Source organism: Haemaphysalis longicornis, unplaced genomic scaffold, assembly GCF_048455015.1.
Source record: "Haemaphysalis longicornis isolate Haplotype H1 unplaced genomic scaffold, Haemaphysalis longicornis Haplotype H1 scaffold_1, whole genome shotgun sequence".
In the NCBI taxonomy this organism is placed as follows: Eukaryota; Metazoa; Arthropoda; class Arachnida; order Ixodida; family Ixodidae; genus Haemaphysalis; species Haemaphysalis longicornis.
In genome coordinates, this window is record NW_027526203.1 from 85,136,322 (window position 1) to 85,208,410 (window position 72,089).

Genomic DNA, 72,089 nt, shown 5'->3' on the forward strand with positions numbered 1-72,089 from the left:
CAGGCTCGAGTTTCGAGCAGACGAAATTGAAGAGCTCGCGGCGGCAGCACGGTGGGGTCACGTGGTGCAGTGACGCCTGGGCCGACTTCGATTTTACTTTTTATGTATAGGCTTCACGTTTCTCCGGTAGCGCCGTCTCCTAACTTTTTCTTCCTCCATGGTCTCCACCCTGTACGGCAGAGTTGGTGTCGAGGTATTCGTGCGTTTGTTTACGCTACTGAACGTAGATGGCGCCACCATACCGTGGCGTGTCGTTTTCTGCCTTTTTTTTCGTTCTGGGAGAAAATCGTTTTGTGAAACATACTGCTCGCTCGACAAATATGTTCACGTAAGACACTGTCGCGTCAATAAATTGGCCAGTGTCGTCTGAGACAACCCCAAAGCCCCGCACTCCTGTGCAACTAAACAAGAATAGTGCGCGCAGCACCAACAACAGCAGTACACAGCGGTACTTCTGTGTTTACATGTGCTTTCGTAACTTACACTTACCACCATTCTTGCGGCTTTAAAAAGAATGTGCCCTAAATTTAAGGCAAATAGCTCGTTCGGCAGGCTTATACTCTGCCTAATTTTCGTTTGCTTTAGCCGCCCTCCGCCAATCGCAAAGCTGTCTCGTATGACATCATAGGTTCTGTTGCGGGAAATGAGCTAGTGGGTCGCATGGGCATTCCCTTTTTTCCTAATTATGTGGCTTATTTGAGCGAAGTTTACGTTAAAAGTGGGGTCAGTATGATTCTAACGAGACAATCTTTTGAATGAACCAAACTTGTGTTTTCTCTTAATACAGACAACATGAACCCGGAGGAGGTCTACAGCTCGCGGTTGAGGCGCACTACCGACCAAATCCACCGGCTGGCGCTGGAGCTGGGCCGCGGAGAGTCCGCGGAGCCCCTCGAGGCCTCGCGGGGGGCCGAGATGTTGCTGCCGCCGCAGCTCGGGGGAGGAGGCCCCCGCCGGAGGCTGGCCGCCCAGAACAGGGAGGAGCCCTGCGCCGGCTATGGGCAGCAGCAGCGCCTGGCTGGCAGCCGGGAGGCCTCGCCCATCAGGCGCATGGCCAGCTCGGAATACGTGAGTGGTGGGCCCCAACTCCGCTGGGCAAGAATGCCCGTTCGTACGAGATTTCGGCGCACGTTAAAGATCCCCAGGTGGTCAAAATTAATACGGAGCCCTCCACTAAGGCGCGCCTCATCACCTGCGTTGCGTTGGCGCATTAATCCCTACAATCAATAAATCATCAACCTATCACGCAGGGTCTTTAAGGCAAACACGATTGTTGTCCACTACAGAAAATGGCCACTGCTATAAAATAACAAAGAAAGATAACACACACGAGTTTGTACAGGAATCGTACGTACCACCAGGCTGCATCAGCACATTGCCAACAGTGGAACTGTAACAGCAGCATAGTTAGCCTAGTGTGAGTGGCGCTGACGTCATATAGCGTGACTGGGGCAAGTGGGGCCACCCAAGTTGCAGAGAACTGACTGTAGTGGCGAGGGTGGCCAGTCAAAGGAAATGAAAGAGGTGCCAATGATGTAGCAGGAAAGAAGTGCTTGTGTGGTATTACCGAGGCAAGCCCTAATGCCTTCACCTTGAAGGCATGTAGGCAGACTTAAATGCCCCGAGGGAGGAGTCAGGCACCCTAAAGTGGCTGAGGGGAGCAGTCATTGAGAGCCGACCTTGTCTGGAGTCTGTTGAAGCTAGCGGCATTTGGTTTTTGTGAAAACTCAAACACAGAGAAGGCAGCGTGTCCCTCCCTAGTGGTTTCATGCATTGGTGAGGCCTCAGTGCAGAACCCGTTGGCATATAGGAAAGCATTGGAGACAAAGGTGACAAATGCACGTGATGCATACAGTAATAATTTTGAAGCCTGGCTGATTAGTGGGGTTTTAATGCTCCTGTAATCTAAGTCCTCGATATTTTTGTGAAAATTATACAACCTCTACTCTCATTGTGCACACACTTTTTACCCCCCAAAAATCTCTGCATTTTCGGAGCGCGCTCATGACGCTAGGTAAGCATTTCTAAGTTTTTTTCTTTTCCCAGTGCAGTTTCAACTTTACGTCGCCCTGCAGACGGCGAGAACAACTTTTCAAAATTTGTTCTGGAAATTTCGCACAACTGCAAACCAAGTCATGCAAATTTGTTTTCAATGCTCTATCCGAAAGTCAGTTAAAAAGATCCGTTTAGAGAAAATGTGCCACAACCAGCTTTTCCTGTGCATTATAGAAACCAATCAAACACCAGGAACAGAATTGTTCGAATTATATGAAGCCTTTCTACGTGCAGATTTACCTATGTGCAGCAAGCCGTAGGAGAGGTAATTGCAGTGTGAGGGTGGTGCCAGTGGGCACCGAGAAAGGGTGCTACGTGGTAACATGATCATCATTGGAACTGAGATAGGAGAGGGAGGTTAGGGTTGGTGACCAGGGAAGAGAGTTGGTCGGTCAGGTGTGTCCGGAACGGGTGAGTTACTAATTGTTGAATAATGACAACAATACTGCAACTGTGTTCTAACAAGCAATGCGGTGGTGGCTTAAATTCCATGAAATGCTGCTTTTGTCTGTGTTTTAATGAAAACCATTCCAAATTTTTAGAGCTGATGTAAAATATGTGTACATTATGCGAGTAAGTGCAGTATTGCAAATCCCCTAGGTTCCATTAACGATTTACCAAGTTCAGCTGTAGTGTCACCAAGTGCAAAACAAAGGAGGCAGCACGGAGAAAGTGAAATTAGCTGGCAACAGCGTGTTCTGCTATATGAATGGCAGTGTCTGTCATGGAACTCAGCGGTGCATCTTTTGTTTGCAGGATGGAGAAGCCGGTCTCCACCGGATCAGGCGAACGTCACTGGATGGTGGTGTCGGCAAAAACGGTGCGTTCATTTCTGACCACCGGCATGTGCTTGTTTCTGAAGTGTGGTGGTGCTACTGCTCGCTGCCTGCCTTATTGCCGGCCTCTGCCTTGTCATGGCATGAGATGGCTACATATGACCCTAAGTTGCGTAGGTGTGCTTCTCGTTGGCTTTAGTATGTGCATGAAGCCTATTGGGAAACACGTGGTGCCTGCGTTTTTCTTTCATGATTACTTCGTCATTTTTATTTTATCGTCCTGATTTTGTGGGGAAGGGGTGTCTAAATCCTTGATCGTGTGTGCATGCATTGTGCGCATTTGTTTGAGTCAGGGGGCATCAGTACTTTTTCACAAGTGCCTTCATTCAGCTGTTAAGGGGGGACGCGGCTTTCAACTTCGGGAAAATGACCAAAACATCGTTTTATTTTGAAAGCCACATTCGGCTTCTATGTTTCCTATTCTGTGCGTCTGCAAAGTTTTTTTGCTGAAAAGCATCGCTAAGTAGCATAAAAAATACTTTTGCCAGGCGCGGCGACAAACTGTTAGCGCAAAAATGCGAGGAGGAGGAGGAGGAAAAACTTTATTGGCGGAAAAAATTGATCTTCGTCTTCCCAAGTGAGAAGAGCCCTCATTCCAGAGCTCCTGTAGCTTTGGCTGTCACCCGGGCCCTATCGACCAGTCTGCGCTGATCTTCCAGGGTCGAGCTGGACAGCACGGCTTCCCACTGTTCAGTCAGTCATTGGGTTGTCATTCACGGGCACTCTCTTAGTTTCGGGACAGACCCATGTGACGTGGTAAAGAGTAGCTTTTTCTCGCCCCCATAGTGGGCATTGATTTGACGGATGGATGGCAGGGTACATCGAGTGGAGGAGGCTGAGATGTGGGTATGTGTTCGTCTGCAGCAGGCGCCATTCTACTGTCTCTTTGCTTAGGTGTTTGTGCGACGGAAGAAGAGAGCGGCGACTTAAACGCTGATGTTGCAGAATATCATAATATGTCAAATGATTAGCGCTGGAACTGTGGACTGGTCGCCATGAGGTGGCGGGGCCCGGATAATCATAGCTCGGGCTGATGCATGCGCTCGTTCATTCCCGTCCAGGGCGCTGTGTCCTTGTGTCCAGATTACTGAAGATGTGGGGAGTTGACTGGGGGAATGTTTGGTCAGTATTTGATGGGCGATTTTAGATATTCGGCCTTTGATAAAGCTGCGACAGGCTGTTTGTGAGTCGGATACTACTGTTAAGTGTTTGGCTCGCAGGTCTGACGTGATGGCTAGTGCTATTGCCGTTTCCTCTGCTTGTACTCACTGTCGTGGTCGTTCGTTCTCGCATGTCCTCATCAATAACGCTGATGACCATAGCTGGCCTCCCTGGGTAGCTGGCTTCGTCGGTGTACCGCACGGCTTTGCATTTTTTAAATTTGATTTGGAGAGCACGGGCGCGGGCTTCTAGTCTCCCCTGGTTGTAATCAGGGTGCATGTTTTTAGGTATAGGTCTTACGTGAATTTTGTCCCGATACATGTGTGGGAGTGTCATCGTGTGGTTATGGCCTGTAGTTTGTGTTGGATACCCTAAGCGTTGGAGAACCTGCCTGCCCGTCTTGGTCAGCTGGAGTCTTTCTCGTTGGCTTACAAGGTGTGCAGCAACATGTTCTTCTACCGTGTTGTGAACGCCGAGAGGCAGTAGCTTCTGCGTCGAGGGGGTGGGTGGAAGATTTAGAGCTTTCTTGTAAGCTTGCCGGACGAGGGATTCTAATTGCTCCTGTTGTCGCCTGTTGATTGTGATGTAGGGTTCGGTGTAAGTTACCCGGATGATGACGAGTGCTTGTACTAGACGGGTGGTATCTTCTTCTTTAAGGCCATGACACCTGTTTGCGATTCGGCTCATGATGCAAGTGACTTGATTTGTGGTGTGCTTGAGTCGTTGAAGTGCGTGTGATCCGCCGCCATCTTGTTGAAGATAGAGTCCGCGGATTCTGATAGTCTGTACTTGTGGAATATCTTGATTGTCCAATGTGAGGGAGATTTGAGGAGGGTCGTATGGAATTTTTCCGCATTTTTTCTTCATCAAGAGTAGTTCCGACTTTTCCGGCGCACATTCAAGACCACTGTTGCGCGCGTACTGTTGGACAATGTCGGCCGCACGCTGCAGGGCTTCCTGTATCTCGCCGTCCGAGCCGGTGTTTGCCCATATGGTGACGTCGTCGGCGTAGATAGCATGGTGCATGCCCTCTATCGCCGCGAGTTGAGCTGGAAGTTTCATCATCGCTATGTTAAAGAGTGTTGGTGACAATGCAGCTCCTTGCGGGGTTCCCTTGTTCGGAGTAGGAAGAGGGGGGGTTCTGAGGTCCCCTATCAAACTCTTCGAGCACGTTGTCCAAAAGTGCGAAAAAACGGCAATTTTCGGAGCGCTATATTTCCGCAACGGTGCCACCGGGCGCGGCCATTCTCATATCGTTAGATCGGCCGAGCTTGTCTCTTTTATCCGCTCGTCTCTTTTTTCTTCCTTAATTCACAAACGCACAAATGGCAGAAAAGAAACGACGCACAAACGAAGCTAGAAATAAATGCTGAAGCGCTATTGGTTCTCGGGTCTGGGCGCACTAAACAGACCCTCCCGATTGGGTGTCGCGGCGCAACGCAATATGGGGGCCACCTGAACTGCGTAGTGTGCAGTTTGAGTTCATTTCGCTGCTTCGCCGGGCTAAGTTTCCGTTCAGTCTGTTGTATTCAACACGGACGTTATCACGATGGGAATGCCTCCGATCACGAGCTATATTACGGGAAGTTCTGGGGCTCGAAAGATTGAAGTCATCGAACGCTTTGTTTTGCGCGTGACTTTACCGTCGGCAGATGCCGGAGAGTGACGCGGTGCGCGCGCTTGTGATAGTGTTTCGTGAGGTGAACTTTTAGTCAGATTCTCGATGTTTACACGCTTAATTATTGCTGTGTTTTGACTGTGGGCTCGCTACGAGTCTTGGGAAAGAAACGGTCAATGCGTCAAACGCTGCGGCGCATATAGCCGGCGCGCATTGGAGCATCATATGACAGCGCAACCGGTTACCATTGAAAGCCAGTAGTTGTAATTAATGCCTGCGACTTTATATTTAATTTTAAAAGCGACCTGACAAGCCATATCAGGGTTAATCAAAGTACGATATGTCGCGGTAAGCGTGCGCTGCGATGCGTGTGAACCATATCGCCTTTCTTGCGATATTATTCTAATTATCATGTAAACAGGTTAGAGTTAGGAATATAGGAATAAAAATATGTTCTCTGGGTTAAAAATTTACCTTACTGTCGCAGAATTTAACAGTGAAGTTTTAGGGCAATTATTGATACCAATGCCTACATATATGGCTTAGGGCATACTGACTGAGCTGCGAGAAATATTGGATGCCGTCAATGTCAAAAGTAGTAAAAAAATACCCTTGTATTGAAATTGGAGTTATTCAGAATATTATACCAAGCTTCAAAGTAGCTCATTTACATCCATGTGGTATGCAAACTTTTGGCAATGAACACCTGCACCAACGCCGCCTGTATAAACAGTGCCTAACGCGTGAGCGAAAAATGGCCAAACAGCCACTCTCCTGTTGCTCTCTCCTACCCTTCCCCGCTCCGTAGCCTTCCAGCGTGCTTTCGTGTCCGCCAGCCAGCGCCGCTTCTCGGAAACTATGCAAAATAGTGGAAAGTTTGTTTAGCGTTCCCCAGGCGGCGCTCCTACGCCTTCTTGTTTTTCACCATGCCTGTCTGGCTTGGCCTGTCACTGATAAAACTTGCTTTGTCACGAAGCAAAATCCCTTGCGTAGCCGCAGGCTGATGCCGACTTTGCGCGCTTATCTACTCTGATCACAGGCCCTGAAATTTTCTGAGTGGGGCATCTCCCCTCTATCCCCTCCGCATTTAGGTATTGTTTTGACCCCCCTGTTCGCACTCCGCATCGGTACGCATTTCTAAAATTGAGGACTGTACTGTAGAAGCGCCCGGACAGCGTGGCGGGATCGCAGCTGCTTATCCTTTTGTTTCCTATAATTTTCTGAAGTTTACAAGCACGTGATATTATTGGAAAGTAATCGTAGAAGTGAGCGCCCGAACAAAAGACGTGCACGCAATTTTTTCTTCTCTAAATACTCCAGAAAGAAAAATATCAGTAAAATAACGGCTGACCCATCCGAAAATATCGTTTTTCTGTTAGCTATATGTCTACCCGACAATCAGTATGTTCTTAGAATATTTCAGTCCGCCTCCGTCTTTGTCTTTGGAAAAATGCAGCAAGTATGAAGCGAGCGACACGTTGAACGAGATCCCCAGTGCGCCACAGAACTAGCGCCCCGTCACGGCTAAGATGTAAGCGAAACGGCCCTTGAAGCCCAACAGGCAAGCTGACAGACACACGTCGTAGAAGTGGGTGCAGCGTTCACGACTCGCCAGCATTGACGTAAGGCGAGATGTCCGCCGGCACGCGCCACATAGTGGATCAGTGCCTGAACTAAGCGTCCCTACCCTTCCCATTGAAAAGCACGCGACGCGTCAGGCAGTGTTAATACAGGCGGCGTTGCCTGCACGTATTAGTACTAAGTTGCTGCGCCAGGCAAGATCATAAAACATAAAAGAAGCCAACAATTTTCAAATTTAGGCAAAAAAAATGCTTCACTTGTTGCCATGGGGATAACACTGCAAAGGATACAGCCAACCAGCTAACCTACTTTGCATTGAAAGCCCATTGAAAACCATCTCCCCCTCCGTTTTGTCTTCAAACTGGGCTATGTAGTCTTCAAAGAGGAGCTGAAAATGAAGTTTTGTGGAAAGAGAAAGGCTGTAGAAGGCACTCCAATTGCAAGGCAAGGCCTTCCAGAAGCCCCACGTTCATAAGGACATGAAAGGCTACAACCGTGACGACTTTTGATAAGTGAAACCTATGTTGCAACTTCGGAAGCCATTTTCTCAAAACAGTTTTTTTTTGCCACCTGTGTCGCTTGTTCCAGAGATTTCTTCGTGACCGCTGGCCCTATTTTGATTCCGTTTCTTGCATTACATTCCTTGATGAACAGTTCCAGGCCGTGACACTCTTGGTTTTCCAGATTTGTTTTTTGTGATATTTTTATTCAAATAGTCGTTCACAGTCGACATGGCTGTTGCACATTCAGCTCTAAAAAATGAAAACTAAAAAACACTGTATTGTAAAAAAAAGTCTAAAACTGTGACGACCTCGTCCATTCATTTGGGAATGCAAAGCACGTAGAAAAAGTTTTCTATCATGTTTTACAAGTCGCTCAAGCTCGGTACAAGCAGAAATAAAAATAATTTAGAAAATAAAAAAGTTCAAAATATTGCCGCGAACGATGTATGGGTTTGTTTATTTATTGTTTTTTTTACTGCCTGGCCATGCCCGGCTGTGTTATCTGCGTTTCAGACGAAGGGCGTCTTTCATTCTTTACTTTCGTACCGCACGGGCTATCTCATTCAGATAAGCACACTGTTTCGTCCAACGTCGCTAGCCCAGAATAATCTTTTGTGATCTACAATGTTCTGGATAATCGACGGTTCCAGGAACACTTGCGCCGAAAGTTTAAAGCCTGCAGAGCAGAGGCCGTGGCATTCGATCTCCGACGCTCGCTTGAGTATGTCACTTTGCTGACTGCTCCTTCGCCGCCCGTGTATTATTTGAGTTGTTAGGGGAGCACAAGTTCGCTTCAATAAACGTGTTTTCCTTCAAGACAACTGCGTCATCTCTGGCTTCGTGACATCTGGTAGAGGTGCAGGGTACGCACCCTTTATGACGACCTCTGCAAGCCGACAGCCCAGTCCAACTAGAGCCAGCCTCCGACTGCAAGGATTGCCGCCCGAGTTCGGCCTCCTGCCAGAAAGACCCAAGACAACGATTGCTGCAACCACCACCATGGTGCAAGAACCAACATCGCCAATCCTGCTGCAGCAGCCCCGGGAACCGCCAACTTTCCTAGGAGCCCCCGCTGAAGACCCCGAGGAATGGTTGGAGAAGCTGGAGCGCGTGCTGATCTTCAACAGGTGGGACGATAAGGAAACCTTCCGGCATGTTTTCTTTTACTTGGAGGATGCAGCTCGAACTTGGTTCGAGAACCACGAGAGCGCCTTGACCGACTGGACGCTATTCAAAAGCGAGTTCCTTAAGACCTTCACGACCATGGTGAGAAAAGAACGAGCTGCGCTTTTACTGGAAACTCGAACGCAACACCCGAACGAAGGAGTCGTAATCTTCGTCGCGGAAATAAGCGACTATTTCGTCGCGCGGACCCGGATATGATGGAAGAAAAGAAACTGAGGTTTCTGATGCGAGGAGTAAAGCAAGAACTTTTTGCTTGCCTTGTCCGCAACCCCTCCCAAATCGGAGGCCGAATTTGCGTCCGAGGCGGCCGCCACGGAGAAGACGTTGGAAATTCGCACGAGGCAGTACGACCGTCCCATCAATGCGGTAGTTGCGGACACGATCGATGCCGGGGATCTTAGCTCTGACATACTACGTGAGACAATCCGCGCTGTCGTCAGGGAAGAACTGAGGAAACTCTTCCCAACAACGCCGCAACCCCAAGTCACCTCTATGAGCGATGTGATCCGGGAAGAAATTCAACTCGCCTTCCGAAGTACCACTTGAGCCTCAAGCTATGACCTACTCCGCGGCTGTTCGACGACCCCGCCCTGCTCCAACCCGTCATCAAGAAGTCCCGCCGTACCGCCGTCCACTGTCGCCCGCCCGAACCCCTGCAGGCCAAAACCAGGCGCCGAGGAAGACGGACGTATGGCGAACCGCCGATAATCGTCTGTTGTGCTACCATTGCGGAGAGGCCGATCACATCTATCGTCGCTGCCCGTATGCAGGAGACTGGGACTGCGTGGTTTCTCCGTCGACGCCCCACGCCCCCGACCCCGCCAGCGCCCTACTGAGATCGACGAATACCTGTCCAACACCAACCGAGGACGGTCCGCACATTCGCACATTCCCAACGGTCCGCACATTCGCACAGCAGGAGGCCACCTCGTGACGCCAAGTGGAACGTGCACATCGCGCGTCACCATAGACGGCACAACGTACCCTGCGGCGTTCGTCATTTTGCCTAACTGCTCTCTCGACGTAATTCTTGGAATGGATTTATTGACGGACAACGGCGCAATAATTGATCTACAGACGAAGTCCATAACTTTTTCCTCCGATCACTCCATGACGCCGGAACCGAACTCCGAACACCGTGCTGCTTTAAGGATCGCCGATGATCGTGTCACACTGCCACCGCGCGCAAGCTTGATGATCACCAAAGGTTGCTCCTCGACCGCGGTGCCTCCGTTGCAAGAGGCATTGCGCGCTTTACGCAACGCCAATTCCAAGTTATGGTCACTAATTTCAGCGAGGAATACCAGCATTTAAACAGGGGCGCTGCAATTGCGCTCCTCGAAAAAACGCAAGAAGCAAGTGACGTGATCGCGGTTGCCGACTTTGAACGCGCACCCGACGATACCTTCAAGTTTCCGAATCCCTTCGACGTGAATCCGGCGTTACCGCAAGAAGAACGGAAGAAATTATTGGATTTGCTGCATCGCTACAGAGAGTGTTTTTCGTCAAACTCAAAACCACGTCAGACACCTCTAGCGAAGCACCGAATAATAACCGAAGATGGAGCCCGACCTACCCGACAGTCACCGTACCGCCTCTCTTCACACGAGCGGGAAGCCATCCGGACTCAGGTCGACGACATGCTCAGCGACGACATTACACAGCCATCGAAAAGCTCCTGGGCTGCGCCGGTCGTACTCGTGAAGAAAAAAAGACGGCACATTAAGGTTTGCGTTTACTACCGGCGACTGAACAAAATCACCAAAAAGGACGTGTACCCCCTCCCCCGAATCGACGACGGCCTCGACCACCTCTGCCACGCGAAGTACTTCTCATCGATGGATCTGAAGACCGGCTACTGGCAAATTGAAGTGGACGAGAGAGACCGAGAGAAGACTGCATTTATAACCCCAGACGGCCTATACGAGTTCAAGGTGATGCCGTTCGGGTTGTGCACGGCGCCAGCAACGTTTCATCAAGTCATGGACACGGTGTTAGCTGGCCTGAAGTGGCACACCTGCCTCGTATACCTCGACGATGTTGGGGTATTCTCCCGGACTTTCGACGAACACCTTGGAAAGTTGCAGTCTGTACTCGAGGTCATCCGTACGTCTGGGTTAATGCTGAAGCCTTAAAAGTGCCGCTTCACGTACGAGGAACTCAAGTTTTTGGGCCATGTCGTCAACGGTGCGGGAGTCCAGCCTGACCCGGCGAAAACTTCCGCCATAGCGAACTTCCCGAGACCGAAAGGTAAGAAGGGCGCGCGGAGATTTCTCGGACTATGCGCATACTACAGGCGCTTCGTCGCAAACTTCGCCCGCATTGCAGAGCCACTCACCCGCTTGACGAGAAATAGCACCCCTTTCAGCTGGGAAAATGCCCAAGAAACAGCTTTCGGCGAGCTGCAACAATGCCTGCAAAGCCCGCCCGTGCTCGCGCATTTCGACGAAAACGCCGAAACGGAAATACACACGGACGCCAGTGATATAGGCTTGGGTGCCGTCCTCGTACAAAAGCAAAGCGGGTGCGAGAAAGTAATCGCCTATGCCAGCCGCGGTCTGTCCAAGGAAGAAAGAAACTACTCAGCCTCTGAGAAAGAGTGCCTCGCGATTATATGGGCCATTTCAAAATTTCGCCCATACGTGTATGAAAGACCTTTTAAGGTTGTGACCGACCACCATGCGCTGCGTTGGCTCGCCAATTTGAAGGACCCCTCTGGCCGTCTTGGTAGGTGGAGTTTGCGCCTGGAAGAATTCGACGTTACAGTAGTCTATAAATCCGGGAGGAAACACTCCGACGCCGACTGCCTATCCCGTGCCCCCGTCGACCCACCACCACAAGACTCCGATGAAGACAGCGCGTTCTTCGGAGTCGTGACTGAGAGCGACCTGGCCGCCCAGCAGCGTGCCGACCCCGATCTACGCGTCATGATTGACTACCTCCAAGGATGCAACGTCGCCGCGCCCAGGGCCTTCAGACGCAACTTACCTGCATTCAGCCTGAAAAACTCCGTCCTCGTAAATTGGAAAAAAACTTTTATTGTTGGAAAAAACTTTTATTATTGGAAAAAACTTTTATTGTTGGAAAAAACTTTTATTTCCTCGTAAAGAAGAATTTCAGCCCCGGAACGAGAGCGAATTATCTTCTTGTCATGCCGGCTGATCTTCGTGACGAAATTTTGGAAGCGGGCCACGACGACCCGTCTTCCGGACATCACGGCACAGCTTGCACAATTGGAAAAATCAACATGAAGTACTACTGGCCCCACCTTGCATTCGACGTCACCCACTACGTCCGAAGCTGCCGTGACTGCCAGCAACGAAAAACGCCACCGACGAGACCCGCTGGACTTTTGCATCCGACCGGCGTCCCATCTAGTCCCTTCCAACAGATTGGAATGGACCTTCTGGGCCCGTTCCCTACATCCCGATCCGAGAACAAGTGGATTGTTGTAGTGACAGACTACATGACGCGCTACGCAGAAGAACGGAAAGTTGGGCTAGTTGGTATGTGTTCATCTTGGTGGAATACAAAAGCGCTCAAAAAACAAGGACGAAGGAAGAAGTAGACAAAAAAAAAGTTCCTGCGTTTTTGCAGCCGCCCCTTTCCATAGGGGCGATTTCCCGTGCAAGCCGGGTGAACTTCCCAAGCGTTGTAGTCCCACACAAGGGCCGAGCGCCAGGCCGGGGAGTAGCTTGTACCTATTTTACCGGTAGATGCCCGGCGCCACCAAGGAACACGAATTCACATGGTGCCTTCCACAGCCACGATGGACGCTCAACTCGCAACCGCCTGTGGCAGGACAAGCCGCCAGACTCTTTCACCCCCGGCAATGGCGCAACGCGGCATGATGGCCGGGGGCCCCGCCAGATGGACAAGGGTCAGGGGCCCCTCGATAGGGTAAAGGCAGCTTTCCAGACGTGGATTCCCCTTTCAAGGGTCCGCACTCGACCAGGGACGCCTGTACCCATTAAAGAAACCGGTGGGTGTCCGGCGGCACCAGGATTCGAACCCAGTACCTTCCGCATACGAGGCGAGTGCTGTACCCCTGAATTCGAGTCGCTTGGGTGACAATTTGAACAAGGTTAAAAGAAAACACAATATCAAGCATGATCTCTGAGCAGGTGGAAGAAAATTGCATTGTCTGCCAGTTGGCATCTGGTAGATTAAAATCTCCCAATAATATCAGCCGCGAACCTAAAACGTGTCGTTGCATGTATTCTTGCAGTGATTGCATGACGTCACAGTCACTTGTTGGACTGCTATAGAAGCATCCCACAGTAACAGCGCATGATCCAAACATTAGCCTGACGTAAATAGCCTCCACACTGTCAACCTCGGGAAGAACTGTGTAACTGATTTCTTTCTTTACCATAACAGCCACTCCCCCGCCTCGCGTCGGCCGGTCCTTCCGTATTACTGCGTAACTTGGGGGCGCTATTTCATCGTTCATGACATCGGTGGTTAACCATGTTTCGGTCAGGCCAATGAAATCTGGGTCAAGTCCGAGCAGTAGGAATTCTAGCGATTCCAGTTTGTTAAGTATGCTACGGGCGTTTACGTTCACGAAGCTGATTTCTGATGTCGCGGCCTGCGAGTGCGTGTTGTTGGTGTATCGTCTTGTGAGTTTTTTGTTGTTGGCGGATGATTCCGGTGTTCGTTGATAGGTACTTTGTCATTTTTTTCATCGTCCCAGATAAACGTTTCTTTGTTTATGTACAATTTATCGTATGACAACGTCACCTTGTCACCCGCATCTTTATTTGCCCTTGCACTATTCCACAGCTTCCTCCTGATCTCTCGTACTCGGGGTGAAAAGTCTTCACTTATAGCAAAGTCTGTTTCTTTCAGTTTGTGACAGTTCTTGAACACCTTTGCCTTATCTCGGGAATTTAACAGTTTCAGGATTACTGGTCTATTTTTTCCTTCGGAAGCTCGCCCTGGACGGTATATCTGTTCAATGGCTACAGGCTCTATCTCTAGAATGTTCTTCAGAATTTTTTCATTTACTGTGTCCTCAAGAGATTCATTATTTTAGTTTTTGTCCTCCTCAATGCCGTAGAATATTAGATTAGATCTCCTTGAGCGATTTTGCAGGTCATCTAATTTCAATTCAAGAGCTGTTATTTCCTTCTGCAGGTTAGATACTTGGTCCATACACTTTGATATCTTGTTGTCGAGCACGATCAGGTTTTGCAATTTCGCGTCAATGGAAGCTAACCGTCCCTCTTTGATCTCTTTTATGTCATTAGCAATAAGTTCTATCTGCTTCGCTATCTTAGCTAAGTCAGGTCCCGGGTTAGTCTCGACGTCACCACTTAAAAGCAGTAAATCTAAAGCGTACAACAGCATGTCGGAAAGCATAGGACAAAGCAGCCTTGGGCATGGCAGCACAATCAAGCAAGGATCGCTAGATCCGAAGCATTTGCCGTAGCGTTTGCTCACCTGGACGAAAAAGACGAAGGGGTTACTGATCTGCATGCCTGCAGTGCTGCCGTGCCCTGTGAGGCTTGGGTGACGCTGTCCTGGTTTTATACCCGAAGGCGCCCGGAAGGCCGCCAGGGTAGCGTTGTAACCCGCGCAGGCGTGCTGTGTTGTCCCTGTAGGTCGGTGAAGCCAGCAGGTGTCGATGGTTCCCAGTGTCAAAGCGGTTGCGTCCTAGCCGTAAGTCAGTCTTATTGGGTTGACTTTTGGCGCCTGCGCAGATCCTCCATAGTCCACTGCTAGCGGCAGAAAGGCGACGATAATCTGGACGAAAAAGACGAAGGGGTTACTGATCTGCATGCCTGCAGTGCTGCCGTGCCCTCATTTGTTGTTTTAATGGTTTCAAAAATGTTTTAACGGTTTGTTCTTGCGGGACGCGAGGCGAAGCAGCTATTACGTTGATGTCCGGTTTTTCCGTTTTCTTGCACAGTCTCTGGCGTGCTATCTTGCTATGTGCATTGCGTGCCGTCATACCAACGTAATTAGTATGCTGTGGATAACTGATTGATGGTAGGGTTTAAGGGTAGGGATTGATGGTAGGGTTTAGAGCATGCGGCGGACTTTATCGTAGTAATGATTGATTGATTGATTGATTGATTGATTGATTGTGGGGTTTAACGCGCCGACGCAACGCAGGCGATGAGGCGCGCCGTAGTGGAGGGCTCCGTATTAATTTTGACCACCTGGGGATCTTTAACGTGCCCCAAAATCTCGTACACACGGGCGTCCTTGCATTTCGACTCCACCAGAAAAGCGGCTGCTGCGGCCGGGAATCGAACCCGCGACCTCGTGTTCAACAGCGCAACGCTACTGTGGATAACTCACAGTCATGTCGCGTGGAGGTTGCTCACATGTACACACTTTCAAAGTGCTTACTTGAATGATTTCAAGTGAGTTCACAGCCTTGAGCACTAATGCTACTGTACCAACGCGAGAGACGGGAGGGCAGCTGCACAGAACACCGTTACCAGTTCTTGCAATCACCGTACGAAAGTCGCGACCGCTTCCACGTTCACCTCCAGAGCGCTTGTTTATTGTCCTTGAACTACCTCAGACCAATGCGCTCAAAACGGGACATTATTTATGACCCCCTCATTTAAAGGGAGCGAACCACACCGTGACGGGAGCCCTGTCAAAATACAGAAGTCTAGTCAGGCAGTTTGTGTCCATAAAAGCGGAACCAATATGCACGAGGACCTGATCAAAATTTTGAAATGAGATCTTCCTACCTAAATAGTGGCGATGGCTCCAACTTTCAAGCCGACGACTAAGGCTTCAGTAATCAGGTATGTTTGTATACCCCAGGCGTAAAGGGCACGTGCACAGAAGGACAACAACCAAACCATGAATAAGTTTGGCACAACTGGAGGAGTGGGCCGCACATTGCTTTTGAAGCAAACCACGGTGTCACACTACTGAGAGCTGGCAAAGCACTCGCAAATAGGGGCGCTATTGGAGCCGCAACTTTTGCAAACAAACGCCTTTTGGCAGCTGTGTGTTCTGCATTGCTTTATAGCACGAGGACGCGGGTTCGATTCCTGGCCGCGGCGGCCGCTTTTCTGGTGCAGGCGAAAAGCAAAAACGCACGCGTGTCTACGAGATTTCGGAACACGTTGAAGATCCCCAGGTGGTCAAAATTATTCCGGAGCCCTCCGCTACAACGCGCGCCTCATCGCCTGCGTTGCATCGGCGCGTTAAACCTGACAATGTATGAATGAATGAATCAATGAATCAATCAATGCATTGTCTAAAAATATCTAGTGTAATGGTATATCCCAGCTGCCCACTACCAGAGCTTGGAGGTAGAAAGCTCAGTAACATATCCGAAGCCCGCTTCTTACGCCCACATTGACTGGTGCCGGGCACGGAAATTCATCACCCACAATTTTTTTTTCTGCCTTTATTTTGATTTGCTGGAACCCCGGGGCCCCATTGCAACACACGGACAGACGGGCGACAATTTGGCCCGTATTCCCGCGACATGCCCACCAGGTCGGCTTGCAAGCTGCAAGCTGCACTGCGCGTTGGGTACGGAGGGTGGAAGGAGAACGCCAAGCAGTCTCGCTGTTTCATGTTTCATACGCGAACGCTTGGTATTGTTAGCCCCAGGATTTCGCAGCATCAGCTTGCGGTGCGAAACACCGCGGCTTCTGCTTCTGGATGCTATTCCCCGCCTACTGGCCTGGCCACAGTGCGCCTGCCATTGAGAGGCCGGTCTGCCATTGGCACCACGGAGTGTTGTAAAGAAAAAGCTATACCTCAAAAAGCCTTCCGAAGCACGAAGAGCCGACATAGCGGAGCCACCGGCCATGCGCGCTTGCACTATAGTGCCTAAAATATACTTCTAGGCACTATACTTGCGCGACTCGCAAGTTCATTTTCAAACGCGCTGAGGCAGGCTGTGCGGATTCAGTTTCTTTAGATGCCGGGTATGCGTTCTCGTTTTCGTCGCCGCTGCTCCCTTTGAGATATACCAACGCAGTCGTCGCCACAGACTACTTAAGTAGCGCTCCAGCGATGGTAACACCGTCGTCTGAAAATCACCATTCCATTCCCATTCCATTCCGGGCAAAAGGAGCCTAATTCCATTCCTATTCCATTCCTCCAAGCGTTGTCCGAATTCCATTCCCATTCCATTCCGGCATCTCGAAAAGGTGGAATGAATCCGGAGTCATTCCAATTCCGGAATGGTAACTCCGCAACACTGTTCTTCATAAGCCAAGTTGTGCGGCGACATGGAGCCCCGGAAGTCCTAATAACGGATCGCGGAACGGCCGACTGCGGAGCTGATGCAAGGAATATTACGCTACAGCAACACGGATCACCGAAGAACGACGGCGTACCACCCCCAAACTAACGGACTAACGGAAGGCCTGAACAAGACAATCGCGGATATGCTGTCAATGTACGTCGACGTTGAACATAAGACTTCGGACGAAGTGCTCCCGTATGTCACCTTTGCGTACAACACCGCTATCAAGGAAACTACGCAGATGACGCCGTTCGAGCTTGTCTACGGAAGACAGCCGACTACGATGCTCGACGCCATGGTTCCGCTCGTAGAAGACGACGAACTCAACGTCGACGTCCAAGGATACCTTCAACGTGCGGAGGAGGCCCGCCAGCTGGCTCGAGTTCGTACAACGGACCAGCAGCTGGTGGATGCCGGGCGCTACAACCTCCGACGCCGAGACGCCGAGTACCACCCTGGGGATCGTGTGTGGGTTTGGACTCCCATCCGTCGACACGGACTAAGTGAGAAGCTTCTGCGATGGTATTTCGCACCCTACCAGATTCTACGACGTGTCGGCCAACTTACCTACGAGGTGATCCCAGATGGTGATTCCAGAACATCAAGGCGACGAACGCGGCCCGAAGTCGTCCAGGAGGTTCGCTTGAAACCTTACTATGCAAGATGACTGACTTTTTTTGTTGTTTGTTCTGACTGTCTTATTTTAGCATCGGGTCGATGAACTCTTAGAGGGGGGGGGGTAATGCCGCGAACCATGTACGGGTTTGTTTATTTATTGTGTGTTTTTACTGCCTGGCCACGCCCGGCTGTGTTATCTGCTTTCCAAACGAAGCGCGTCTTTCATTCTCTACTTTCATGCCGCACGGGCTATCACATTCAGATAAGCACGCTCTTTCGTCCTAACGTCGCTAGCCCAGAATAATCTTCTGTGATATACAATGTCCTAGATGTGAATCGACGGTTCCAGAAACACTTGCGCCGAAAGATAAAAGCCTGCAGAGCAGACGCCGTGGCATTCGATCTCCGACGCTCGCTTGAGTATGTCACTTTGCTGACTGCTCCTTCGCCACCCGTGTATTGTTTGAGTTGTTAGGGGAGCACAAGTTCGCTCCAATAAACCTGTTTTCCTTCAAGACAACTGCCTCGTCTGTGGCTTCGTGACAAGATTACTTAGAAATTTTTATGGTGTTTTCACAGGAGCATTTCCAGTAGCTGTACCAATTTTCATCAAAATCCGCAAGGAAATAAAAAAAATGTAACTCTGTATATTGCCACGTTGCCAAAGACGACGCAGTTGTCTTCAAGAAAAAATTCCCGCGCCTTCCCGCAAGGGGAACACGAGTAAATGCAGAGCATTGGAGGGCGTAACACCGCGTAACGTAGCGTTAGGGTGGGTAGTTGGGTCGTAGTTGCGTTGGTGTTTGGTTTGGGGTAGAGAGAGGAGAGTAAAGTCGCGTTCTGGTGGAGCGAGCGTCAACCAAGGACGGAAGGAGCGACGCAGTGACTGAAGCACGAGCGACCGCTGGCCGCTTTATATTTGCAGCGCGCGCAGTACGGGGGGGGGGGGGGGGTGGAGAGCGCGCATGCGCAAGCAGCGTGCGCTCTTCCACGCCCCACCGCGCTGCTATCACGCACCTGTTACGCCGAGACCTCGACGGAGCGAATGGGCTGACTACGACGCATGCACGCGCCAGCTGGTGTTGAGAGAGAGGAGGGAAGGAGGAGAGGCGCACCTGCTGCGGACGCGGAGCTGTGGACGCCGTCCGACGCAGGAAGAGGCGAGGCTAAGAAATGCTGTGCATTTAAAAGTTGATTTTGAAAGCCACGTCCCCGCTTAAGAGTTATCCACCAGCCCCATAAGTGCAACTCCCCCAGCCCTATAATTATGCAGAAAAGAATTTGAGAAACTTGAGCTGCTATTGAAAACTCGCGATGGATGTTTTCTTCTATTGTCTTTTCTTTAAAATGTGTCTGCACTGTTCTAGCCAAACATCTCAATAAAATTTTGGCAAAATTTTTTTTTCAAGACACTCCACCTCCTAAAAGTCCTTGAAATTTAATGTTGCTACAGTTGAGCTAGCTTGATCAGTGTTATTGGTTTGTATTTTCTTTTCTCATTTCAGAACAAGACACCCTGAACAACATTTTCGCCATTCTCCAAAACCCCAACAGCAGGTCAGCATTATTGAGCTGAAAAGAAGGAGAGCGTTTTTGGCTTTCTCGGAGCATGGCAAAGCATGCTGTGTTTTAAATAAACTTCAAACATTTGAGAGGCCTAGAAAGGTGAAATTTTTGTGTTGTATACTTATATTGTTCGCTGGCCAAATTTATACGTACAGCAAATGGTGTCTTCCCCAGGTGTGAGCACCGGAAGCAAGCCCTTAGCGAGCTGATGCCCCTAACCAGGTATGGCTCAGCCGAGCTGTGGGAGGAAAACTTCCGCAAGGTCCTCCGCTGCCTCGTCGAAAACCTTGAGGACCAGCTGGTGAGTGCTGGCCCCTGCACAGTGTTGCGCTCCACTACGGCACCTGGGGGCAGTGTCCACTGCTGACGTCAGCTGACTGGCTCCATTGTATTATGGTGTTGTGCTGCTACTTTTGGAGGTGTCAGGCGTACACGCAATGCGCACGACGTGCTATGCCACAACCACAGACGAGGCTACCCCCAGTGAAGCGGAAACTTCGATTTTTGTGTCCACTGTGGCCACCTTCCCTAGCAAAAATTCTGATGTCTGTATTAGTCTATTAGGTCTAACAGTGTGCATTAGTCTGGTAGGTCTATCAGAGCCAGTGGCATGTTCGAACACAGCAATGAAGCATGTCAGCACATTTTATTATCAGGGTACACAGTCAAATTCCTCCGGCTGACAGAAATCTGGCTGAATAATTTATTGATTCATTATTTCATAACCTGATTAGGAATCCGCAATGTGAATCCACAAAATAGGTGCAGCATGCAATCAACAAAGCTCAAGTCAAACCTGCACGGTCCAGCCATAGGCACACATCGAGCGCATTAATGGCGTGATTGAACACCATTCCCAATGTGATGTAACTTCAAAACGGCCTTCACCCTTCACAACGCGAAATTAGAATGGAGTCTCTTCGTCGTGAGGCATTCCCTAGAGAATGAACAAAGGCGGCCGGAGCAGTGAGGTGACAGGTCAAAGATGGGTCGGGCGGCTACGCGGATCATATCTGTCATTGTTATGCAGGCGCTAGGCATATCGCTAGCAGTTCTCGATGACGTGATGAACACATTTTCTGCGACGTCTGGCGTTCGTTGCACAGCATAGCAGAAGGGGCAAATACGTCCGTGGCAGCGAGGTGGTGGGTCCAGGATGGGTTGCACAGTGGCCTGTTTCATACTTGCCAAACTAATGGGGGCGCTGGATGTATTTTCAACACTTCTCGATGACACGATGCGCAGGCATTTGATGTGAAGTAACTCTACAACTGGCTTGCTTCCAGGCATCTTCTTCCCGAACGCACACATGCCACCCACATTTTGTTGTTGTCGCCTTATTAGCTACCCGACCAAGACCATGCCGTGGCGCTTGGCTCAACTTTGCTGCAGGCTTGCCGGCTTCGTTAAATTTCTTGTCATACTTGGAATGTTCTTGCGACCTTGTAGGCGCGGCACTCTTGGCTCCCTCAGCTCTCTTCATTTCTGATAGCAGCGCATTTCTCAGGAACGAAAGTGAAAGAAAAATATTGACGTATCTTGCATCATAATTTTGGTCAGATATTTACGGAGATTTACCACATAACAAAAACTTCATAATATTATACGAAATCAAAATTATTGCTTAGGGCCTTGATTTCAAACTATTGTTTTGTAATTTTTGGCAAAGAATAAAAATTTAGGAAATTGCCATTTGTGGGTACATTTGTATTAGTTTTTAAACCAATTTAAACCAAGCTAAAAGTCCGTATTAGTGTTACACAAACTAATAGCTCTCAAGTCTATTAGTGCTGTATTAGATTTATTAGTATTTGTAAACTAATACAAACTAATAGGTTCTTTTCTAATTAGACTAATATGTGTAATACTAAAAAATGTTATAGGTTTGTATAAGACTAATACCATATTTAATCGCGTAATGAACCTTTTCTTTCCCGGAAAATTCGGCACAAGTTGAAGGGGAGGGTTCATTATGTGGGGAAAAGTTGAAACTGATTTTTAAAGGTTGGTATTTCATACAATAAATGGGCTAAGAGAAGCGCTGTCAAAGCCTTACCTTTCTTGTAAAAACACGTAGGTAACTGTGTAATGAAATTTCCTTTTTATTCTCAACATGCCAGTTGCCCTTTGCCATTCGAGGCGACCTCCTCAGTGATGTCGCTTGTGGCTTCCTGGTCGTCGTCAGGGTAAAGCGCATCGTCTTCTGTGCCATCGGCGCACTCCAAAACTTCTTTTCCCATCTTTGAGCCCACGAAACACACCACGATCCCTGTTCACCGCCCAGCCTCTTGTTTTTGCCAGTGGTGTACACGCACTGGGTCACCACTGAAGTGCCGCCCAGCTGTGCGGTTTCCATGTGCATCAACGCATGCTCCACCACCTTCAGTTTGAAACTGGCTGTGTAGGTCGCGCACTGGCTCATAGTACACCGCGCATCAGGAGTACAGAAAAGGTCGGAACATAGCTGAGCAAAACCATGGAGGAAGAAAAAGGTAGGAGACGGCATGACGTCGCGCAGAAAAGGTCGGAACCATGAGCGAAACCATGGAGTGTAGTCGTGAATTTGTGGAAGAGCACAGAGCAGGAAAGGGGTGCGAAGTACGTCTGGTGCTTTGTTCGGATGCCACCGGAACCAGCCGGAACCGCACAGAGCATGGCAGGATTGTGGAGTACGTTTGGTGCTTTGTTTGCACACCGCAGCATTTTCATGGCGCAATGAGGTTTAGTGTTCAGCAGGTGGCGCTCCGCAAGCGTGCAATTGTTAAATTGTGAGCCAGGGCATTCGCGCTCACGTCTCCAGCTACTGTTGAGATTTTTTTGATAGAGTGAGTTTGTAGCGTCTTTCGTGTACTGTGGTGTGATATCAAGTTACTGCGATTGTGTGTGACATCAGAAACCATGCTGAGGTAACACATTCCCGCTGCAGTTTTATGCAAAGTGACGAGAAAGTAAATTTTCAAGAAAAAAAGTGCGGGGAGGGTTCATTACGCGAGTACATATGGTACATGTCTTGTACACCCAATACAAAAATGTATGACTAATGTACACCCAATACAAAAATGTATAAGACTAATAAAAGTTTCTATCAGAATTTTTGCTAGGGTTGCTTCTAGGCTTGCGCGAATAGTAATATTTTAGTTCGAAGCGAATAGTCCTTGGGGTCGAATAATTTCGAAGCGAATTCGAGTAGCTGTCAGGTGTCACTGAGCTTCCTGTCACTGAGCTTCGGGGCCTGGCGGGGCCTTCATAAAAAAGTTCTATACAGTGGAATCTTGATGATACGTTTCTAGGTGATACAAATTTCAGGATAACACGAATTTTTGATAAGTCCCATCGAAATTGTATTGTTTGTAACGGGAAAAATTTCAGCTCTTAAAGGAGCCATGAAGAGAAAACGCAAGTTTGGTTCATTCGAAAGATTGCCTCGTTAGAACCATAACGACACCACTTATAACGCAAACTTCGCTCAAAGAAGCTACATAATTAGGAAAAAAGGAAATGACCATGCGACCCACCAGCTCATTTTCCGCAACAGAACCTATGATGTCACTCGAGAATGCTCTGCGATTGGCGGAGGCCGGCAAAACCAAACGCATGTTAGGCAGGGCTTACAGTTTGCATAGTGAGCTATGCCCGTGAAACATACTGCACATTCTTTTTATGGCAAAGAACGGTGGAGTAAACAGTTGAAATACCGAACGAACACGCAAGCGTGTGCGCCAATGCGTACGAAACTACCGCCGGCCGATCTCGACATCTCGCCGTCGCGCAGACGAATTTTCGGGATCGAGGCTCTTAGGGGCCAACGAACCGTTCCAGCACGTACAGCCGCGACCTTACTTGGTATCTTAATCCCTTGACAGGAGGTTGGCCGTCATATCGCCAACCAGCAAAGGTAAAAATAGAAACGAGGGGAGTAAGGAACAGCAAGAAGCGACGAGATAGTGCCAGTCGTCGCAGAAGTTTCGAATGGTGTTGGCTTGCTGCTGTCGTTACGAGCTCATTTCCAGTTTACAACTACTGAAAACCAGTTTGTTCGAGTACTTTACAATGAAATTGTGTTGCTGCGTCCTGAAATGCCCATGTAGTACGGGCAAATCGTCGAGGGAGTGCGACATCCCCGCCGGTGAAGAGATCTCCTTTCATGTGCTGCCCAAGGATGAACCTCGGCGAAGCAAGTGGCTACGTTTTGTGAACTTTGCAAACGGAGGAGAAAGGGAGGTAAAGGAAGAACGGGTGTGCTCGCTTCATTTCCGACGAAGTGATTACGGCAGGGACCCTTACGTTAGCTCACTCCTGGGACATGCTGGCGCTCGTCGCCGACTTCGTCAAATCGCCGTCAAAGCGCTGTGACCTTGGGGGAAAAGATGCCGTACACACCGCGCATTGACGCTCGTATCTTTCTGGTCGTTGCAGCGAGCTCGCGCGAACGGCTTTCCATACACGACACCGGCCAACTGGCATAAGCGATACTGCTACTGAAATTGAACTATTATTAACCGTAATAAAAATACGGCACATACGTACCAGTCTGTATTCATCCGTCGCGACGGGGCTGACGAGGCAGCGGTGCCGACGGCTGGGCGTTCGTATGTTGTGGCTATCGCGGAATGGTCGCTTTCCGGTCCACCGCGTATCCCACAACTCCTGCCGCTCGTGCACTTAGAAGCATTGAGCGTTCGAGTGGTGTGAGGTTGTTAAATGCAAGCCCGAGCTTCTCGGCGAGAGTTTTGTTCTCCCGATCAGGGGATTCCATGACTAGGGCTGCGGGTGCACTAGGTTTTACTAGTATTTTTAAAATGGCCGCCATCTCGGTTTCGGCACGATTTCCGGTTCCTGTCTGACTCCCGCGTGTGGGTGCTATAGGGAGTCGACATACTAAGTATCTGTTTCATGGACCGGCTCGTATGACGCCATTGTTCACGTCACGAAATGTGCAATTTAGGCGGGAGATTTAAAATTTGGCTTAAAATGCCTTATTTCTCAGTGAATAAAGCATCGTTTGCTTCCGGGAAAGCGCTTGGGGTACTATGAAACACCTAATCTTTCGAATAAAACAAACTTTTGTTTTCTCTTCATGGCTCCTTTAAGAACGGACCTGCGCGGCCCGGCGGATGATGCGACCGAGCCGGCGAGGCGCCAAACTGCCGAGCGAGCAAGCGTTGGCGACGCACGGGCTCTCTCTCCCCTCTTTGTCGCTCTTTCTCCAGGAACGGCCGGGCTGTTGTTTTGTGCTCCCGAAAACTCGCCGCGCACGTCACAGGCGCGCTGACGCTGCCGCGGAACCACCCGCACGCTGCGCGCGGCGCAGCCGGCGGCGGCAACATGGCAGCGGCGTCGGCCCCGAAGTGGTTTCGGGAGCTGAAGCGACCGCTTCTAAGCGCTCTCTAAAATGCCGCTGAAGGCATGCACGGAGTTGCTTGTGCGGTAAAGGCACTTATAATGCGGGAAAAACGGTACTATAAAACAGCATCCGCGCCGCTAGTGAAAGCGCCCATGCAATATCTGCCGGGGTGGTAAGCCTAAACATCTGTGGTGGAGTCAGCCGGCTTTCTCGAGCGCCTCGAAGCTGCCACAACGAGGCGCGCGCCTCTCCATTGGCACAAGTCATCAAGCTCCTCCCACTGCCGCGTGCGATGCGCATTATTTTCTGAGCGAAGCAGAAGCTGCCGCGCACGCGGAATCGACACGGGCGTCAAAAAAATCACATGTGCAACGCTGACGCGCCCGAATCGCGCGCAAAAACGTTCTATGCGGGTCACCCTTTTAAAAAAGCTACGACAACGTTCTGAATGTGGCTTAGCTTGTCTTGGCTCCACATGTAGTCAAGGTGGCTCCACCGAAATTTAAATGCAGTTTTTGATATTCGTTCACTCCGAATACTTCGAAATATCAGAAATTTTAAATTCGACTCGAAGCGAATTCGAATACTGTAATATTTGTTCGAATATCCGAAGCCCCCGAATATTCGCACAAGCCTAGTTGCTTCCCCTTCTATTCGAGAGAGAGAGAGAGAGAGAAATAACTTTATTCACATAAAGGGTTAGGGCGCGGTGGGCACGACCCGGAGGGTCGCGACGACTTCAGCCGCTCGAGTCACGAGCTCCTTCTGGAGCTGGGGGTCCGAACGGCCCAACGCCTCCATCCACTGGTCAGGAGAAATAATTGGAGGGAATGGGTCCTCATCACAAGCCCACATTTGGTGTTGGACCGTGGCTTCTTCACCGCAGCGGGGGCAGAGCGAGGATGGGTAGAGGGAGGGGTGGACATGATGGAGGACGGCTCTGCACGGTAGAGATTCCGTTTGGAGTTGACGCCAGAGGCGTTCCTCCTCCAGAGTGAGGGATGAGTGAGCGGGTGGAAGCTATTCGAGTGAACAGAACTGTGTGCACCCTACTGCTGGAAGCCATGCCTGGAGTGGAAACTTCCCACTCGCATCGTTATTCATGCGCTGCCGCTTCGGCCTGTGTGCAGGTTCCTGTGAAGGTGGCCGCTCTGCGAGCCCTCGATGAGTTGTTGAAGAGGCAACCGCAGCATTTCTACAACTATGCTGAGCTGACGCTTATCAAGATCTTTGGAACCTTCAAGCAGCCAGAGAGGGAGGTCAGTTCGGAGGGCCACTGTTCTCTTTTCCTCTGGCACTGAGGCACGGATATGTAGTAGCTCATTTCAAGCGTGGTACCTGGCTTTTGTTTTTGTGCTATGGTTACCACCAGCAGGCACTTATAGGTCTTGGTTGCAGAGAGCAGAACTGTCTATGCGGCGAACACGTGGGCATAGGGGCTGGTTGCACTGTATTGTGGAAGTTGAGGTTTCTGCTTGCCGAGTAGGATACTGTCCAGTGGTACCATGTGATTTCATTTCTGCAGCGAAGCTGTCCTAGGATCAATTTCAATAACTCGGGTGTCCTGTATTATCTTCCGGAGATTGGCCAAGAAGCTGAATGTAGACATAATTGTACAATCTGTCAGTGCAAGGGAATGTAGTCCAGCATAACTGTCAACTGTTGGTGATGGTTTTAGTTCATGTCCTGATGGCAGGTTACCAGGTCTGATAGTAGCTGCTGCGGCAGCCATTGTAGTCACTGCTAGCAAACTCTGCTGCCCTTTACCCAAGGGGTGGAGCGCCTAGGAAGAGTGCTTGAAGAAAGCCTGGCTGGTGCAGTGCAGACTGGCACAGCAGCCGCGTTTACATGAATGAGACAAGTGGCGCATCGCATAAAGTTTCTAGCGCATCGCATCCATGTAAACGGGGCTAATGCGCTAGGAGAGCGCGTCGCATTAATGCGCCAGACAGGGGTGGATTGAGATGCGCAAGTCGACTTTCGAAGTGCATGTAAACGCGATTGCATCGCATTAGGAATTATGTCGACAACAAAAGTAAGGTCTACAAAAGTAGTTTTGCATTTAAAAAACGTCTAAATCGGGTGTGAGTCGCCAAAAAATGAGAGTTGAGAAGAAGAAAAAATGTGAGCCAGCTGTGCCAAAAGCATGAAAGCACCAGAAAAGCTGGTTTACCTTTTATGTGCGAAACCGTATGGCGCCACCATCGCACCAGGGTAGTGCGCTACATGTGAACGCTAGCGTATAGCATTACTCGTGATGCAGGAAATGTAACGCCAGGCCTCTCAAGCTTGGACGTTCCCTGGTTTCCCTATACACCATTTTCCATAAGCAGCCGGGAAAGGAGGAAAATACTCTCAAACCAGTTCTCTCGGCGACCGACCAGCGTTGCCTGAGCGCGCTGGGCTGCTAACATCGCTCGGCGCGGTGTGCTCCGCTGCGTAGATCAGGAGAATTTCTCACCGTGTGCTTAGTTTTTGCGGAACTTTCAACTGTTTTCGCCAATGCTGCGATGCTGTTCAAGGCGCAAACGTCACTTGGTCAGCACTGCGCGGTGGTGGGTTATTGAACAACCAGAGAAAGCGAGAAACAGTCGCTGACAGCACGCATGTGCACGGCACTGCCTGGAGAAAATGCAGTGCGGTTGCGGCTTGTTTTTGCGGCATCGCTTCCCAACACACACCGAGTTGAGATATCGGTGGATTCCGTTGATAAATCGCAACGACTTTGTACCAACGACCAACTCCAGGGTTTGTTGGGTGCACTTGGACGGCAAGCAGACGGAGCAAAATCCATTTATCACACGCAAAGCTGCGACAGGGAACGGAACCCCCTGAAATGTTAGAAGCAACTTTATCCTTTACAATACAGCATTGATTGGTTGGTTGATTGATTGATTGATTCATTCATTATGGTATTTAACGCCCCGACACTTCATGGGTGATGAGGCGCGCCGTAGTGGAGGGATCCGGGTTAATTTTGACCACTTGGGGATCTTTCACGAGCGCCGATACAATACAACATTACAATAACTTCTGGTTCCTTGTAGTCAATTTAACATACCATATATTGTTTGGTCATTACAGCCGATTGGCATTAAACAATCCCCTTTTCATCTAATCTAACCTTTAAAATCACGGCGTTTTGTTTACTTTTTTTCAGGCCAACTCATTACACTGCCAAACGATATGAAAGGATAACTTTCTCCATCGCACACTGCTGGTCGATAGCAGGATAAGCAGGCAGCCAAATGTGGAAACGCAGCTAGAGATACGCGTGAACGCTGCATGTGGAAAATAGCTTAACCTGTTCACAACGCGGTCAAAGGAAAAGCTTCTAATCCTTTTGCGTTGCCACGTAATCTAAAGTATTACAATTACAAAACAGTTACTGCTGGTCGCGTAAAGCATTTGTGGTGCAAGCAGCGGTTTCACAAAGGTGGGCTCCGAGCGACAGGCCACATGCGCTGCGCAGAGTTAGGTCAATCATAATCACGATTATGATCAACCAATATTAACTCGCCCGAACGTCAACCCTTTTGCTCAATCTTCGAATAGTAATTTGACTGGTTGTGCGGTCGTGTTATTTTTTCGCCCAGGTAATTTCGTTTCGTCAGTAACCGCCATAAGTCTAGTTAAGAAAGATTATATTGCATTGCAATGTCAACAGCGTAGCAATCGCCTCGTCGAAAGTCCATCGCGAGCACGGATCACCGTGACCCACATATGCTGTGCGCGCTCCGCATTGGACGTCCGCGCTTCCGTAAACATGACTAATCGGTGAACATAACAAGCACGGTGGCATTGAAAACACGTATTTATTCCCCGATATCGATTTCTATGTCAGTCAGTGCCATACCGGTACGTTTGCATCGCGGAACTGCGGAGCACCACCGGCACCACCACCACACTGCTACTGCTGCTCGCAACAGCCGGGGTCGGAATTTCCCGCTCTGGCAGCAAATTAGGACCTAAAATCCGTCCGCAGATGATGAAAACAAAACAGAACACACACACACAAGCACTGCAACCGCTAACTTAACGCCAAACCACTACGGTTCACTCGGTAATGCACGGATACCGAGCAGACGCACGCCAAGATAGGCGCACTTAAAGGAGTACTGACACGAAATTTCTCGCTTTCAGTTTTTATGCTGTAAAGAATACCTATTGGCCCAGTAATTACGAAAATCGAACCGAAAGCCGTCAGCCGCCAACACAGAATTAATTATAGCACGTTTATTGCAACCAATTTCAAATTTGGTCGCCGCGCGGGAAACTGGCCGTTCGAAGGCCAGCCTGCAAGCGGGCAGCCTTACGTCACGGTCTCACCCGTGACGTCAGGGACGTTTTTCTTTCCTCCATGCGTTCGCCGCGTCGTCTGCTACGATTGCACATGGTCCGCGACTCGCCCGCGCAGTCGACATGTCGTCTGAATCTTCAGACTCGGATGAGTCACTGCCACCCGACAGACAGAACAACTTTATTTGGCCAGGCGATTAGGCCGGCGATGTCTTTGCCGTCGTCCGTTTTTTAATATCACTGCGGCTCGAACCGGCGCAGACCGTGATAGCAACAGCTTGTCGCCACTCTTCTAATCAATCTGATCACGAAAAAGAAGCTCTACATGCGAGAAACTAGATGTTAGTGTGTTGAAAATTGTGCTAGGAGTTATCAGCGCTGAATTTAAAGGTGGCGTTCAGATATTTGCCGCGATGGTAAGCCTACGCTGACCGGAAGCGGAGGTTCGGCGCTCCGACCCAGCACTGTCGGCACCACGGTGCGGCGAGCGGCCGAAAGATGGCGCCACCTGCGCGCTAGAATCAAAACAGGCCGCGGCAGATGTCTTGGTCACCGATCGCAGAAACGGAAATTATTGCCAAAATAAAGCTTCATATGCGAAAAAGGGGATGATAGTGTGGTTGAAAGTTGTGTAAGGGATGGTCATTGGCAGTTGTACAGATACCAGCGATCAAATAGTCGCCACGATACGAAGTTCCCAACACCCAACGTGACCCGTGCAACCCCGCGCCCGCTGGCTTGGGCGACAGTTCTTGCGGCCGCCGGCGTGCACAAACTCCACGAAGTCCACATTTAGCGCTGCATGTCGTCGCGTGGAAAATAATGCATCTTAGCGTCGTTGTCGATTTGCTCGGGCAGGCTTCCACGAGCAGTACTTCGCATACCGCGAGCTTGCCATAGCACAACTTAGGCGAGCTCGGCGACGCGCACCGCCGCGTCGCCGCGCTGCCCGTCGACATCGCGCACCACGACGTTTTCGGCACCAGTGCCGAACACCATGCGCCGGCAACGAACTGAAGAGCAAAGAAGTCGAACACGCAACGTTTACAAGCATTGCTCACACAGCTACGCCCACGTCTCCTGCTCAAACGAATACCACCGACAACAGCAGCGCAGGATATCGTTTCCGGTTCTGAAAACGACTATATGACGTCACCCTGAACCGGCCAGACACGTAGGCCAATGTTTCGTCACGCCGAAAGCGATTGCGCTAGTGCTGCCGATTTGTGGAAGCTCGCGGCCTGGACAATAAAAATCGATTTTAGATGTGATTCCGGCCTCGGATCGCTGCAAAAATTTCTGTGAGGCATCTGTACAAACTACTGAAGCCAATTTTATCATTTTTTAGGTATCAAAATTTGGTGTCAGTACTCCTTTAAACATCCCAGCGCGGAGGTTTCGGCGGTCGCTTCATGGACGGCGCTAGCGTCTGGTCAGAAAAAGCAAATGGCGGCGTAAAAATCGACGCCACACGTGATCAACCTACAGCGGAGTTTTCGACCATCAAGTCCACCAGACAGCGCAACCAAAAGGTTACTTTTGATATAGAATACAAAACATTCATTCCGTGACTCAAAAAGCCAAGAAAGTTCGCTAACATTTTTTTGTTTAAAAATATTATTAACAAGTTCCGCATCAAACATCCACTGAGCAAAAATGTGCGCAAGTTTTTACGAACAGCCGACTGGTGCACCACCTCGCTTCTGAATTCGCAACCACAAAGCCGACAATTCAAATTGAAACCGCTGCGCCGCTGCAACGGTCCACCGTTTCTATGTGCGCGGAGCACTGGTTTCGTGACTGTTATTGCTGTTATGTGCTTTTGCGTCCATCAGTTGTTGAGAGGACTGGCAAAACAGTGGAATTGAGCGCTTGTGGAGTGACAACTGTGCGAAATTCTGCATCGGAAGACAGCTGTCAAGGCCAGAATATTTGATTCTTCCAACAGAAGGTGAGTGTTATGCACTCCGCTAGAAAGACGGTGCAAACAAAACCGTTGTCGTCGTTAATACCTCATTTGTGCATGACTTCCGCTGGAATATTGTCTTATTACTCTCAACTGTCCTGGCCCCTCTCGAACGTTTCTGACTATCTAGAACCCAAAAAGTTGTGGGCGCCTTTGCCTCAACAGGTGTGGCATTATTTCGGATGGAACTTTTGAGGCTACCAAAAGACAGTAATTCCCCCGAGCTTTTCTCCCGACCTAACTGCCGAGTAATTCCCCCGACCTAACTGTTGCCTTCCCGCTTTGACGCGTTAGTGAGCATATAGTCAACAGCGCTTTGCTACAACTAAAGTTTGCCTTCATAGAGACGTGGTAATGCGAGTTAGGTTATATTAGCATGCCTTGTGACAGATGATGCTTGCGTCATGGTTAATACGCGTGAACTCAAAATTACTGCGTTTTTTTTTCAGAGGTCGGTGTTCATTTAGACATTTTGGCTGAACCTTCAACATTGTCGGCGCACGCAACAACTGCACCAAGGACTGGCAGCCCATTTCAACTCTTCGTGCTTGCCTGATATGACAGCCATGCGCCCGACTGGTGTGTTTATGTATATATTTAACTTCCACTTATATTTGTTTCTCTGAATTTGTGTGACATGATTCTCTTAACTATTCGTTCTTCCAATTTAATTTACATTTTTCATTCATTCCTTGTTTTTTTGTGCAGATACAACCAAAGAACAAGGAAGCACACATCGGAAGGCGACCGGATCAAGTTCTCAGCACGAGCAAATGTATTATGTTGCCTGTAGATAAATGTTACAAAGTGCCAGGTATTTTCACCAAATGTTAAAAAGAACGTCAGCATATATCAATGCGTTCATACATGTGATGTGCATATTTCTGAGTATGAATGGAATAGTTGTTCAATTCAAGAACACGATATTCGGTGTCTAAAAATATTTAACTTCGGGCGAGTATTCGGTATACTGCAAATATTGAGACGCATCAAAATGTGCGATGTGATATTGTTACGTAGCTAGCCACTAAGCTCACTCTAGCCCCGAAATTCAACGTTTATTAATAAATCACGATGTGTACACATTGGCAAATGTAAGGAAGCAAATGCGGGTTCTAGTTTACTTTCTTCCATTCCCTTTCACTGCTGCTCAAGAGTACTTCACTTTCTCTGTACATTGACAACACTTCGCACAAAAAAATTGCTGTAAGACCAACTGTACAGCTTGTGTTAGCCTAAAGCAAGTTCGTGCAAGAAGATGAGAGGAAGTAAGCTTTATTGGAGCAGCTCATTTCTGATAGACACTATGATTCTATGCTCTGGTGATCGAGTAGGTGTCTCCTTTGTTAATAGCGCTGTGTGGACCTTGCAGGTGGCATTTAAACCTTTGTACACAAAGAAATGTGAGGGGACAGAGTTTGCCTTGGAGGTCTGGAGATGTAGTAGCCAGGGTCATCTAGAAACAGGGATAAGCGTATGGAAGAAGTGAGGAAGGAGAAGGTGTGTTGCTTTCTACCTCAAGGGCAGATTGCTTTAGCGAGTTGGACTGGTTGCCTGCGAATACCTCACAACGGCTTTTTTCTATCGAATATAATAAGGAAGGCCACTGCTACACTCAGTAAGCGTGTGAAAATCCCAGTTCCCTCCAGGGCGCAATTTTACATGTAGCCACCGACTGCAAATTGTTGCACAAGTGGGTGAAAACTATTCAATCAATGCACCATGATGTCACTCCCAAAAATAGTGCACGCAGGCAGGTCTTGTTCTAAATTGTAAGGAATAGAAGATAGTAGATACCATTGGTTGAACCTACAAGGAGACTAAGAACTTTTACACGTGTACCGAACTGTGCAGTGCAGTCCATGCATTGCAGCGTCAAATCGTATTTGTAAGTCTTGCTTACTGATGTGCATGGTTTTCTCACATTTCTCAATCACTGAAGCATAAACAGTGGTTTTAAAATTTTACTGCCAATACAGTATCAGGCCATCCACATTACTACTGGCAGAATTCAACATTTCAGTTCATTTATTTACACCTCAAAGGGCATTACATAAGGGGAGGGGGGGGGGGTACTCTTGGCCGAAGTACAGTCAGCGTTGCAACGCATACAAAAAAGAATAAGACGATGAGAACAAAAAGAAAAAAGAATACAAGATTAACGAGGTGAAATTCAACTTGCAGCAAACGGTGTTAATCAGGGCAATGGAACTAACAATGTGGCTCTTCGACGTGCAAGTGCGAGTCAACACAGTGTGCGTAATACGTTATTGTGCAGCTGGGTTCTCAAATCATATTTATCCTCTCTTGCTTATGGAAATTAAATTTTATGTCGCATTTTTACTGTGTAAATATGAAGATAAAATGATTTAGACCGAGCATGTTTAATTACATTCTATATGTCATCAGCAAGTGAAATATCTCATTCATGAGTATTAATTACCGCACATGATTCGTAACCACTCTAGAGCGTAATAAACAGCTGTTACCAACGTTATGTACATCCTATTGTTGAACGGTAAAGCTACTGTTTATGCCAGCATCAAGTATAATAATGGGCCATGCAAAAAGCATTACTCTAATTAAACAAGTTAGCAACTAACTACTTAGCAATTTTCCCGCAACAGAGCATATCCTAGTTCTTTTAAAATTTTCAGTGTTGGTAAAGAAAGTCAGATAAATATTCAACTCCGTAGGTGTTTTTTTTTCTTTTTCTTTAAACTTGTGATGCTGCTTAGCGCGTGCTTGGGGCCTGTCGCACGCCCCCAAAAGAGATAAAGAAAAAAACGCCGTGCCTCAAACCTTTGCTCACGGATTTTAGTTCCATTGCTACGTTCAAATGTAGATATGTTCGCAGTAAGCGATGGAGTTCGCAATAACTATCGCTTTAATCCGAGAGAATTTACAAGCGTCTGTGTCCTTCGTAACTTGTTGCGACGTCCAAAAAGAAAAAAAAAAGATACGGGCAGCAGAATATTTTAAGCAACGTGTGCCCTTCCTTCGAAATCTTAGCGCAAGTAAACGAGTTGTTATGGAAAAAAAAAATGTTGTCACGAAAGCGACGTACAATTGCAGCGATCGAAATGAAATGATGTCCTGGCCTCTGTAAACTTGCAGATGTCAATAAACGATTTGTTCTCATTTGCTGCTCACTGTGGCCTGTGTCAGTCGAGGCCATCTGGTCACCTGGCGTAACATCACTTCACTAGGGCAGTGCAAGTAAACACGCAGCCAGCGTGCCAGCCAGGAATGCCAGGTACAAAGCCTTGTTTACAGCACCATCAAGCGGGCGTCCTCGGTAGTTCACGACGCCGCCACTACGCTTTTCCTGGCACTACAGGCAGAGCTAGACCTTTGCTTCTCTAAAATCCTCCCTGTTCTGTGGTAACGCGCTACTGTCGCATTCTGTCGCATTCATGTAAACGCAGCTAGTGAGGGCACGACATGCCTGCACTCGGGGACAACTTAACGACACTGGAAGTTGCCCCTGCTGCGCCTCATCACTGCAGCTGGCTGTCACTCCACGCGGCACAAAAAGTGCCTTACTGCGAGTATTTTAAACTTGACACAAGTCGTTTCAGTGATTTCACGCGTAATCTACTTCTAAATTCCTGCAGCGACCAGAAGAAAAACTAGGTGTGTAAAAGAAGACACTGTTACTCATTAGGTGCAATCGCGTTTCTGTTGCATGCGCGTTGACATCCGGGTTTGTCGCTTTGGCGGGTTTGTCGCTTTGGCAGAGTGATGCACTGCATGGGCCGTTCTTAAAGGACTACTGACACAAAATTTCAATGCTGTGATAACTATGTAAAACGCTTCCTTTTTATCAGGAGATATCGCCCAGCAAGTTTCAACAGCAACAGTTCAGCGAAACATATTTAAAATCCATTTTAATCTTCGCCCGCACGAGAAAGCCCAGAGCGGGCCGACATGACATTATGTGCTACTTGCCCCAAACTGCCGATGTCGGGGCTCCCGTGACAAAGCCGACGCGCTGGCTGTGGTTGTCGCGCGCTGCTCGGGCGTGTGTACACGTCATGGTTTTGGGACTGACGTCATGCTGCCCGGGCCTGTGGGGACGGCGAAGACCTCGGCCGGTCTGGACGCGCGCGTGCGCTCGCTCGCGCGCGCTTCCAGAGAGGCAGCGGTGCGGCAAGAATGGTGACGTCATGTGATACATCCTGCTATGGCGGCCTCTCGGCGTTTTTCAGTCGAAACCGAAACTGGCACGAATAAACGACGCCCTAATTGAATGTTTACGCTGCGCTCGACCGTCTAATGTGTCATTCTATGATTAGTGGGCTGGTAGGCACGCATAGCAGCGAAAAAAACGTAACACGAAAATTTCGTGTCAGTACACCCGAGTATAAAAAAAGGTGAGGGAGCAGTCACGTGACTGGGCCCCCCAGGTGTGCCGGGTGGCCGAGCAGTGCTCCATGGAGGCAGCGGCTGCCCTGCCCCCCGAGCAGAGCATGCGGCTCCTCCATTCGCTCATCGGGGAGTCGGACGAGAAGGACGTGGTCATCGCCGCCATCAAGGTCATGTCGCGAGTGAGTGCTGCTGCTGCTCGCCAAGGGGGGTTTCTTCCATCCTCGTGTACGCTACTAAGGCCTGGAGGACCTGACTACTCGCAGAAGAACGCATTTTATTACTGCTGCTGTAGTAGGTTCCTCGTCTAGTGACCGGAATTTCTGCCTAGTTTGCTTACCATTCGTGGGGTGCAGTTGGAGAAAATCGGTATTTTTGCCCCAGCAGTATGTGGGTGTGCCGTCACGAGTGCTCATGGACGCTAATTTCAAAAGGCTCTAGAAGGAGCAAGTACCCACATCAAAGACACACTGAAGCCCTGTCATAAGTATTGGGAAATGAAAAAGGACCGAAGCAGTCGTTCACTGCTCTAGTACGGAAGAAGTGCTCAAAGACTTCCCATCCCTAGATAGCAGCTGCCTTGGCTATGCCCGAGTATAGTGGTGGCCCAAAGTGCATCAGGGAAGTGCTCGAGAAGCTGGGCCTAAATATAAGGTTCCAAGTTCCAACGACGAAGCATCTCTACCAAGCAACAGCAGCGCATATCTCAATTGCAATGAATAGCTCCGGAGCAGAAGAGAGCTGTAAAATGGAACCAGTTATCAGTTAGTGGCAGGAGGAGGTGCAGTATTGCATTGTCCCTGGAAATTTCATCAACATTGGGTGTCCTGGTTCAAAAGCTGGCCCTTCAGTCCCACGTTGCCCCTTAAAGGCCAACTGTACTCAATTTTTTTGTCCAAATAAGCAGTCTATGCTCTTAAAATCACCATGGCAAAATCTTTAGCTTCGTAATCACAGAGAACGCTAGGCACCGCCGTTCAAAGTACCTCCGAGCTGACGACGTTTTCACCTGGCAGAGAGTCGTCCGGCTGCCGGTATTGCTTCCTTTTCTATTCAGTTTCGGTTCTGAAAACGCCACTGTCGCGAGTCGTTTGCGTCGCGCACGTTGATGTTTTAAGCGCAGTATTTTGCATTTCGCACTCTTTTTATATGTACTGTTAGGTGACATGATTTTTACGTTGTCAAAAACTTGAGTGCAGTTGGCCTTAAGGAACCCTGCGATGCTTTTGTTTCAGACACTTTTCAGTCTCTACATCTGTTCTTTGTGTTATGCAGAGATAGACGCAAAAAAGAATGATCAAGATCCATGCATAAATGAGTTATTCAATTTTTAAACTTAAAAATACAAGCAAAATAAAGGTTGCTCTCTCTCTGTCTCTCTCTCTCTCTCTCTCAAGAACCTGCTTCTCGCTTCCCAGTCTTCCCGATGACGGCGCATCTTGAGGACAACGAGAGAAGCAAAAAATGCTGTGTTACAGAAGCTTTAAGCCCATAGTTGTCGGACCTGGGAAGCTCATTTCCGTGCATTGTTCGGCAGAAACCGCCCAAGTCACCTGCCCGCCGCTGCGTTGATGCGTGCTGCTAGGCTTATTTTTCTAAATACTACGATACTACTCTTCAAGCTATTGGGGAGGCTGTTCATTACAATACTTACCTTGAAGGTATGCCCCAAGTGATTCAAAGTGAAGTGTGTGCGCTGCTTTGATACCGAACCCTGATGTGAAATCTACTTGTGGGTTCACAGAAAGGCGAAAAACAGTCGCATATACTGTTTTTTTTAAAAAAGCTTGTTAGATGCTCTCATAAAAAAAGAAAAACAGGGTCAAACTGCGTACCTCCAAAAGAAGGGTCTGGTGCGCTAACCACTCGGCCATTTCAGCAACACGGCTAGGGTTGAAAACGTTCGGCATACAACACCTGGCCATCAACGAATATCTCTGTGTGTAGTTTTGCCGTTTTTCAGAAATTCTCGCTGTGATCACGAACTGATCTTGCAGATTGTCCCCGTTGTGCTAATGTAAGAAATTTAGCGCGAGCTAGATCGCTTAACTCAAACGGCTATCGCACAGTCGAAATCTTCCCGATGCAGGCCAAGTTAGTCAAGAAAGGAACGCGAATTACAGTTCTCTTTGGTAACAGTTCTCCAACAAATGGCTTGGTTGAATTTTTTTGTGACTGTAGATTGCTGCTGAAAAAAGGCGTGATTGTTTTTTGGTGAACGGAACTGTGCTTCCCAAGGTAAAAGCAGGTCTCCAAACGTCGAGACCCGGCAGCCGCAGTATGCTTTGCGATGCTCTCTCATTACACCACTTCTGGCATTGACACTGATATCTGTTGAGGATAGACTTCTGCATATGAAATGCTTTGGCATGCAGTTTAGCAAGGCGGGCAGACGCCGGGCAATGCTGAGAGCGGTTTGTTGTAACATTGCTCAAAAGTTATAGTGAACTGTATTGAAAGTATTTGAAAGGCCACACAAGCCTTTGAAGCGGGCAGTAGTGTCTGCCATCTCTTACTATGTGCATTTAAGTTTTTATGCTTCCTTCAAGGAACAAATACTATCTAAATCATTATTTACGCTGGTTTTGTAGATTCAGTGACATACAAAATATTTCAAGCTCAGCCAGTCTCAGGGTGCATAGGGTCCCGAGTTGAGTCATATCTGGAGGCTTCGGGTGTGGTGTAGGCAGTGTTGCATCTGGTTATATCTCATTTCCGCACCAGTCTTGATCATTCTTTTTGCGTCTGTATCTGAATGACGTAGGACACAAAAAGTGCTGCAGGGGTCCTTGAAAGGGCCAGGTGTTTTAGATTATAAATTCAAAAATATTCTGCATTGACCACGTTAGTGCGGGGGTAGCAAGGTTTGGTTCACCCAGACACGGTCCAGTTGTTTCATTGTTAAGGTTTTGAGTCATCAAGTCACAGTTGACTTTTTATACAGTCCATTGCCTGTGTTATTCTGATGTACTGGCCGTGGCCTTGCAGCTGGCGGTGGTGCATCCCAAACCGATAATTGTGGACCTCCTGCCTCAGATAATGCCAGTGCTGCTCAGGGTAAGTGCTTGCTCTTCTTTATCCTTCCGCCGTTGTCTCTGCATCTACTTCTAATAGCGAACCTAAGCTGTGGGCATACTACAATGACAGGAACACTTGGGTGAATTTCCCTTGCTCTGACAAATAGTCAGCCCTGTGGCTAAATGTTTCATCGGCCTGCGTTGTGGCTAGAGTTGCGCTCGCCCTGCCAAGGGCCTCCCCTCCAAGTGGTGACGGCGCCTCTCTGCTGCAGGCGTACTACCACAGCGAGAGCTCTGTGCGGAAGGCCGCGGTGTTCTGCATGGTGACGCTGCACGGCGTCGTGGGCTCGGATTTGATGAATCCCCATTTGGCCTCCCTGCCGGGGTGCAAGGTGAGGCGGCGCTCTTGTCGAGTGGGGAGGCCCCGGTTTATGACTTTTCATTGTAGCTGGAGTGCCATGCATGGTGGATTAGTTTGCCCTGCTAAATTCTGTTGCAATTTCTTGGCAACGTGCGGGGACCTGTATGAAGCCAGATGTGGCCAGCTGGGCAGTCGGCCTGCAGAGGGTGGTGGTTCTGATGCCCCTCTCTGCCTTGTTGTGTGGTTGCAGTTGAAGCTTCTCAACCTGTACATCCAGCGGGCGCAGCAGGGCAACAGCCGCGGGAGCACGCCGGGCTCGCCTTCCAACATAGCGCCCTCGTCCTCCAGCAACCCGTGATGCACTCTGCGATGATGAACGGGGGCCATGGCCTCCTCCTCCGTGCTGCCACCGACGTGCCCGCTTGCGCGCCAAGCAATGCTTGCTCTGGAATGGCAGGAGAGGAGAGCTTCGTGTGTGCGTGTGCTGCTGACTGCTACGCTCCTCCCTGCGGCGTGCGTTTATTTTTTCGCCTTCTAAGCAGACGTGTGCGGCTAGTGCTGTGTGTGGCTTTGCTGGAAATTGTGTCTAAGACAGCTGTCTCGCGTCCCCTGACCCCCCCCCCCCCTTTTTTTTTTCTCTCGAAAAATTTCCCAGGGAGCAGGGCTGTGTGTTCAGATGAACAAGTTTCGTCGTCTTCAGGGACTTTGTGTGTGTCTCTTCTTCTGGTGTATGTTTGCATGCCTGGACGTACGTTTGACGTGGAACTCTCTTTTGGCGGCCCGAGTGCTGCTTGATGTGCGAGACTTGGGAGCGGCAGTAGCGAGAACGTGCGCGTTCTTTTTTCACGATGTTGGTGCTCGGACGAAAGCCGTGCCCAGTACCCCCACCCTTGTCACGGCGTGGATGGGTTGCTGGGAGCGAGAAGCCGATTGCTGCACCACTGGAGCTACTGCCTCTGCCTTTGTCTCTACAGACTGTCTAATATTTGACTGACTCTCACAAGGCTGCCCTCCCTTGTGCAGGCATTGTCAGGGTGACGATGTTCAATGCAGGCATGTTGTGGGGCAACCCTAGTGTGTTTGTTGATGCTGCTCATTCCACAAGATGTGTTGCGCAAATTTGCCAGCTGCAGTCACTTTTTCATCGCCTTCTCAGTGTAGCGCAACTGTTGCCACGTGGTCTCTTCGTGCCAGTAAGCTGCTAGAAATACTTAGCGCCTGTGGCTGAGGGCCACTACTCAGTTCAGAGTCCAACTTAACACAGACCAGTTCTTAAGATGGAATGGCCCATTCCGTGCCTAGGAAACTGTAAGCATCAGCAGCTAGCAGAATCTTAAGCCCTCATCTACGGAAATTGGCCAATATGTTTTCGACGCTTAGTCAATTTACTTGGGCTACCAGGTATATAAATATGTATGCTGGTGAGGTAGGGAAGTGCGACATGGTGTGGATATGCTGAACCAGTGTTGAGCGATAAAAGCATTGCCAAAATTGTGGATTTTTTCAGGCCATAGCCTCCGTCCTTGTCTGTTTATTTCGTTTTAAATGCAGAGCATTTCAGTAACTCACGATGTCACCCGCGTTGGCGTCCGTAGTCCGCATCGCTCCCCCTACACTATATAAAAAAGTAATACCTTCCGGCGCCAGGCTTCGATCCCACGACTCTGCAGGCGGGACGCAAGGTACACGGCGCTCTACCGACTGCTCCACAAAGCCGACACAGAATGGAAGGTTACGTACGCGCGTTATATCCTTGACTCATTCAACCGTCGGCCACAGGTGCGCCCTCCCCCCCGCGTCCTCCTCGCCTTCTCTCCGCTCGCAACACCCTCTCTCGCCGCGTTCGGTTCGGGCGCACAAGTGGGGACGTGCGCAACACCCTCTCTCGCCGCGTTGGGTTCCCGCGGAAATGCTCTGCATTTGATCGTGCCCCTCGCGAGGGGGATGTTTTTTTATTTTTGTTGCCACCAGTGAAGTGCAAGAGAAGTGAGAGTGATGTCCTTTATGTGGCATATGCGAATGACTGTGCCGAGTGTTTTCTACAAGACGACCTTGTTTGGTGGATCTTGCCAGGCTGCCATGACGAGCAGTGCCGTAGTATCGTTCCAATGAGTTGAGTGCGTGCTGTAACTGGCTACAAAAAGAAGAGAACTCTGACACTGCTGAGCAGAGGTGTTGCTATAGATTGCATTTAGTAAAATTGTACCTGTGTAAGAGAAATTAACACATGTAACTGAAGTTGCTGCTGGCAGTTGAAGGCATTCACTTTATTTTAACGTGCACAACACTGCTTAATGAACCCTAGGTGCTTGAGTGAACTATTTATATCGTAGTGCGACTACAGACATCATTTACATGCCTTTTTGTCATATTCCTCTAGGAAGGATAAAAAAGCTTTTGATTTGCGAAGGTATGACTTGTATAGTGTACATACCCATACATTCTTTTTGCACACAATGATTGACACTTCATTTTGTGGTAACACCTGAAGAAACACGTCCTAACATCTTTCTTTTAACGTAAAATTTTATTCCGAAGTGATAAGTCAGGAATAAACGTTTTACTGTCTTCACGCCTTAGTCCATGCTGTCTGTCTACCTCAGTTGTCTTTCACAGTGTCAGCATTCTTCTTGGGAGTGCAAGTCGACTGCACAAGGCACTGGTGCGAAACCAATATGCCGCTCTTTCCACTTTGCTGGCCAGTTCAAAGATTAGAAAACTGGCAATTTTGTTTGTTGCACTGCAAAGAACAGTGTGGCTTGCACACCTTAGTGGAGCACGTCTTCTCTGGGGCCGCTGGGTTCTGCTAAGTGTTACCATTACGGGGCACAACCTGCAGCTTGTTGCGATGGCGTGCGCAGCTTCAGCACAGGTGCTTCCTGGATGGAGCAATCCTGGACACGATCTTGCCTGCCTAGGTCTACCTGGTGCACCAGTAGAGCATCTTATGGGGTGCTGCTGGTGTGTGTGCCGTGTGTCAACTATCAACGTGTTGATTGTACCACTAAAGGTTTGAAGGGGAGGGGGTAGACTGGAGAGATAGAGAATCAACTTTATTACGCGCATCGTAATGTGGGGCGGGGTCCTCAGTCCACGACTACATTGGAGACCCCCCAAAAAACGGTCCTTTCCACCAGCCTAAGCTGGGAGTCGACTCAGCCGACAAGTTTCGTCGCTCGTTCCCGACAACCGAAACGGGCAGCATTCTGACCACTGACGTGTCTTAAGGCATCTCTCAATTTTTATGAAATGGGGATAACCGTAAGCGTTTTGAGTGATGCAAACTCAAGTATTGAGCAGTTAGCAGCTTGCTAATAAGGTGCAAAAACCTGATGCTAATTCTTGATTGATTGATTGTGGGGTTTAACGCGCCGACGCAACGCAGGCGATGAGGCGCGCCGTAGTGGAGGGCTCCGGATTAATTTTGACCACCTGGGGATCTTTAACGTGCGCCGAAATCTCGTACACACGGGCGTTTTTGCTTTTCGCCTCCATCAGAAAAGCGGCTGCCGCGGCCGGGAATCGAACCCGCGACCTGATGCTAATTCTGGCTGCACACAGCATGAACTCTGTGCTAGGCATGGGAATGGCACGAAAAATCCTGCAAGTGCTCATGTATGTGCAAGCTGTGATTTTTAACTGCTGAAAGAATAGAGTGATATGCCACAGGATTCTGACATGCAACCGGAGCAGGACGAATCCGGTAAAACACCAGTGCTGGGAGCGGGCAGATGGAATATGCGAAATGCTAGAGACCATTCCCCTTGTTTTCGGCTGCACATCTATGGGCATGGGGGAAGGAGTATGGCTCTTGAAAATAGCTTCCTCGTGTTCAGATGCATGTATTATGAAACAAATTGGCTACTTCTGCTTGCTGAGATGACTTGGCAACGTCATTACTGCTGGTAACAGCAACAGTTCTTTTACAACAATTCTAAAATGGTTCCAGATATCAGGGTGTGGAACCGGAACCGAACCGAACCAAAAACCGGAACTTAACTGGTATTTGTGGCGGAACTGAACCCCAACAAGAACCGTTATTTTTTGAGCACGCTGAATCCGAACCGGAACTGAACCGAAAAAAAGAAATAACGGTTACCGGTTCATGCCGAAACGGTTCGACCCTCCGTTGTTGTTATTGCACAGACAATGCAATTCAGGGCTTTTTTTCTTTCGCGTACCATCAACTTCGTACCCGCTCGCGCACTTTCCCCTCCAGACAATTGAACATTTCACGCTCTATGTAACATGGGAAATGAATGAGCACCAATGTAGAAATGGTCTGTTGCTGCTGGAAGCGCGAGCGTAGTGCAAGCTGACCAAACGAAATGTCATTCTCGGCAGCTTGCAGGGGATATAAAACGACTTTGCGCTTCCCTAGCTGCGACTTTATTCGAGCAATCAGGCTGTAGGAGTGCTCCACTGCGCAACAGCGAAAGCCCACACCCTATGTGTGCAACCTTTTTGCATTTCATAATTTGTTTAAAAGATTCGTACCTGGAAATTGTTAATACTTGACAAGTGTGACCGCAAGAGCTGCTCTGTGGCTAAGCCGTTTGCTGCTGACCACAAGTGGCCTCGATCTCCCTTCCCCACGACCGTTTTTCTGAAGTAGGTGGAAATCGAGAACTTCCATGTATCCAGAATTTGATTCACGTTTAATATCTCCAGCTGGTTTTAAATAAGTCTGCTGGCCATTAGCTGCGCCTCGGAGCAGAGATATTGCACGGGGCATCAAATGCGGCAGTTTCTTAAAGGAGTACGGACACGAAATTTCAAAGCTGAGATAACTATGTAGAACGCTTCCTTTTTATCAGGAGATATCACCCAGCAAGATTCAACAGCAACTGTTCAGCGGATCTTCGCCCGCACGAGAAAGCCCAGAGTGCACCGACATGACATCATCTGCTACTTGCCCCAAACTGCTGACGTCGGGGCTCCCGTGACGAAGCCTACGCGCTGGCTGTGGTTGGCGCGCGCTCCTCGGGCGTGTGTACACGCCATCGTTTTGGGACTGACGTCATGCTGCCTGCGCCTGTTGGAGACGGCAAAGACCTCAGCCGGCCTGGGCGCGCGCGTGCGCTCACTCGCGCGCGCTTCCAGAGCGGCAGCGATACGGCAAGAATGGTGACGTCACGTTATACCTCCTGTCATGGCGGCCGCTCGGCGTTCGTTTTATCGAAACTGAAAGTGACACGAATAAACGACGCCGTAAATGAATGTTTACGCTGCGCTCGACCATCTAATCTGTCATTCTATGATTAGTGGGCTGGTAGGCACGCATAGCAGCGAAAAAAAAGTAACACCAAAATTTTGTGTCAGTACTCCTTTAAAGGGACTGACAACCGATTTTTGTCGCGTACATGTTCTCTAGCTCATATGAAAGCCAGCGTTTTATATAGCCCGGTAACCACAAGCAATTTTTAAGGAAATTGGGGGAAATAATTTTAATTTGGCAACAAACTTCCTGAAATCGGAAGGGTGGCGGTTGGTAGTGTCGAAACGTGACACTACAATATGTCCCTGTCACGTGACCTGCAAACCTAGCAGCTACTGGAACTACTGAAACGTTTATTTACGTATTGAAAACTTTTGCCACAAGTATTTGTACAAGGTTATATTGTATATGTATTTCTAAACATTATTTGGAAAATTTTAAAGGCACGCCGCTCGCCGTCGCTGCGTTGCTCTCAGTGTGGCTAACTGAGCCTCCATGCCCAGAATCAACGGCAGCGTTCAGTACACAGACCCAGTGAAGGAGATTTGATGATTTTGCCTTAGTCAGGGGCATTTGTTCTGCCAAAATATTTGATTTAAGTTTCCAAATACGCCAACGGCAGCTTTAAAAAAAACATCGCGCCCGGGAAAAATCGAACTTCCCACCTATACAACGTGAAGCCAGATTCTACCTATCGTCTATCCCAACAGATAGCGCATTCGTGCAAAATAGACCGTTGCATTAAAAAAAACGCAAAGGAACAAGAAAGCCTGCGATTCAAACTTTTTAGCTGGGGAAAAGTTCTTAAATATCGTTTTTCATTTCGCATAGAGACAAAAGTATGTTACCGTGCTACTCTATATCATAGTTGACAGCATTATTTTTGGGACGGACACTTACGGCTCGTATATCTAAAAATTTTGATTTAAAATGTTCTAGGACGTTATCAGCAAAACTCTTTTCCGTCAAGGTGCTTTAATGATGCCCTTTCATTTGGGATAGAGAATATTATTAGACAAAAATTGGTTGTCTGTCCCTTTAAAGAAATGTGTTTACACGGAAAAGAGCAAAAAATGAAGTCGAATCACGTTGTTTTAAAATATTACGCAAAAGGCAAGTAAAACCGAATATGTAAAAAACACCAAAACGTGGATATTGCTCTATACTTTTCTTTGCCCTGCTTTTCGCAACCAAGCCTGTCATCAATTCAAAGGAAGTGAGTTCCGCGGTCAGTTTTGGAGGACAGTACAGTGTACAAGTTCTGTTTTTTTACAGATACATATCAGAGATATGTCAACGAAAACTGTTACGTGCGCACTTTATCCCTTGGCAAGAAACTGCAGCCCTCGACCTTGTCTTGGAAGCATAAACAGTAATAAAGCAGATGACACAAGCAGAAAGCAGGCCAGTACCTCGCACTGTCCCATTCGCCCAGCGATTATCTTTTCTGCTTGTTCTGCAGTTTTGTCTCTTTCAGATCTGCTTTTTTCCGAAGGTGGACTTGTACTGACTGCTCAACTCGCTACATTACTTCTACTGCTACTCGTTCCAAGGGGAGTACTGCTGTGGACGAATTAAAGAGCGTCTACCCAAAAAAGTCCCACCTCATGCTCTGCGCGTCAAATTTCCCTTTTATTTTCTAACAGCATAATCTGTTATAAGATTCCGCAATGTAGCTCACGGAAGGATGGCCGGGGCCAGGCTGTACGATGACATACTGATGTTAATGCGCACATCCGGTATAGTTATCGCAAATGGAATTGCAGTGGTCAGAGCAACAATGCATGACTGAGCGTTAACTAAAGCTTACTTTTAACAAAATTGTGGCTAACACATTCGATAAGGTTGCAGCTCATAAATTATCCAGGGCGACCATATAATCTAATTCATTGGTAGTATTTATGTGCCTGTTGTAGGATTTTATGTTTTGTTACAAATATAAAAAAATGTGCGCCATTGGTAGTAAGTATTTAAATTCGACAGTACGCAGGCCTAAATTTAAGGCTTCAAGGTTAGCGTGATGGGCGATTCCATAGCGACGATTGCAATTTCAACCAGGAAGGAAAGGGCAGAAAATATATCAAACCGCCATATCTGTTGGCGGTGGCTTTATGAATAGACTCTAGGACAACATAAAGTCTGGGGGAGAATGAAGGTGGTAAATCGTCGCCAGTGTATCTGTTTTTCTAATATCTCGTAATTGTTTAAAGTTTGCTTTGCAATTGTGCGACTGCCTTTGGGGAACAGCAGCATTTTTAATTTTTGTTTGTATTTTGGTTTGATGGTCGTTTTAAACTACTAAATGTTTTTTTCTAATTTCAGGTATAATTCATCGCATCGAACCGGTTCACGAACCGGTTCAAGGTTCCGAAACCGGTTCGGTACGTGATTTTGTCGAACCGGAGCTGAACCGGAACGAAATGATTTCGCCTGAACCAGAACCGTAACCGAACCTTTATTTTTTTCGGTCCGACACACTGCCAGATATAGTGCTAGTTGCGCCCCTTCATCAGCAATCTCAGCCGGCGCCTTTGCGCTGGCCATCAAATATGATAAAATAGTCTCAAGCGGTGCGTGCTTGGTGCGCCAGCATGGCACAAGCAGTTCGCTTCTGGAAAGCCTGAACGTTAGTACTCTGTCTCGGGCGCTGCGCTGCGACCCCGCGATTCCCGACAACTTAAATCTATTGAATGATTAGGAAGTCACTGCTTCTCGTAAAACCCTTTCATAGCAAACCTACCTAGTTTCCAGGGGCACCTGACTCGAGTTCAGTATATTTGTTTGCATACTTTGGCCACTTGAACCACGACTGGGGTATTTTTAAGCTGGACTTGCTAATGTACTTGCGGTACTTCCATGGTACCCATGTGGTGGCTTGACCACCAGTGGTTCAGTGAAAAAAGTCTGCTTTTACATGCAGAGCATTTCAGTAACTCACGATGTCACCCGCGTTGGCGTCCGTAGTCCGCATCGCTCCCCCTACACTATATAAAAAAGTAATACCTTCCAGCGCCAGGTTTCGATCCCACGACTCTGCAGGCGGGAGGCAAGTTACACGGCGCTCTACCGACTACTCCACAAAGCCGACACAGAATGAAAGGTTACGCACGCGCCTTATATCCTGGACTCATTCAACCGTCGGCCACAGGTGCGCCCTCTCCCCCGCGTCCTCCTCGCCTTCTCTCCGCTCGCAACACCCTCTCTCGCCGCGTTCGGTTCGGGCGCACAACAAGTGGGGACGTGCGCAACACCCTCTCTCGCCGCGTTGGGTTCCCGCGGAAATGCTCTGCATTTGATCGTGCCCCTCGCGAGGGGGATGTTTTTTTATTTTTGTTGCCACCAGTGAAGTGCAAGAGAAGTGAGAGTGATGTCCTTTATGTGGCATATGCGAATGACTGTGCCGAGTGTTTTCTACAAGACGACCTTGTTTGGTGGATCTTGCCAGGCTGCCATGACGAGCAGTGCCGTAGTATCGTTCCAATGAGTTGAGTGCGTGCTGTAACTGGCGACAAAAAGAAGAGAACTCTGACACTGCTGAGCAGAGGTGTTGCTATAGATTGCATTTAGTAAAATTGTACCTGTGTAAGAGAAATTAACACATGTAACTGAAGTTGCTGCTGGCAGTTGAAGGCATTCACTTTATTTTAACGTGCACAACACTGCTTAATGAACCCTAGGTGCTTGAGTGACTATTTGATCTCTGGATCGTCAACTGAGCAGGCATGCTTTCTGTATACAAGGTGATGGCTGCGAAACACTCCATTCCAATATGGGTACCAGCCCAGCACTAGATGGGATGCAGAATGTTAACTCTGTTATGCCGTGCTCCGCCCTTAAACCTACCTAAAACATACCAAACCACCCTTATTTTCGAAAAATCAGTGAAGCTGGCCCACGACTCTACTCATGGGCTAGTGAGGCCAAATAACTGATTGTCTGGAAACTGAATTCCCTGTATTGTGGCAACAATGGTACCGCCAATACCTCGTGTGTGCGTGTGAAAGGTAAAATGAAAAAAAAAAAAAACGCTCCTACAAAATTGACTGGTTTGGACACAAAAGTAACTGCAGAGAGCTGCATTCAGCATGGATGTGGGAGATTCAAATGGTTCGCGAAAAGGACGTTTTTGGAAACGACTTGGCCGGGCATCAGGGAACGCAAGCTGGCGTGCCGATATCGGCGGCCACTCAATGCAGCCACTCAATGCACATGGTAGGCGGTTTTAGATGCGACCCATCTCTTGCTCTCGGAATGTCCCTCCATCGGCGTTGTTATTGTCGTCGCGGCGTCCGCATGCTCACTGCACATGTGCAACTCTCTCCCGTTATTCTCTCCGACAGCTGCATGCAACACTCTCCCTCCGTCTCATTAGCATAACAGCTGCGCATGTGCGCTTCGCTACGCTCGCGTCTGCTCCGGCGCCGCAAGCATGCGCATGCGGGACTCTCCTCCGCTGTCTCCTCTCCTTCAGGCGCTGTGAATACAAAGCGGGTAGCGCGCTGCGGCGGTTCAGTGAAGCGCTCGGTCTCGCTCGAAAAACGGCAATCAGTCTCTCTCTCAGCAAAAGAATGAAAATTACACCCATCTTCCCGCGTATGAGAACACCTGCATGTGATGGAATGCATCCTACGCGTTCACAACACGTTTCACCCGATTTAGAGAATAAACCCAATGGAAACGCCAATTGAACCCCCCGATGCGTCGCATCACCTCAGGGTTCCCTCGCGGGAAGATGTGCGTAATGTTTTGCATTGTGCTTTCTACAGGAGTGCTACAAATATTTTGCCATGGCTAAGAAAGTTATAGTGAATACATAGGTTTAAGCCCCTTGAGCTCTTTACAGTCATTGTAGCAGTGGTCTTCAGGGGTACTCATGTAATTGTCTAGTTGTGATAGGTAAATCTGATGTCCTTCCCAAGTGAAATATCCAAGCTATACTTTACCAGTGTGGCTGTTTGCAGGGACTCGATATACAATATATTTACGTCATTGCACATGCTATCCCGGAACATTTTCAGGAGTGTTTTCGGGTACCGTAGCTTAGACTTTGAACAGTAAGGCCGGAAGTTGTCAACAATAAACAAACAAAAAGAAAACAATCGAACAAACAGTTCTGTGCTTCTTCTTTGTACATATACCGAAACCGTTCGGTGCTTTTAAGAACCCACGAAAAAAATACCATGTGCATAGTGCATGTTCACCACCCGTGGTGCACCATGGCGGTGTAGCAGAGAAACTTAAGGTGTCTTCGATTTGGCTGCACTCGCTGCACTCGTTCAGGTAGTGCAGCACTCGCCCCTTCAATTTGCAAGTGCAGCGCGCGTCGCCTGCAGTTTTCCCTTCGATATACCGGCGGTGCAGAGAGTGCAGCAAGAGTTTACGGCTTTTCCTGCTATTCTCTAGGAGGAGGTCCAGAAGCAGACAAAAAAAGTCCAGGACCGGTTCTGTAGCGGCGGCACCTGCACTGAACTTGCCATGAACTAAAGTGACCAGGCGTTCCGATTTAGGCGGGACACGTCCCAGTTTTACGGCTGTCGTCCCGCTGTCCCGGCAGCCTGCTTTTGGGACGCTGTGCTGCCCCGCCTTCGGCCAAAAGTGTGAGGAGCCCTGTGTCACAAATGAAAAGCTGGAGGAATGGAAAATCCAAAAGAAGCCGTTTGAAGAACTTCAACAAAACAGCGCAGACGACGGGACTAAGCAAGGAACACACAACACTGCACCTGTGTTGTGTGTTTCTTGTTTAGTCCTAATGTCTGAGCTGTTCTCTTGAAGTACAGTGTACCAACAAGTCGTTTAGCACACTCTTTTGCGCTTGAGGAATGGTGGGTGGACACGCTTCAGCACTTTAAGCTTTGCAACAATATCAAGACAATCGTCGAGTATGCCATGTGCTTGCCACGCACAAACGCACCAATACGAAGGGAGTTTTTCTTGGTAACTAAGATGTGGACAGCAGAGAAGACGCACCTTCATTTGACCGCACTCAAAGCACTGAAAGTGAATCTGCACATGGTGTGCGAGACTGGGAGTGGTGCTACAGACACATCAGCAAAAATGAACTGTCGCGGGCAGTTCATTCAAGCAAGAGTATCAGTTAATGGGCAGGAAAAACCAAGATCTGGAAGGCCGCATGGTGCAGGTGTAGTATTACTGAGTGCAATTTGTAATTTAAGCTATGTACCACATTCTTCCGTACACCTCTCCCTTCCCCCGACCCGTCCCGCGAACACATGCATGCAGAAAGTGCAGGCATAATCGAAGAGCTTTTTCGTTGAGCCGAGGTCTGGTTCGTCTGTCCCGCCACTGGCCGTCCGGAGCTTGCTTTGGCGTCTTTCCGCCAGGTGAAACGTCGTCTGCAAGGGATCTACCTCGTTTTTCGAACGCTTGAAGGTATGTGCACGTGGTTACCAGGCTTACTATACTAATAGCGGAGGGTTCCCGCTGTTGATCATGGATTACTATACGCCTCGAGCGCTGCCTGTAGGGGCGCCACTGAAATCCCCTCAGCGGCCCCTTTCGAAAACAGTCGCGGGAGTCTCCGGCCCCCTCACCACTGTCGCCGTTGCTTTTGAGGCATGTTTGCGACTGATCTGTGTTTGTATGCGTTGAATTACATATTTATGTGGACCAGTCACTTTTTTCGCAAATGTTGTGTATTTACGAGAGTTCAGATGCTTCTGACGCGATGTTAGGGTGGTACATTCGGTGCGCATAAGCGCCAGGTGTGTGTCACAGGCCGGCCTCGCGAAACCGGCATATGCATGGAGCTGATTGTAATTCCACGGCCCTGAAATCTACTAACAGTAGCTCCATAAGCGGCGTTCGTTCAGATGCTCATGCTACGGATATACACTATAGTATACGATGTAAATCGGTTTCGGGTGCTCACATAATCTAGCGGAACACTCATACCTGACAGCACGCCAGTTACGCTTCATATCTCAGATATTGATCACCACCCTGAATAAGCCAATTTGGCATAAATGTCACGGACATTCTGCGCAATGAGTACGTTGGATAAGGCAAAATTAATGCGGGAGTCAGCGCACGACGAAGAATTTACTGCTGGGTTTTCTTGTCGCGAGGTGCGCGCTCGCAAATATTCATCATCTGCTACATATATCCTCCGCCTATATCGGCATCTGCGACTAAACGCTTCCTTGACATATGCTCATATGACACAGGGAGCCTGGAGAATCTTGCACAAAAGTGAAATCAGGGGTCCTTATCAGATGCCGCACTCTTCCTATGACAACCTTTTATCTCTTGTAAACTTACTGTATATTTCAAAAAACGTGTTTACCGAGTGATCGGCTGTTCGTTAAATTCGAAAAACAAAACAAAAGTGAAGGCGCAGCTTGTGCGTGTGATTACCAAAACGGTCATTCCTTGATTTTGCCCCGCATTTATACACAACAATAGTTAAGCCCCCCCCCCCCCCCCCCTCGTCTTGGAAAATATCAGTGCATTGCGAACCAAATTCTGGCATGGAGCCACCTGGCGTGCGTTTAGTCTTAGAGGGGAGCACCAAATCAGTTTGTGTTCTATTAGCCACCAATGCGGCATTCTCAATCCCACCACCGCATATGTTAGGACAGTGCCTTGTCTGCCCTATGTACCATCAAAATACATTGAAATACGAACAAAGCATGTGACTTTCAGTACATGCTGTGCGTCATGGTGACGGGCTGTGTAGACACAGTAGGAACAAGTTACAAGAATTAATGTCCAACGTTTCTGTGTAAATCGCATTTGATAATGTTAACTGCCGCATTTGGTGCGGGGTCCCGCTACGGTTATCAAAATTTGTCGCTGTGTAGGATCAAGCAGAACCCGACGAAGTCTGATAGTAGAACAAACAGGCACCAAATATGGTGGTGGGCGAAATCAATATTTTCACAGACCGAACGGTGCCCTCTCAACACCCACGTGCAAGTTGGTCTAACTGGGAGTACACAATACCTTAGATAAACTGCACGAAGCTGATCATCACTCCCAAACCTCTCGTTTAAACCACCTACCAGACGAGACACCCTTGAACTCCTCGGATATCCAGTACCGACCCAAGAACAGCTATAACATGGGCCCCTCCACATCCGTCAACACATTTGTGCTGCTCCCATGCCGCGATATACTCATCAATACGCTCGTCAGGAAAGTAACACCTTGGAGACCAATGAAACTAACGTGGATCATTACAAACTTTTTATTTCTGCGCGCCAAGAGCCCTCTGCAATGATTTAACAAGAATATGCAGCAGGACCATGACCTCCTGAATGTAATGTTCCGGAGCTTATGACCGCACGCAGGGATTACAAGACACGGGGTTCGATGAACCAAAGCGACGCGCAGGAATCACCTTTGTAGGTCGCAATAGTCTTGTATTGTTATTTCTTAGTCAACGACCGTGTGGTATGCGACAAGAGTTTCGTGCGAACGGTCGTTCGCGGCCGGCCACGATAGCAGCGCCGTTTGAAGTTGAAGACATACGCACACTCGAACGTCGAAGACGAAACGCCCAGCGGCCTCAACACGGTGCTCTAATAAAACGCAGAGCAGAAGTTTGCCGCGAGCACACTCATCACTCCCGCAAATCGAGGAGGCAGAACTGATGCAGAACGCCCGTGTTCGCCGTCGTAACGCACTACGCGCAAATTAGGCGGTCGCATACACTCAGCGTCCCAATCACACGCTGCACACCCCCATGAGTGCTCTCCAGACGTTCTTCGAGAGCGCTCTTTTCACAATCGCAAGCCATTGAAGGCAAACACCTACGCTGCACCACTGCAACGGCAGACAAAAATCACGGCGAGAAGAGCCCAGTGAGGTACCCGTACGCGTGAATGACAATCCTGGCCGCCTAGACGCACACCATGTGACCTTCTCGCCGTCGTATCCGGTGTGTTCATATCCGGTGTGTTTAAGGAAATGCACGGGGGATATTTGGAGCTCGGCAGGGAGCTCACCCGCAAGGGATATCCTGTGGTGCATGAATAGGCATGATGGAGCTGTCGGGAATGCTGAGTGTTAAGCGTCTGTGTATGGGATGCACATACAATGAATTTGCAAAAAAAAACACACTACGTGTTTAGTCTATAAGTGCAATTGTAAAGAAATGCAGCTGGTAAACTTACTGTAAGGCTACGGCCGAGTGGAAAAATCAAAGCCGTATGCTGGACGTGCACACAAATGCATTTGAAGTGTAGCGGTTTTTTTCTATGAGCTGCATTTGACAGCACAAAAAATAAAAGGACGTCCGCCAATGACACGATAAAGCAAATAATGGTGAATGGGAGAATATTCGCAAAACAGGGTCCACTACTGTGGTTTATGATGAAACTGGCTAGCGCTGGACACATGAACCACTCACGGTGTAACACAGCTCATGTGTGTGATGCAGTCAGTCACACCGTTCATCACAGGTGAAGGTTATCAGGCTTGGCAACGTCTTGAATGGCAGGATCAACCACTAGCTGACACGAGATACTCAGGAACACATCCAGCGCCAGAAAGGACGAGCCAGAATGTCAAGGACAAGTGTTAGCAGCGAAGCAGTAAGAGCCTGAGCAAAAACAACCAAAGCACCATGAACTCAGGTCCCACCACAGCAGGAACGCAGGCTCAAGCCAGAGTGGGATGGAACAGCAGGGCCGTGAAGTCGCTTGACCCATCGAGGAGGCCAGGCGCAGGTGGTAATATGCCTTGGTGGCCAATGGAAAAGGTCTCAGAATCCAGTGGCTCATTAATTGAACGTGTGGCACAGAGATGTGCCATTCCAACCATGCCCTGTCCGGGTTGTGCTTCTTCTGCCCGGGCTGCAAGATATTTTGTATAGAACCTGCAAGACATTCAATGATGAAAGTACCCGGAAAAATGATATATCACTAATATCCTGCTACATTGAGTATGCAACATTACTACATTTCGAGAGTTGCTTACGGCAGAGAACTCAGTCTTGAAATCTGTATGTAACTTTTTGCATACCCCCTGTTAGCCCTTATGAACGCTCCTGTTGCGTGATTGCACTTTGCAAGTGGTAACGTACAGGGATTTATCCAGAATTTCGATTTTGGGGGGTGTTACCAAAACGCGGAGGGTGTGGACCGGGTGGTTATATATATATATATATATATATATATATATATATATATATATATATATATATATATATATATATATATATATATATATATATATATATATATATATATATATATATATATATATATTTATATATATTTATAATATATATAAATATATATAACACAGAATAAGGGTTGGCAGTCAAGAAAACCTCGGAAAGCAAAGGGGAGGTTGTGGCAGGTCATTGAAACAGATAAAGAATTTGAAAAGAAAGAAAGCGGAGAAAAAATGCCCGCCAAGTGGGATCCGAACCAACGACCTCCAGAATACCGGTCTGGTGCGATAATACCGGTGTGACCATAATACCGGTCTGACCAGAATACCAGAATACCGGTCTGACTACACGGGGAGAAGGGGACCCTCTTTTCAACCCCCGGGGCGTGACTCGAACATCTACAGCCTGTCATGAGCGGGTAACTGGTGGGTAACCCTTCTCCCCGTGTAGTCAGAGTGGCGCTGGCTACCACCCTCAAGCGTCAGATACACTTCTTGTACATATAAATAGCCCAGAAAGTGAAGAACGCAGTCGCCCAGATAGCCGAATTGGTAAGGCATTCGAGATCTAATCGAAAGGCGTGGGTTCGGTCCCCACTGTGGGCGCGTGTTCCTTCGTTTCTTTCTTCCGTATATTTAAAAAAAACGTGTTAACTTCATTAACCGTAGTAACAAAAGAGCCTAACCACACCCCTATGCCTCCTTTGGCGTTGTAGACTGCCGACCTATCTTTCGGTATATATATATACTGTAATGGAGATTGCTTGAAGTGCTTTCGCCGTCCAATCCCTCTTCACTGACCGGTCAATCCCCGAATGAGCATGTAGCATGGATCAACGGCTGTCATCACCGGTGCGTGATCACGCGGCTCGAGTCGAATCCTCTGGCTGGTTCACCTTGGACGGTTTTGCCTCTCGATCCCTGTCCAGCGGACTCTGTCTTCCTTCCAATAAACCCCTTTGCAATTGGTGTGGTGCGGGGTAGGCGGACGTCTGGGGCACACGAGGAGATGAAGCGACACGGCGGCAGTAACGGGCAACGTGACCGGGGCAGCAGCAAGAAAAACATATAGGCCGGTTGGCGGGAGTGCGCCAGGGATTACCGTACGGCACAGCTGGTGGTCTGGTCGGTGGAAACTGGGGAGTGGGCTGCAAAGTGGGAGGTGCCACCGCTGGTATCGCTGGCCGAAACGACCGGAAAGATGGGTGCACTGGCTGCGCGAGACAGTCAGCGTACGTCATTGGCATGACTGCTGGAGCTGCAGCGACTGTAGCTGTGAGCGGCGCCGCGACTGTAGCTGCCACCTGCGGAACGGCCAGGGGTGCGACCGCTGCGATAGCGACGTTAGCAGGCGGGAGGGCCTCGGCAACCTGTTCGGGGATTTTCGCCTGCAGAGCAGAAGGCAGGCTGGACGAAGCAGCCTGCTCAGTAAACGGCACCAGCGATAGCTGACGTGCTACATCCTCGCGAAGAAATTCTTTGATTTTCGCCTCGAGCTGCAATTGGTTCGAAGAGAACATGAGGCTCGAGAGAGATTCCGTCGTCGGCAAGGCCCTTTGCCGGCGCAGTTCCTCAAAACTCTGGCACAGGCCAATCACTTCAGTCACGGATCGAGGGTTCTTGGACACAAGCATGTGGAACGTGTCGTCGTCCACTCCTTTCATGATGTGTTTGATTTTGTCATCATCGGACATGGACGAGTTGACGCGCCGACAAAGATCTACAACGTCTTCAATGTAACTGGTGAAGTTCTCACCCGGTTGTTGCGCCCGTGTACGCAGGCGTTGTTCAGCGTGCAGTTTCCGTACGGCGGGTCGATCAAAGTCACGAGTTAAGTTGTTCTTGAAGTCAGACCAGGTCTTGATGGTCGCGGCATTGTTGTTATACCACAAGATCGCGGGTTTTTCGAGGGAAAATGCGACGTTGTGCAGCTTGCTAGCGTCGTCCCATTTGTTGTAAGCGCTAACTCTCTCGTAAGAAGACAACCAATCTTCAACGTCATAGTCACCTTTACCGCTGAAAAACGGCGGGTCGCGCTGACGGAGCGCCCCAGCGCAGATGACCGACGGCACCTGTGGAGCGGTCATGGGGGTGACGGGCATTGGTAGCTTCCGACTGCGGAGTTCCAGGCTGTACAACGGTTGACCTCAAACCCCGGCTCCTCCACCAATTGCAAAGGGGTTTATTGGAAGGAAGACAGAGTCCGTTGGAAAGGGATCGAGAGGCAAAACCGTCCAAGGTGAACCAGCCAGAGGATTTGACTCAAGCCGCGCGATCACGCACCGGTGATGACAGCCGTTGATCCATGCTACATGCTCATTCGGGGATTGACCGGTCGGTGAAGAGGGAGTGGACGGCGAGAGCACTTCAAGCAATCTCCATTACAATATATATATATATATATATATACAGGGTGTCCCAGCTATCATGCACCAAGATTTAAAAAAAGACCAATGGCGTAACTCGAAGAAAACCTAGTGGATAATGTTTGCAGTACTGTGAAGAAGCGGACAGTAATTTTTTCGTTATTGAGACTTAACTAATTAATTGTAATTAATTATCTAACGCGATAATTACTGTCGTAATCACCGAAGAGTCAATGAGGCATTTGTAGGTACTCACGAGGGACATCTAACTGCGGTATTTTCAGCGACGAACTAATTGCGTACTCGTTTATTCTGACTGATAAAGAAAACCCGCGAAATATGAAAAATACCACGTGACGGCGCTTCCGCGCGCATTGTAAAGCAGCGTCCCCAAACAAAGCTAATTGAAAGCAACTGCTTCCGTGTTACCCGCCCGAAGAGACAGCGCATCACCTTGATAATGGCGTGCATGGAAGGAGCAGCAGCAGCAAGATTCGCGGGGTGCGTGGGCAGATAAGGCACAAACTCGGTCGCGATTTCTTCTTTCTTTCTTTTGTTTATTTCATTCTGGCTAACTCAGAGGCAGCCTGTTTGAGGGCATTGCTTTACGATGCGCGCTAGTGCGCGGAGGCGCCGTCACGTGCTATTTTTCATATTTCGCGGGTTTTCTTCATCAGTCAGAATAAATGTTTACGCAATTAGTTCGTCGCTGAAAATACCGCAGTTAGATGCCCCTCGTGGGTACCTACAAGTGCTTCATTGACACTTTAGTGATTAGGACAGTACTTCTCGAGTTAGATAATTAATTACAATTAATTAATTAAGTCTCATTACCGAAAAAAATACTGTCCGCTTCTCCACAGTAGTGCAAACATTATGCACTAGGTTTTATTCAAGTTACGCAATTACTCTTTTTTTAAACCTTGGTGCATAATAGCTGGGACACCCTGTATATATATATATATATATATATATATATATATATATATATATATATATATATATATAATGAAGAAAATGAAACACGTCGAAAGAGGACAGGTTTTAACGTTTCGACCGGGGACCGGCCTTCGTCAGAATTCTGACGAAGGCCGGTCCCCGGTCGAAACGTTAAAACCTGTCCTCTTTCGACGTGTTTCATTTTCTTCATTATACTTACCGGTGTCCAAGAAATTGTTTCCCGCTATATATATATATATATATATATATATATATATATATGTATATATATATATACCGAAAGATAGGTCGGCAGTCTACAACGCCAAAGGAAGCATAAGGGTGTGGTTAGGCTCTTTTTTATTACGGTTAATGAAGTTAACATGTTTTTTTAAATATACGGAAGAAAGAAAGAAAAACACGCGCCCAGAGTGGGGATCGAACCCACGCCTTTCGATTAGATCTCGAATGCCTTACCAATTCGGCTATCTGGGCGACTGTGTTCTTCACTTTTTGGGCTATTTATATGTACAAGAAGTGTATCTGACGCTCGAGGGTGGTAGCCAGCGCCACTCTGACTACACGGGGAGAAGGGTTACCCGCCAGTTACCCGCTCATGACAGGCTGTAGACGTTCGAGTCACGACCCGGGGGTTGAAAAGAGGGCCCCCTTCTCCCCGTGTAGTCAGACCGGTATTCTGGTATTCTGGTCAGACCGGTATTCTGGTCAGACCGGTATTATCGCACCAGACCGGTATTCTGGAGGTCGTTGGTTCGGATCCCACCTGGCGGGCATTTTTTCTCTCTGCTTCCTTTCTTTCTTTCCAAATTCTGGATCTGTTTCAATGACCTACCACAATCTCCCCTTTGCTTTCCGAGGTTTTCTTGACTGCCAACCCTTATTTCTGTGTTATTTCTACGAGCTCCTCATTTCCTATTCTGATTCGCTACATGCATAGCGAGGGCCTCTGTTCTGGCAGTCTTGGTGCCATAGGGAGCTTAAAGGAGCCACGAAGAGAAAATGCAAGTTGGTTTTATTCGAAAGATTTCGTGTTTTATAGTGCCCCCAGCGCTTGTCCGGATACAAACGGTGCTTTATTCACTGAGAAATTAAACAATTTAGGTTAAAATTTTGATTTTCCCGCTAAATCGTGCGTTTTCGTGGTCCCAAATGACATCACAGGAACCGACCGCTCTGCAGCCTAGAGTACCTTCATTCACGCATCCGCCGTACAGGGTAGAGACACGTATACGCTGGCGCCGCCATTTTCGGTTGCTCGCTCGCCGCCGAAGCAAGTCATTGTGTCAAAACCGCGCTAAAATATCGCCGAAACGCGGTTTACTAAAGAAGTTTGAATCATATTGTCTGTTTCGCGTTGCTAGGTCTCGTGGGAAACGAAAAGAATAACGCGTTGAGCCCGTTGGCCCAATTGCGGCGGCACGGGACCGTTCAAAGGTTGTCTCCACCCTGTACAGCGGTGTTGGTTTGTTCCCGCGTTTCTTTACGTTCCGTAACCTAGATGGCGCCACCATACCGTGGCAAGCGTTTGGTTTGTTTTTGCCCGCATTTAAACCTGGCTTGTTTTTGTTCTGGGAGAAAATATTCGTTCCCTGAAACAGTGCTCGCTCGACAAATGGGGTCACGTAAGACACCGTTGCTTGCGTCAATCGGCCAGTGTCGTCTGAGACAACCCCAAGCCGCGTAGTGCTGTGCAGCTAAACCAAGCATGCTGTGCGCAGTACGAACAGCAGAACGCATCAGTACTTCTATGTTTACATGTGCTTTCGTAACTTCCACTGTTTGTCCCATCATTCTTATTGCTTTGTAAAGAATGTGCCCTAAATTTAAGCGCAAATCGTTCGTTCGTCTAGTTTGTAAGCTCTACCTAATTTGCGTCTGCTTCTGCCAGCCTCCGCCAATCGCAGAGCTTAGCTCATGTGACATCATAGGTTCTGTTGCGCGAAATGAGCTGGTGGGTCACATGACCATTCCCGTTTTTTCTAATTATGTAGCTTATTTGAGCGAAGTTTACGTTAAAAGTGGTATCAGTATGATTCTAACGAGACAATCTTTTGAATGAACCAAACTTGTGTTTTCTCTTCATGGCTCGGGTTCAACGCTGTTTGACCACTCTCGACATGTCGTAGACACTCGAGTCACGGCGCGGGGATTAAAAAGAAGGTCACCTTCACCCCGAGAAGTCAGAGTGGCGCTGGCTACCACCCCCAAGCACAGGAAAAAAATTACATTGACATAAATACCCCAGACAGTGGGGGGGGGGGGGGGGGGGGGAAATCGCCCCGCCGGTAGCGTAGTGGTTATCGCACCAGACCGGTATTCTGGAGGTCGTGGGTTCGGATCCCACCTGGCGGGCATTTTTTCTCCGCTTTCTTTCTGTCTTTCCAAATTCTTTATCTGTTTCAATGACCTACCACAACCTCCCCTTTGCTTTCCGAGGTTTTCTTGACTGCCAACCCTTATTTCTGTATTATATATATATATATATATATATATATATATATATATATATATATATATATATATATATATAGATATATATCCACACGGTCCACACCCCTCCGCGTTTTGGTAACACCCCCCAAAATCGAAATTCTGGATAAATCCCTGCTCCCCGAATCCCTGGACCCACAGCCACACAAGGTCGCCAGCACGAAACGAAGATGAGGCGTGGTCGTTGTCGTGAAGATGCTTCTGGCGACCCTGGTCATTTGTTGTCAGTGAGCGGGCGAGCTGGCGGCACTCTTCGGCTTGTCGGGTTATGTCCGAAATAGGGTGGCACTCAGAAGAATCGGGGCTGTACGGCAGTATTGTATCCATTGTGCAAGACGCCTCGCGTCCATAGAGGAGAAAAAGTGGTGAAAAGCTAGTAGTGGTCTGTGCGGCGGTGTTGTAAGCAAACGTTACAAAAGGTAGCACCACATCCCAATTTGAATGATCACGAGCAACGTACATGGTAAGCATGTCGCCGAGTGTGCGGTTGAATCTCTCGGTCAGGCCGTTCGTCTGTGGGTGGTATGCGGACGTAGTGCGATGAACAATTCTGCATTGAGCGAGGAGGGATTCAACAACCTCAGAGAGGAATACGCGCCCTCTGTCGCTGAGTAATTCGCGGGGTGCACCATGCCGCAAGACAAGGGACCGCAAGACGAACCCAGCAACATCACGCGCCGTAGCGGCTGGCAGCGCTGCGGTTTCGGCGTATCGGGTTAGGTAGTCGACCGCAACAATAATCCATCGGTTGCCGGAAGGAGTGCATGGTAAGGGGCCGTACAGGTCGATGCCGATACGATCGTAAGGACGAAGAGGACATGACAAAGGCTGCAGAGGGCCGGCTGGTTGCGGTGCAGGCGTCTTGCGGCACTGACAGTCAGTGCAAGCACGAATGTATTTGCGCACGAAGCTGTACATTCCACGCCAATAGTACCGTTGGCGGAGGCGAGTGTACGTTTTAAAGGGGCACTGACACAGAAATTTTGCATCTTGTTTTTTTTTGTTGCGATAAGTAGCTAGTGACCTAATTATAACCTGTAGAAACCTCATTTGCTTCAGCGTGCGACGGTTGTTTAATTAGAGGCATTTTCAATGCGGCCAGTCGCAGTTTCGGTTTCAGCGAGTGCCACGAAACGATGGATTTTGTTTATTTTGTGTGAGCAAAGCTGACCACGTGACCGTCGGAGGGATATCACAGAGCAGAGCCGCCGTAGCACTGTCGAATCCGCATCGACGGCAGTTTCTGCGAATGCCCCCACGTACTGATCTCGTGAGGCGCCTAATTAAAAAGCGACCGTGGATGTGACGCAGGAGCTGCGAGTGCAAATGCTACCGCGGCTAAAGAACAACGCGCGACGCTCGAGACGGTGGGTGGCAAGACGCGCGCTGGGAGCAGCCGGCCGGTCTGCCTACAGGTCCGCCTACAGATGTGTTCGGCTTAGCACTGCGGCGGATATTCGATTGCCGCTCTCGTAAGCGGTGCAGATGCCAATTTTGAATGCAACCCGCCATCGCATCATTAACTCCTTTCTCATGTAAGCCACCATGGTCGGGACTTGGGGACAATTTCGTGCAGCGGTAACAAGCTATCACTCGAGCTACATGCGCCGGCCTGGGCCACTTCGCGGCCGTGGCCGCCGCCTGCACAGTGACCGTGCGGCTAGCTCAGTGGGCTTTTCGTGCCTCCGGCGCGTTTTCGCATCCAATGGTAATAAACAGTAATAGAAACAGAGTGCCTGGAATCGCTGTAGAATTTTGGTTGCGGCCAGCTGCCCAATGAGCTTACGAAATCACGGCGGCTCCACCGGAAACGATCGGGTCGTTCGTTCACGAGAGCAGAAGCTCCGCCCTCCGGCCCTCCGATTGGAGCGGCGAGCCGGGCGAGCCGGCGAAAAACGCCGGCAGTGCGGAAGCGGCAAACAGAAACTCGTGACGTGTTGGATGTTGTTTATTTACACAATATCCTCGGGATGTCGATTTCGCGAGGTCCTCTGCTGGCGGCTCGGTTGCGTTTCGCACACTTTAAAATTGATTTTAAATATGCTCTAGGCGGTATTCGCCGCTGATATTTTGCAGATGATGTACATGTGTTCCCACCAATCTATCTCCGAAGTTATCTCGCCTTCAAAATTTTGTGTCAGTGCCCCTTTAAGAAGTCCAGCGTGAGCGGTCTGGGGCTCGGAATGGTAAGCAGCGCATACATCCGCACGTAAACTGCGCGGAATCACAAGAAGCCACTTCCGACATTCGGGCATATAATTGCGGCGATAGAGAAGGTGGTCATCCCGTATGGCGAAGTGGGCGGCTTGGCGTCGAAGAGCCCTGGACCGCGTAGGAGTCGGTGTAGTGGAGAGAAACTCGATGATCTTCGCAATCCATGGATCACTGCGCTGCCGGAAAGCTATGTCGGTGAAGGTCAATGACGCTACGAGCGTATCGGTTCCCGCAAGACGTTCCGGGTTACCAGGCAGCGGAGAGCGAGACAGTGCATCCGCATCAGAGTGCTTGCGGCCGGACCTATGACAAACTCGAATATCATACTCCTGCAGGCGGAGCGCCCACCAACGAGCAAGACGTCCCATAGGGTCTTTGAGGGACGACAGCCAGCACAGCGAGTGATGGTCGGTTACCACGTCAAAAGGGTGGCCGTAGAGATAGGTTCGAAATTTGGAAAGAGCCCAGACGATGGCAAGACATTCTTTCTCGGTAACCGAATAGTTTTGTTCAGCTTTTGTAAGAGTCCGGCTAGCGTACGCGACGACGTACTCTTCGTAGTTAGGCTTGCGTTGAGCGAGCACCCCACCGAGTCCTGCGTCGCTGTCATCAGTATGAACTTCAGTAGGGGCGTGCGGATCGTAGTGCCGCAGTATGGGTGGCGAAATCAACAGACGCCGCAAGGTTGTAAACGCTTGATCGCACTCCTTGGACCACGAGGACAGGCCATTGTCACCACCGAGGAGCTTAGTCAGTGGCGCAATTATAGACGCGAAATTTCGTACGAAGCGCCGAAAGTACGAGCACAGCCCAATGAAGCTGCGGAGGGCTTTCATTGACGTCGGTTTGGGAAAGTCGGCGACAGCACGGAGCTTTTCGGGATCTGGTTGGATGCCATCTTTTGACACGACATGGCCGAGAATAGTCAATGTGCGAGCACCAAAGCGACACTTTTTAAGGTTCAGTTGGAGCCCTGCAGCAGTTAGGCATGTCAATATTTGGTGCAGACGAGTCAGGTGAGTCTGGAAATCCGAAGAAAACACGACGACATCGTCTAGGTAACAGAGACATGTCCGCCATTTGAGACCACGCAACATATTATTCATCATTCTTTCGAACGTGGCGGGCGCGTTGCATAGGCCAAACGGCAATATATATATATATATATATATATATATATATATATATATATATATCAAGGTTGCAGTCGTCATTGCCAGTGCTATTCGGCTTTTTTTCGAAATATTTAATAGGGCCGAATGACGTGTGCTTGTCACGTTTCTTTTTTGATTCATTGATAAATAACCGAAAATATAAGTCGAGAAAAAATCCGCCGTTTTCCGGGAGCGGGACTCGAACCCACATCTCCGCATAACCGGTGCGGTGCGTTAGCCATTACGCTATCCCCACAGCGGCTTCTCTCTCGACTTTAAAGCGGGGGTTTATATTTACAAGAGCTCTGAGGCCGGTCAACTAGCGCCGCCCCTCGACTACCGCGGGAGACGTAGAACGTCTTCTTTCCCAGCGGCCGCCACGTAGAACGTGGTCGGAGGTTATATATTTCTTCATGTATTTCTTCTTCATGTATTTTCTAACGAGCCCCTCATTTACCAACCCTATTATCATGCGAAAGCTCAGCGAGGGCCTCGGTTCTGGCAGCCTTGATGCCAAGGTAGCATAAGAGGGTTTCCCGCCAGTCACCCACTTATGACAGGCTGTAGACGTTCGCGTCACGCCCCGGGGGTTGAAAAAGAAGGTCCCCTTCTCCCCGTGTAGTCTGAGTGGCGCTGGCTACCACCCTCAAGCGTCAGATACAGTTGTAGTATATATAAATACCCCAGAAAGTGAAGCGGAACACAGTCGCCCAGATAGCCGAATTGGTATGGCATGCGAGATCTAATCGAAAGGCGTGGGTTCGGTCCCCACTCTGGGCGCGTGTTTCTCTTTCTTTCTTTCTCACGTAATTAATAATAATAAATAATAATGTAACATCACTAAAAAATATTCTAACCATTCCCCTATGCCTTCTTTGGCGTTGTAGACTGCCGGCATTTCTTCATGTATATATATATATATATATATATATATATATATATATATATATATATATATATATATATATACAGTATGCGAATGGGTGTGTGTATGAGGGGTTTGCGCTTACCGGGTTGTTTTATTTGGCTTAACATTTTTTTTGTAGAGTAATGGTGACGGAAAAGCTATCAATTACGAGAAGTAAACTAAATAACTGTTAAAGGAGCCATCAAGACAAAATACAAGTTGGGTATATTAGAAAGAGTGCTTAGACCCAACGATACTAATATCAAAGCAATCTTCGAACAAATAACGGAGATATTAAAGAAAACGCGTGAAGCAGTCGCGACCCCCTAGCCAATTTCCCGCAACTTTTCTATGACGTCCCGGAACCTTGTTTGTGCGATTGGTGGGCGCCTAACTGACCTGTCGTGACGACACATGATTTGACGTCTGTAATGGGGCCTCTAGTTCCATTTGACCGCATCACTTCAATGCTAACGTGCAGTTAACGCACTGAAAATTATGTTTTATTGTTGGCCCGTATGGCGTCATTCTTGCTCATAACACGTCACTGTGGCGCAAAATTTGAAAATTTTAAAATACTTCTTGCTTTTTTTTCGTTAAAAACATCTTTTGTGGCTGTAATGGAGCTGGGTGAGATACTGAATCCTAGTTCTTTCAAATTAAACGAAGTTGTATTTTCTCTTCATGGCTCCTTTAATCAAGCATATTGTAAAGATAGGTAAAGATAATTTATGGGATGAGAGAAAGAGGTCGGTCTGGTGTGCTCTGGCTCGCAGCTTACACGGGGGGGGGGGGAAATGGGGGGAAGTGATTAGCTGTACATGATGATGGAAATACGGAAGTGACGCGTATACACAATAATCGTGCAGCACTATGGTTGGCCTAAGATCTGGCATCCAGTCCAGTACTCTTCAAAAAAATCTATAAATGCCCTGTGTTGAAACAATCTGATCGGATATTGCAGACAAAGTACGAACTTCAGTTGGCGTTTGCATTACGACGCTTGGCAGCGTACAAACCAGAATCTTCCTCTGTTAGTTTGAAAGCTCGTTTCTGTGCTGTTTTTTTTCTATTGTAAGCGTCAATTTCTGTATCCTTTAAGTCATAATTACTACGTAAACTACTATCTTTGGGTTGGCCTCGATGTGTTGGTTTATTTGGTTGTGTACGGTGAAGGTCGCGACAGGAAGGCACGAAGGAAGGCTGCATAGAGGGTCAAAATGTGGGCCTCGTTTTGGAGGATGAATCATGCAATACTACATTTAAAAACCCATAGCATGCTGTCACCACGTTTGAAAATTTCAACAACGTAAGGAACAGTATAATTTTCATTTGCTTGCACAAAGTTTATTCTTGTTTATTCTTTCTTTATATACAGAACAAGGTGAGGCAAGTTGTTTATCTACAGGTCTTGATGGAACAAAGTTCACACGCTTTCAAACTTAGTGCAATATCATATGGCACAAGAAAAAAATAAGTACAACAGAAATGGAGCCAATATATTTAAGCAACACAGGCAAAATGTAACAATGAACAAAAAGTGTATGTACACTGTGACTAATAGGCCAACAGTAGTTGCCACATTCACAAAATATTAATGTTAAAGAAATTAAATTGGAGCACACAAACTGTACAGTTACACCGCGTCACCTCGCACGTTTACAGTGACTTACGCGGTTTCTTGGCTCACATAATGTACACACTGTCTAGAAAGTCCAAGTATCCCCCCTTTCTTCGTCTGTTGCGTTCCTAATACTTGGGATACTTGGACCTTCCATAGAAATCTTCATCAGCGCGTCAACATGGGCCGGTGTCATGCGACGTCTATCTGATGGTAGGATTCTGTTGATGGTTGAAAAGCTTCGTTCGACGGCAGCCGTTCCCACGGGAAGAAGCAGTATTCTCGTTGCAGCTGATGCCAAAGCAGCAAACATTGTCTTCCTCTCGACATCGCACGTAAGCCTTAACAGAGCTGCTGCGAGGACAGTTCTCCGGGATATCGTCTGTAAATTCAATATTCGGTTACCATGTCCTGTTCTGATGTTCCGCACAGTTGAGAGACACGCCTAAAATCAGGAGTTTCCTGCTTTGCATGAAAGATGTCGTGGAATAATGCCAACTCTTGAAACTGGTCGCAAAACCTTGCACGCATGTTCTCCAGGATTTTAGTCTGGTAACTTGATCCAATTTTTAGAAGATCCGCGTCGCTGATGGTTTTGTCATCATCCATTCTGAGTTGGTTTTCTTGAATTTCTTCGACAAGCTTCTGAGCCTCCATCCTTACATCTTCTACACGGATTTCTTCAAGGGATGACATTACTGCACGCACCGATTTCATGGCCTCACTTAGGTTACCTGTCGATGTTTGCAAGCACTTGCTCAGACGAGCAAGAGGCCCTAGAAGTCGAGACAATAAGACCAATATGAAAACGGTGGACTTCTTTCGGAACAAGAGAAGGAGTCCCCCGGCGTCAGAAGAATAGTATCCGGCGTCCGTGTATACGTGCTCTAATTCGCTACAAATAGAAGAGTAGTGCTCAACCACTACTTTCACATTGCCCTCATAAGAAAGCCATCGTGTTTCTCCAGGCTGAACAAGCTTATGGGACAACCCTTCCATCGCTAGTTGAGCGTTCTTAAAAATCGTCAGTCGCTTGTGGCTTCCCCTAAACGTACTGTACAATTTATTCAGCGCACTCAGTACTCTTTTTATAGGGGGCGTCTGCCTGCAACTATGCACGAGAGCAAGCTGGAGGAGGTGGCTTCGGCAGTGCACGAAAAGCAAATCAGGTGCATATTCTTTGAGTCGCGCTCGCACGCCGCTCACGTTTCCGCTGAAATTTGCACCCCCATCAAAAGAGACAGCGGAGATGTTGTCTGGCTTCAAGCCGACTTTTCTTAACTCACCAATGAGCGTATTTGTTATGCCTTCAGCTTCCATCGTCTCAAGGGATACGGCTGAAATAAATGTCTCTTCCACTTGGAAACTTTCGTGACAAGCACTAATGTGTCGAATGAAAGTGCAGAGAACCGCACGCCCGTTCACGTCCGTGCCTTCATCCGCACATACAGAGTACGGCTGATCTTCGCTAAGTTTGCTTGCTATGTGCGCTTATACGGCTTCTCCGAAGGCATCCAGAAATTCTGTGATTGAAGATGATGACAGGAAATGGGCCTTCTGGGTCTTTGTAGCCAATGTTCTCAAGAAATCACCAGATCCATCCACACATGCCGCTGTTGCGACCAAGTCAGGCCAGTTAGAAGTCGTGTGTGGAATTTTCGATTTGAAGAGATAGTAGGCGAGCTTCATGAGGTTCTTCGTGCAGCCAGTATTCTGCTCGGCTTGTTTTGGTGACTTGGTTATTAGCATTGATTCTACAGTGTCTCCCGATAGGCACTGCGATGCTTCAAGAGCCGTTTTGTGTTGGTTACTGTTTGCATGTTTGGAGGCCTTGTCGCCTAGCTTTTTTAAAGGCGCCAGCGAAATCATCTCGGTCACCCATGGGCCTTTCTTGAATGCCCCGCTACATTCCTTGCACTTGTACCCCTCTGTAGTCCGCTCAATCCAGGGAAATTTACTGTAAGAAGAGCATTTTGGTGGGTCTTCCTTACCGCGTCCGGAGAGCTTGTAGTCTGATGACTTCTCTTGGGGCTCCAAATCAGAATTATGGCATGTGCTCGTGCCTCGTGGATATGTTGGCTTTGCGCTTTCATCTTCTCTGTCAGGTGAACCGTCTTCGGGTGTGCGTGCTGTGCACGGTGATGGTCCGGTTGCAGTCAGTGCTGGCTGATCATCCTGTTAAGAGTAGTAATATCTCTCATTAGGCTATATCAGTGTATGTACTCGGCCTCATTAGCAGCAGAAATAAAAACACGGCTCTGATATTATTCCACATAACACTATTTTTGTCAGCGAAACGGGTTTCAATCTTTCGATGCTATAGAGCAAGCCTTACAGGAGATCGTTCACTCTTGTTTATAAAAGTTGATTTGGTAACAATGCCAGTAACGATTAGTTCCTCCCTCGAATGTGTATGAATTTCTATAATATACTTATCAATCGATGTATTCATTGGTGTCATCTACTGTCTTCCAAGGGTTAAGGCTTGGGCGAGTTGGTGCATGATTATAAAAGGGGAAACAGCGCAAACTCAGACAAGACACAAGAAGAAGGAGGTGACAAACACGAGCGCTGACTTACAACTGAGGTTTATTCCTAAACTTTTCACATATATATGCCAATAGTCAAAAACACAAGACAAAACCGAAAATTTCACGATAGAAGGAGATACAAAAGCCGCTCGTCACGCTTCAACGACGCCATGTGCCACAAACACTTGCTGTACTATTGAGGGACAGACAGACAGACTGCGCCCCAATATTTCAAAAAACGCAGGTCATTTCACGACACAAAGACAAAACAACAAGAGAAATAATTGAAGCCGCAGAAATATTGCGCAGAAAAGATAAATGTGTTAGCGTTCCTTCCTTGTCCCTCTCGCAGAAAGAGATTAATTATCTGTCCCTCAATAGTACAGCAAGTGTTTGTGGCACATGGCGTCGTTGAAGCGTGACGAGCGGCTTTTGTATCTCCTTCTATCGTGAAATTTTCGGTTTTTTCTTGTGTTTTTGACTATTGGCATATATATGTGAAAAGCCTAGGAATAAACCTCAGTTGTAAGTCAGCGCTCGTGTTTGTCACCTCCTTCTTCTTGTGTCTTGTCTGAGTTTGCGCTGTTTCCCCTTTCTACTGTCTTCCCAATATGAATATTATTTTCTTTCGAATTTAATCGAGATTCAAATGAAATACGTACACGTTTCTCTATGTCTATTCTGATCATATCTGTAGACATTATTTCTCTAGTATAAACTGGTTTCTCTAGTATAAAGTGAACCCATGCGTTTCTTCTATAATTATTTCTTTATTTTTCACTATCTCAACTTATTGCTAATCCTACGCGTCACGCATCGAGCATCGCCAACATTATAGACTTAACACTAACAAATAATCCCAATATTTCCGGTTCCTTTAACAAAAGACTACCATCGCTCTCGAAAATGAACGTTGAGTTTTAAATGCAGAGCATTTCAGTAACTCACGATGTCACCCGCGTTGGCGTCCGTAGTCCGCACCGTCGTTGTCCCTACTATATAAAAAAAATTACAATCCGTCGCCAGGTTACGATCCCTCGACCCTGCGGGCGGGACGCAATGTACGCAACGCTCTACCCACTGCGCCACAAAGCCGACACAGAATGGAAGGCTACGGACACGCCTTATATCCTTGACTCATTCAAATTACTCCTGACGAGCGCTCTCTTGTCAGCAGTTGCCACAAGTGCAACAACATTAACGTAACGCAAACTACTTAACGTCGTGCGCCCCCGGAAATGCTCTGCATTTGATCGTGCCCCTCGCGAGGGGGATGTTGACGCTACCTCTGGCAAAGACCGAGTACAACCGCCGAGAACAAGGTCCCACGAGCGGCGCGGCGGCCATGGACTGATGGCGCCATCTGTCAGATGCGACGCGAACTACTATCAAGGCAGTGCAAAAAACGAACGCGCGAAATACAAACTTTTTATATACTCCCTGTTGTGTTTCCATATTGTTAATAAAATGTCAGTTAAAGCTCAAGTTTTATCGACTGTGGTGGTCATGAACTCAATAAACTCTTCATTGTGAAAACAAAGCAGTCAATTTATTGGACCCCGTATTGAGTCTCTATAGAGCGTGCAGGGCTCCCAACATATTGATTGCGGTCGTGAGAAAGTCTATAAACCTTTTCTTACGGAATCAAACAGATAGGGCTGGGCGTCGGTTAAAAAAAATTTAAACCGATTATTCGGCACACCTTAGTAAGTTCATTGATTGATTATTCAAATAAGTTGGTTAAAAAAGAAAAGATAAAATTATTTTACTAATAATCATAGCAATAATGAAAAATAACATAGATACGCTTTTCGACCTGGTCGCACCGGCAGGCCCGATTAGGTGAGCGCCATTGTTATGGCGCTGATGAGGGTGGTACGCTCATCATAGCGTTTGTCCCTCGCACTATTTCTATAATTAGGAACAGCGACACTCGCCGTAATTGCATGGGTGTCGATTAATCGTGGTTTATATGGGGTGATTTCTGATCAGGTGGACAAAGGGTGTCTTGAAATTTGCTTAAAATATTTATATCATTACCTGATTATTGTAATGCCCAGATTCACCAATATTTTCCCTGTAAATTTTTTGTCGAACTGTAAAAATGTTTACAACGCGACAAGGTGGACCCCCCTCCCATGCTACCTGCCCATGCGCCTCGGCCAACTTTAGCAACGTTCGTCTATCTAAGAAAATGTTCATACGGAGCAATTCGCAAATTTCATGCTTCCGTGGAAGCATAAAAACTCTGAAGTGGATTATTTCTTTACCCAGTTCATGAACAAATATTCTATGCTCACCGTTCCGCAAAATTGATGTACATGTCTGTCTTCTCACAGTGCACGAGTGGACCCTAAGGTTTGCGTGTGACAATTCGCTGAGCGCTAAAGCACGAAATGCTTGAATTATTCTTTGCTTCGTCTCTAGATAAAGAACCAGAATGTTTTGTCCACTCATCCGAAGTCTAAATACAACAAAAGCAATGTGGCACATTGTAAATTTTATAAACAAAAATATGAATAGTGCTAGTAGTCGGCGCATCGAGCGTACGTACGTTGACTTAGATGTGGAAAAGAAGATCAAACATGTACCTAGATTTTCATTCACGAGCAAGACCTTACGCCCAAACAACGCCACTGGGATTGATGGCAAAGTGGAGCGCTTACCTTGGACACTTTAGGAAAAAAAACTTGTCAGCTTCAGGGATTGCGCTTGTCGCTTGCGGGACACTGAGGGGTGGCTGGAAGAGTTCCTGCTCATAATGCCTCTTCGAGGCAGCTACTGTTGTAGTAGTCGATGCTCGTGTGAGGAAGGCACAGCTCGAGCACGAGGAGGCCACGCCGCACTTATAAATGCACTACGAGCGAAAGTGCAAGAGCGAAAGACATCACGTGGCCACTAAACGCAGGGTGTCGAACCGGAATTTTTTCGGGTTCGGTTCGGGTTCGGGTTCAAGCCTTTCGGGTTCGGTTCGGGTTCAGTTCCGGCGCACCATTCCGTTCCGGTTCGAACCGGTTCGAACCGGTTCAAACGGGTTCGAACGGGTTCGGAGAAAAAAAAAAAGCAAGCGTGTTTTTTTCTGTTAATTTTTTTTTGTGCTGGGTTTTCGTTTCCTTGTCAGGTTTCCTTGTCAAAAACGAAGCCATAATGTAGGTTTTTTTTGTGCAAATGTTTTGTTTTGGCCCTGCAACACTTTTTTCAACTTTGTTCGAAATCTTGAATGCTTGCAGAAAGTAGTCAACCAACACATCCAGTACTTAGATCAGGGAGTCGGAAAGTCCCTCAGACAAAAAGTACTGCTCTGTCCCCATCAGATAACTTACAAACTTGCTTGAAATGTTTTTCTCTCTTCCCCAGTCTTGGCGTTCTTCTACCGCTGGAATGACGTCATTACAGCCATGTAGCGGCTATATGCCGGCTTTCCTTAAGTTGCGACATTAAAATGAAACCACAACAGCGAAGCAGAAACGGAAGGCGTATCTGCTTGGACGAGCACTGCTCCTCTGTGCTGGCAATAGCTATAACTTTTGCAGTGCTTCCAGATGCGAAGATAAGAGTGAAAGCGTTGATCTAAAGTGTTGAAGAGTTCCTTTAACTGTAAAATGTACTGCAAAATGTTTTCTATAGTAGGTCCAGGATTACAACATTAACTAAGTCGAAATCAAAAATTCGCTCGGACACATAAGACTGCGTATTTGTATGAATTTGAAATCCCTGCTTTTTATGGCCGCAAGTTTATTTTTATTGATTTAGTTTCTTTCATTTTTATAATTTAAT

At 48.2% G+C, this 72,089-nt stretch overlaps 1 protein-coding gene and 1 non-coding gene across 2 annotated transcripts; one reads left to right on the top strand and one right to left on the bottom strand.

Moving 5' to 3' along the window:
* Positions 1–19,567: 19,567 nt before the first annotated feature.
* LOC144139277 (CLIP-associating protein 2-like) lies at positions 19,568–39,072 on the top strand. Its single transcript, XM_077671701.1, has 6 exons — positions 19,568–19,660; positions 25,834–25,962; positions 35,378–35,518; positions 38,325–38,393; positions 38,626–38,745; positions 38,965–39,072. The coding sequence occupies exons 1-6, from the start codon at positions 19,568–19,570 to the stop codon at positions 39,070–39,072; spliced, it is 660 nt and encodes a 219-aa protein (XP_077527827.1).
* Positions 39,073–57,797: 18,725 nt separating this feature from the next.
* Positions 57,798–57,869, bottom strand: Trnar-ucu (transfer RNA arginine (anticodon UCU)). Its single transcript has one exon. It is a non-coding gene; the product is annotated as a tRNA-Arg (tRNA).
* Between the last annotated feature and the right edge of the window lie 14,220 nt (positions 57,870–72,089).

What these genes read in the sequence shown, in the direction of transcription:
- LOC144139277 (XM_077671701.1), top strand. Translation starts at nt 19,568, where the DNA reads ATGCCCCTAACCAGGTATGGCTCAGCCGAGCTGTGGGAGGAAAACTTC. An exon ending in TCAAGCAGCCAGAGAGGGAG is followed by an intron (nt 25,963 to 35,377) that starts GTCAGTTCGGAG and finishes TGGGCCCCCCAG; the next exon opens with GTGTGCCGGGTGGCCGAGCA. An exon ending in CCATCAAGGTCATGTCGCGA is followed by an intron (nt 35,519 to 38,324) that starts GTGAGTGCTGCT and finishes GTGGCCTTGCAG; the next exon opens with CTGGCGGTGGTGCATCCCAA.